The sequence below is a fragment of the Lampetra fluviatilis genome, chromosome 3 (assembly GCF_964198595.1).
Source record: "Lampetra fluviatilis chromosome 3, kcLamFluv1.1, whole genome shotgun sequence".
Lineage (NCBI taxonomy): Eukaryota > Metazoa > Chordata > Hyperoartia > Petromyzontiformes > Petromyzontidae > Lampetra > Lampetra fluviatilis.
Genome location: NC_136277.1, coordinates 20,165,404 through 20,236,780, shown reverse-complemented (window position 1 = coordinate 20,236,780; position 71,377 = coordinate 20,165,404). Strand labels below are relative to the sequence as shown.

Genomic DNA, 71,377 nt, shown 5'->3' with positions numbered 1-71,377 from the left:
ATTAATTGCTTCCTTATATGCAGCTCAAATAGTCACCCCCTTTGAAATACCACATTATCATATATTGTAATTCATATGGTTAGCACACAAAGGTCAAGATTCAGAAAAAGCCGACAGTTGGTCAGTGTTTCGTCTCGCTTTGAAACCTCTACGCATGCAGTGACTGCTTGACTCAGAGGTCAAATCAGTAAACCAGCACCACTTGGGTCCTGGGTTTGAATCAGGGTGGCCACCCACGTGATTAAACTCGGTTTTCAAGTGTCGGCAGTTGACGGTCTCAGCCCAGTTATCAATTACTGCACAAAAAATACCATTTTATGTTTACATATATACAAATATGTAATTTTCACGTAATTTGGCTACATTGTCATCAACATTTAAAATAGTGTATTGTCTGCCATGCAACATACCGATCTAATACCAGTGTGTGGGAAAGTGCAACTCCATACATTGTGCAAATCTAAAAAGATCACTTTTTATATATATAGAATGTGAAAATCTCTTGCATGGCCATTCTTGAACACAAGGGGGCACACTACTCTGAGATTTCAGACGTTATGAACAATTATTTATTTACTCGTAGGATACAATCAAATGTTTAAGAACGTGCTTCTAAAACAAACCGATTTATTCGCGATATTCTGAAAATGTCACGTGGAAATCTGCGTAATAAAAAGGGCACTCGTGTTCTGGGTTACATACTGAAAGTGTTCATCTGTATTGCATCTCATCGTTAAAGTGTTCTTCTTACCATTCATTCATAGCACACAGGGTTATAATAAAAAAAAAACTCGTGCAGTTTTTTTCTTCTTGGTTCTTTCTGTAAAGTCACGTAGAAGGGAAATAATAAAATAATAAAACATAATAAAATAATTCTCACAACTCTACAGACGCCGTCTCCCCGACAGACCTGGTCTTCACCTGAGGACGGCAGCTTGCGTTGTGGACGAAACGTCGTGAGAATTATTTTATTATGTTTTATTTTTATTATTTTATTATTTGCCTTCTACGTGACTTTACTGAAAGAACCAAGATGACGAATCCCTGCAGTCACGAAAGCTTTAAATCGAAATTTAAACTCGTGCGTTGTTTGATTTAAAATGGTATACCGCAATTAGTAGTCTGTTGAGGACCAAAATATTACCGTTACTCCAGTCTTGCAAGATATCAGACCGTAAGCCCACGAACAGTATTTTTCTCGTTTAAGCGTGCAATAATACGTGCAGATGTTACATTTGCTTGGTCGAATACGTGGACATGTAATATGTATTGCTACACAGTACATTCCATAAAAAAAAAGCCAGGCAGGTTATCCCAATGGCTATGATAAATCAAATGTACACAGTGCATTCTCTTAAGCAAAAAATATTCCACTAGAGGGCTTGATCTGTCAATCATACCAGTTTTGGATGGCAAATAAAGTTTTCCTCAACCGGACTGGATTGTATGTTCTTCTTACAACTGTTCAGATAGATCAACCACAGTAATTGTACAACACCATTGGCTTTCCGTTTTCACAAATATTCACACGTTATTGACTTAACACAACCTTCCTTGTTTTGTTTTACCACATTGACGAGTGTTGCAAGGTAAATAATGATCACAAAAACTGATTTTGTTACACATTAAGTTGCACATCTAACCAGAATGATGCTTTCATGGGTTCTTCAATAAACTCCAGTGACAACCGCCCGTGCGTTTGTGTGCAAATACAATGTCTGAATTAGCCACTCGCGTGCAAACCGCACCTCCGATTAGCACGGTTGGCAACGTACGGTGAGAAGGAAGTTCAACCATTCATACGTCAAAATAAAACTGAGTGATGATCATGACAGCCGTCCATAATTATTCCAAGCTTCAGACGTGCAGCGTGGAGCGTAATCGGGGAATATTTGGCAATGCCGGGCTTAGCGTAAGTATTTACTGAAGCTTTGTTTCACTTGCGTGAGATATTGTTACATCTGTAGATGCCGCGTGATTAAAACATACAGAAAGGCACGCACAAGTACATTTCAGAGCATCCGATGTTATTTTCCAACAGGTGGCAGCAGATATCTTCCACGTGTACATTGATTAGTTCTTACTCAGTGGTGCCGTAATGCAGAAAACGTGATGAAATGTTAAAAGCAATTGATCGAGGATGATAAAACATTGTCTGCATTTTGGAATCAATTTACAACCTTGCTATCCCACTGGGTGCTGTTTAAGAAACAATTTGGGTTTCTTTACAAAACAGCAGTGTATTGTGAGGTTAGCAGAGGCCCTACGATCAATCAATGGGAGGGCTTCTAAGTGACTTCTGAACAATGGCATAGATCTGTAATCAATTTAATTTACGATTAATTCTCGGGGTTAAGGTGACGTTTAGCGTTAATAATTATTTCATAGATGCAAAGACAGAACGCAAAATTAACTGTCATAATTTACCATCCAATACGCTGCAGGATGAAGGCCTTGCCCACATTGAATTATTATCAGTGATGCGGCTAGTTTAACCATTGGTATATGTAGGTATGTGTGTTGAACATCTTGTGGGAAGCAGTAGTGTAGTGGTTACGAACCTGGCGACCCGGGTTCGATTCCCGCTCACAGCCAACACCAGTGACGATTATTTCAACCGGTCCTGGGCCTCCCCTAGGTCGACTCAGCCTCAAATGAGTATCTGGTGCGAAGTGTAAACATCGCTACTGGGGAGACAAAGTTGGTCGGGCGTGGTGCTGGCCACCCACCCCCTCGTGTGCTGTGCCTGCCTTCATAAATGCTCGCTAACAGCACTTGCCCCAACAGTCTGGTAAGGCTATATGGGGGGTCTTTGTTTTTTGCGAAACTTCTTTCCCACCGTACGTAGCCAACAGTGTTATTCGAAGGTGCGGGGGGAGGACAACAAACTGAACACAACCAGCAGTTCTAAAGAGAATAGTTTTCAATCTGGTGAGATGGGCGGGCGGGCAGCAAGAAGGCAAAATCGATTCAGATATCTCACATTCCTGATGTTAGCCATGGCCAGGAATTGAACCCAGGTAGCTAGGATTACTGTATCGCACAGTGTGTCTATCACTGTGTAACCAGCTCTACCCCCCAAGTTTAGGCAGTGTTAAGTAGTAACTTTGGAGATATATACTTATTTTAAATCGAAATATGGTTGATTGATATAATTCATGGGAACGTTAAACGATTTAAAAAATGTCAGCCAAATAATACAATTTACACACCCTCAAATCTTCATCCCCCAGGTAAAACAACAACAGTTTTGCACCTGCAAATTCGAAGAGAAACAATACCAGAAAACAATTCCAAAATGCAGGGAAATTATTTTCGTGTATCATCCATCATATTTTAGCAATTTGCCACTTTTTGCATTGAAGAAGGCCAACAGGTCATAAACACCAATGCCGTTTGTGTCACTACAACTCACCATCACTTATTTTTGATGAATTATACAGGAGATACACATTCGACAGCTGCCATCAAAAAATATATACTCTTACAATATTCAACTTTTCTTGGATGCTGGATTTGCACCTGTGCTAACCTCTGGGTGCTCACTCCATCTTCTGTTGTGGTAAACTGCCTTCCTTTATCCTGCACATATAATTGCTAATTATTATGAAGTGAGACCTACAGTTGAACAGTGACAATGAACTCAAATGTTCAAAATATGTGCTTGCAATATTAAAAGAGCAAAAAAAGGTAGGTTTTCGAAAATCCAGTTAATTCACGGATATCTGTGTGCGGGCATATTAACCAAGTTGCAGATTGACCGTGCATGCCACAAAATGACTTGTTGGTATTTCACACCATATCTTTTACAAGCACTATATCTATTCTCTTTGGTTCTTTCGGTAAAGTCACGTAGGTATAAAATAAAATAAATCACGACGTTTCGGCCGCAACACAAGCATCCGTCATCAGGTGCTTTCCCACCTGATGTGCTGCGCCCGAAAAGTCGTGATTTATTTTATTTTCTACCTACGTCACTTTACCGAAAGAACCAAAAAGTATGGATTCCTGCAGTCAAATCAAGACTATATCCATTCTAGATTTGAAGCTTTCGTGACTACAAGGATTCATACTCTTAGTTCTTTCGGTAAAGTCACGTAGGTAAAAAATTAAATTAATAAAAATAAAACAATAAAAATCACGACGTTTCGGAGGCAACACAAGTCTCCGTCATCAGGTGGGACCGTCACAGCCAGATTTGCTGCATTTGCAACTTACATTTAAGGGATTACATCTTGAATCCTTGCCTCACTTGATGCAGCAAATCTGGCTGTGACGGTCCCACCTGATGATGGAGACTTGTGTTGCCTCCGATTTTTATTGTTTTATATTTATTAATTTCATTTTTTACCTACGTGACTTTACCGAAAGAACTAAGAGTATACTATATCCATTGTTAGTGAGACTTCTGCCTCCTGACTCAGTGACCCAATACACGAAGAAACGATAAAACCAGATGACACACATTCTACGTCTCCAACCCCATTCTGCATCGTAACATGAATGGTGCAATAGCTTTATTTGCATATGTTTTGCATTATTGGTAGTTTTGTTTTAAACCGGGGTATCCCTCTCCCCACAATTACCCCGCGATAAATGAAAGTTGGCTCAGGTCGCAGCTGGAAACACTGTAATAAGGGTTTGCAAATAATGTGGTTGAGGCAGCAGCAGCAGCAGCAGCCGCAGAGTTGCTTGGCCACACTGAAAAATAAATAAACATGGGAAATTGTTCAAACCAAAGAAGCCAAATATGAGTCCCGTTCTCCAGATGGCTACTAACGAATGACAGGGGAGGGTGAAGGCTAAGTTGAAAGAGCAAAAGCAAGGAATTAGATAGAGCCTATATCAGTACTGGACTAATTGCTGCCATGAGCAGATGGAGGTGATAGACGATGCAAAGTTTTCATATTTAAAGTGCACTTTAAAAAAAACTAAAAAATCTGGGTTGCATCTCGCATGAAGTCCCTTCAAGAGAACATGCTTTTTGATCCACGGAGTTCCCTCAGATGATGAAAAGCCACATTCACAGAGTTCAACAGCCTTTCATCCTTGCCAAGAGCTAAATTGTACGTAATTAGAGTTGGATCACGGATATTATTCTTTGGTTCTTTTCGGTTAAGTCACGTCTAAAAATAAAATAATAAATTAAAATAACATATTACGACGTTTCGATTGCAACACAAGCAATCATCATCAGGTATAAAAGAAATAGCAACAAAAATCTAACTAGAAAACTATAGACAGACATACAAGCAGACAGACATCACAACGGCACACAGAGAGAGGACACACATCGGCACAAAGAGAGGGGTTGTCTCTATGACGGTCCCTTAAATATAGAGAGGGGGGGCGAGAACGGAGAGAGGGAGGGGGCAGAGAGAATTAGCATATCAATGAGTGTACGCCAACGTACTGCTGCTGCTGCAAGTAAGATGACAATGTGGAACGCGCACGCAAAATTGAAAACTAGGAGACAGGCACACGAAAATTAAATAACCCAGCATCGAAAAGAACCAAAGAATAATTCCTGCAGTCACGAAAGCTCCTAAATTAAGATTGAACCACTTCTACGGGGAAGTTTTAAGCTTATCCTTTTTCTTTCTGGCTATTTGTTCTCTCTGCCTGTGTCCTCTCTTTGGAATTTTCACACTTAAAATTCTAACTTAGCAAATTTTGAAACACGTAATCAACCAGGCTATGCGTTAATTGTGTGTTAACCGACTCTCTGTGTTGTATTACATCACATTTCGATATTTTGCTGGGTTATTTAATTTTCGTGTGCCTGTCTCCTAGTTTTCAATTTTGCGTGCGCGTTCCACATTGTCATTTTACTTGCAGCAGCAGCAGTACGTTGGCGTACACTCATTGATATGCTAATTCTCTCTGCCCCCTCCCTCTCTCCGTTCTCGCCCCCCATCTCTATATTTAAGGGACCGTCATAGAGACAACCCCTCTCTTTGTGCCGATGTGTGTCCTCTCTCTGTGTGCCGTTGTGATGTCTGTCTGCTTGTATGTCTGTCTATAGTTTTCTAGTTAGATTTTTGTTGCTATTTCTTTTATACCTGATGATGATTGCTTGTGTTGCAATCGAAACGTCGTAATATGTTATTTTAATTTATTATTTTATTTTTAGACGTGACTTAACCGAAAAGAACCAAAGAATAATTCCTGCAGTCACAAAAGCTCCTAAATTAAGATCACGGATATTATTCCATTCATGATTTACCTTTAAGACTCAATAGCACCGACAATTGCTTCTCAAAAATACATGCGCATACCTGTACAAGTATATAGATGTTTACAGAATGACGTATTGTTTGTATGAAAACGTGATATCATGAAAGATTACTGACTAGAATGTTTACTTTCCTGCTACAGTATCCGTATAGTGCTTGCCGAGGCAAGGGCAATTGAAGTCACCTTGCACTGTCCACCCATGCATAATTTGCTTAACTTATACTAAACGTATTTTGCCCGTGCTGCTACGTGGATGCTGATAGGGGTGAAATATTGCAGGCTACAGAGTGAGGATAGAAGAGGAACTTGAATAAAAATGGGAAGCAGACTCTATTCGAATATAACTATGATCTCAGTAAGTGGTGAGGCGTATGGAGTGTGTATGTTTGTTGGACTTTTTTCACACCGTACGTAGCCAACCATGATAATCCGAGATACGGTCATGCGTGTTGTATCACTGTAGCTGATGCAAAATGTAACTGCTAGTATTTTCACCCACATCTGTAAATGTGACTGCAGTACACCATTAAAAAAGGCTGACAATAACAACTACAACATTTAACTACAGTATGAGTATGAATATCAGACCACGTCAAAACGTCGTTTCAGATCATGGAACGTCCATTTTTACATGAGCATGTGTGCATTATTACTGTATTTCAAACTAAACCTAACTGCCGTGGGAACCATACTCTTTGGTTCTTTCGGTAAAGTCACGTAGGTATAAAATAAAATAAATTAAATCACGACGTTTCGATCGCAACACAAGCAATCATCATCAGGTGGGAAAAACCACAGCAATAAAAAAATATTTTCCGTGGGAACATTTTACGTTGAAAAGACTCCTTCGTTTTATGAATCATTATTCTGCTTATATTACCTGACTGTAAATGATCAAACAACAAAGTAAACTTATCACAACATGAAACTAGGGTTTAAAGTGTAACTGGCGGGGGGTGGGTTGGGAACGTACGCTACATTGTTTATAGAAAAATGGGTAAAGCTACAGCCCTGCAAGTACTCGCTCACGCCATTGCTGATGGAAGGGCCTCCACTCGATAGCCCCTCCACAGGCCTGCATGTCCATGTTTCGTTGCCCTTCCCCATCGCACCTCCCATTAGCACGGTTGGCTACGTACGGTGGTGCGAAAGAAGTTCAACACACATATCGTACACACACACACGTCTTGTAAGAGGTGGGGGTACTCACATTTTACCCCACCACGTGACACCTGCCGATCGACTCTGATGTTACTAATTTCACTGCTGGGTGGACAGAGGTGGGGAAGGGTTTTTCTTTGTAAAATAAACTTTCCCAATGTTTTAATTGCGGTGCGAAGAGATAAAACACATTCCTGCGGAGGGAGCTGGTAGGAGCGTTGGGTTGCTCGGTCAATGGCCAGGGTCAACGGCGGCGTGGTGTATTCCGCAAATATGGCCGACTGTGAGGGCGGGCACAAGCCGGCGTGAGTAGGTTAAACGTTGAGTTTTATAAGGGCACCACGGGGTGACCAGCCCCTCCCCACCCAGCCCCACCCTCGCCACCCAGCCCCTCCCTACACGACGGACACGATAATCCCCTGTGGGCTGGTGTAACCAGGAGGTTCCTAGCAGTAATACATCTAGCTGTGGATTGCAAGTGCAGTGTGCTAACCCGTTACTACACCAAGGCAACAACATCCCAAGCCAGGGTAGTTGGAGCAATATGTGCTGTGAATTCTTTGCAATGTATCCATTTATTAGCTCTGACAGGGTACGACGAATTGTACGGGAAGTTACGATAATAACACACACTGTGCCTTAACTGTGAATAGTTACGAAATAATGCATGCCTGTCGTGAGTGATGAGTTAAAGAGGGCTGCAAACGGCCAAGCAGCTAATGCGGACAGGAACATGGACGAGGTGAAACGCCTTTTCCAAACTTTAATGACATTGTTGGCAGAAATTGCGTATAAAATCTCAACTTTTTTTACGAAGCATGTATCGATTTCTCCCCTGCCAACAACCCCACCGTACTCCCAATTTGACATCTGCGCAATTTTGGGGTCGTGATTCTGGCTGATGCAGCGCCTCTCAATTGTGGCTGAAGAATTGCACCAATTACACAATTGATTCGACACAGCGTATATCATGAGCGGGACAAAACAATCTTCCACCATAACTTCTCTCAATTGCTTTTTTCAAATTCCAGTACAATACAATGTACGTTCCACAATATTCTTTGTTTTTCGTTGTTTAGCAGAAAATGTTGGGATACCATCGTATGGAATGGACCGAAGAAACCTGCCAAATGGGAGGATGCAAAACAAATTCTTTGAGAAGAGAGAGCTAGTCCAGGAGGTGTTTTTCTTCTTATTCTTGTACAGTGCATGTATACTGAGTAACATAAATCTGGAATGGGCTCATGACTCTAGTTTGGGTGCTGTCCAGATTCTCTCAAACTTGGGGGTTAGGCATCATCAGGTGTATTGCAAGCGGCGTGGAAAAGTTACGTGTCGAAATGTCATGCGAAGAGCATTCATCTAAAGCAAGCAGTGTAAGCTTCTCAATGAATGTTGAATGAGTAAATGTGGATGACCGTTGTAGGAATGAAGCGATAAGATCATCTCCGGTACAGGAGCTCGATGAATTGTGGCACCATGCGACATTGAGGGATGGCTACAACTTGGCGATGCCTTCATCTCGCAGGGGCTGATAATAATGATGGATAAAAAAACAATCAATGGTATTTATTATTGGGCTAGGAAGCAATTTGAAAATTATGGTACATCACTTTCTGTGGCAAGTGGGCTTGTGTACATCACGTGAGACATTCGCCCTATTTAAAACTGTTAAATATTTGTATTTCACTAGGTCAGTCCCACTGAGCTTTTTAGATACTTTTTCAGAAGCGACCTCAATGAAGTGGCTTATCATGTAGACATTTACGACAGCTAAATACTCTAAAAACATTTTATTTAAAACCGCCACTTTTTTCAAATGTTCTTGCTGTGGACTTTACACCTGATGATGATTGCTTGTGTTGCATTCGAAACATCGTGATAATTTGTATTGTTTTATATTTGTATTTTTTATTATTTCCCTTCTACGTGACTTTACCGAAAAAACCAAGAATACTCTAAACACATGTTTCTAAATGTGGAGGGAAAAACCGGAGGACCTGGAGACAAATCCATGGCACTACAAATATAGAGGCATCAGGGTCAGGATCGAACCCATGGAACCCATGGACTCCTGCATACCAGGCGAGGGAGTTAACATCTCGCCACCGCACTGCCCCCACACACGATATGGTAAACTCCAAAACAATATACTCACAATACTGTACTATAACAATAGTATAAGCATAACTGTTCTGTTCTGCAGAAGGTCTATTATACAAAACATTGGCTGACTACTGTATGTGTATACAGTGTTTCTCTTACAAGGTATTATACTAATGATGAATGCTTTATTTTTTATGAGTCGATTGCCGCATCGCCGACCATCAACAGACTAAAAATGACTGCATCACGGACATTATGCGAGGGCCGGGGTACTATGGTACCCTGGGGTACCGCCAAAAGGTTCACATAACCATGCAGAAACAAGATGTGCTCAGCAGCTCATATTTAACAAGCGATTTCAGACAATAACAGAACTGCCGTGGGCAAACTTTCTATATTTTTAAAATTAAATATGCATGCGAATAAAAATCCAGATTGGCCACATGAGACTATTAAATATCCTTTATTTCCTTAACTTCTAGCTATGACGTGTGTAGCAGCAGCAGCAGTAGAAGTTCAACTGCTAGCACTTTGTATTCACCAGACAAGCCATTATGTTTGTTGGTTTACCAAACCAATGCTGAATTAATGTCGATGACTGATGCTGCTGCATGAAATGCACAGCTAACATAACAATGTTCAAGAGTGCCGAGTGTGGTCTTTGTGATAATGAAATTTGATTATGCAGGTCATATCCTTCATAGCTTAGTGCTGAATGAGGACTTATTATTCTAAAACCTAGCAGCCATGCAGCATGGCTGGGCCTTTTCTTCTGCAGTCGACCTCCTCTTATCTGTCATTACATTAATCCGCAAATCCTATTATCTGCAAGACGTATAGGGTTCGAATACACCGCGATGTGTTGGTAACTCCTGCGGGTGTAATAACCATAATAAGATGCGGCTTTTGTTTACCCGTGGATGCTCAAGATTCCTTGACGTCATTTGCAGGAGTAGGCTATTGTCTGGTGGCGTCAGTCCAAGTTGTATAAATTCGAAAATTATTTTCAAATTACGCAATGAGGACTATGACAATCATCGCCCCTACTGGAAGATTAATGCCCCAGGTGACTCTTGCAAATGAGACAAATTCTGGTCCACTGAGTTCTCATCTGGTTAAACAAACAATAACAAATGTAGGGTCCGTAAATATCATAATAGCCATGCCCCTATTAATCCAATTATTTGTTTTTTTCACGGATTAGTGGAGAACATTTGTGAATATCATTGTGGATGTTAGGATTCGCAAATGTGCATTCAACAGGTAACATAAGTTCTACTGCGTTACTCTTTAAATCCTTCGTATGTTTTCATATAGCGAGGCATATCGGTGTGACATCTCGACATGTGCGACGACATCATGATGATGGTGTAGGTCGTTACGGCAATATCACAGCGTTGATGTCATGACGCTGATAACGACACCCATGCAACTGTAAATTATAGACTTCGGCGCGTCTCGTGGTCAGATGTTCAACTTGTCACATGAGCTCCTTTTCAGTATAGCATGAGTACTGTCAATGTAGGAATGATGGCAAATGGTCAAGGATAATTATGGAGTGGATGTCATGGAATGGAACGCGTCCGAGATGGAAACCATGGAGATGGAGCGATGAAATCAGCCCATATGCGGGTGCGAGGCGGATTATTGCATCAACCCATGGCATCGGCTGGGCCTGTCCCTTGGCCTCCAGTCAGCGAGCCTTCGACACTTAACGTGGCCTCAAAGTGCACCTGGCCTGGCACGGGCGCCGTGGCGACGTCACCGCCACCAAGTGGCGAATATCGGCTGTTGATGTTATTGCATCACATGATCATGAGAGGTGGCGGTGGCGGCTTGGGGAGGCCCTCTCCCAGCAGTGGATTGACCATGGTTGATGAACATGATGATGGGTGTAGTTGTAAGAGAATGGATGGATTTGAGGTGGCTGCGCGGCTCATCGGGCTAATGCTGACGCTGTGCGTGACCCGGGGCTGCCACCCGTGGTTTGACCAAGTCAATAAACACGGTGAGTTTGTGGTCTCAGCCCAGCACAAAACACCTACTACTAAATGTGGTTCTTCACTTCATTTGGCACATGCCAGCCCCTGAGGACTAACACTATTTACAGTGTATAATGGAGCAAGTCTCTTTCTGCTTTCGTATGGCAATGTGTAGTTTTCAGAATTATATGTGTATATCGAGGTTGGTAAGCCAGCTAGTAGCCTCTGTGGAGGCTTCATGGAGCAAGTGTGACAATGTTTACAGGGCTTAATGCCAGTCCTATCTGTATGCTCTCTGATATACCTCTAACAATGTCGTGTAATGTTTTGTGTGAGAGTTCCATGAGGGTAGTTCTTAATCTCATAACGTGATGCTGATGATCGATTTTTTACACACTTGAGTGTGAAACCAATTAAGTACTGAAAAAAACCGACGAATATACTATTTACATTGTTATTCATAAAAGTGTTTAACATAAACGTGTGTTTGATTATTGAGGTGTAAATATGTATTAAGGTAATTTGTTATGAACTCCGTGGCCAAGGCAGAGATCACAACCCTTTGTGATAAACACTGCTACGGTGACCCTTGACATCATCACCATTTCTGGGGTTCTCTCCCACTCAGTGTTGCTAGCATTCATCTACAGGGGGGCTACTACGATCTCACGACATCATGCGTCAGCGTTTTAAAAAAGTATTTTTGGAAACTTGCATACGTGAGTCAAACCAGATAAAATTAGTTGTGTAAACCGGGCTGCAGCTGAACATGAACAACTTGTGGTGGGTGATCAATCTCGTATAAGTACTGTAGTTGTGTTTCTTATGTTTATTCGTAATACTTTTACAACCTTCCTTTGTCAAGCCATGTCGGTCATGGGTCGAGTTGCCACCTTTTCCAGAAACAAACTCAGTTAGCCGATCAAAATAGTGCAGTATATTGTGATAAAGTTCAACACATTCCACCAGGTCTCAGTACAAATGGATTCCTGCCATCCAAACACAGATGCCAATTCCTGGACTGTCTAGGTCAGTGGTCGGCAACATGCGGCCCTATTAAGGACTGCTTCGTGACGTTATTTATTAAGGAACACCGTCTTGTATTCACGTTCATTGCGGCTCTTGATATATTGAGGTCTTTTTTTATCGAATTCGAAAAAAATTGATGTTCTTGTTATTTTGCTTCTCGACTGCTGGTCTAGGTCACACTCAGGTGGATTAAAAAAAAAATCAAACTCCACAGAAAGGTCATCAGAATATATATTTTTAACCATACTTAACCATGCTGGTTAGTGTGGGTTGGTGCACGAAGGGGGGAAGGGGGGGGGGCAGAAGGGAGATGTGGCATGGCTACAACTGATTCACAGTCAAACATGGAATTCACTTTGGGGGTTACTTTGACTTTTAATAATTTTGTCTCTTTTGAATGTAAAAAAAAATGCGTACTTTAAGTGTTTACCCCCACATTGTGACATGTGTAATATAACGATGTGTAGTTACTTGGTGCATGCAACATGACCAGAGTCCATGTTAGGCAATCTCAACAGTCATATTTCTGCAACGACTCATCTTCTGCTTAATCACGATTAAGAGAAATATCACTGTAGAATTATATAAGCGCACAACTTTATCTCTCTGTGATGAACGCTGCACTTTCCGTCGTTTTCATGCAGGGGGCGCTGCAAACCTACGCGCCCACTGCATTAACGACGGAGGTGCACGGACAGACGTTCGATTACGTTGGAATCGATCTGCAGACAGCGGTCTTCTCGCACGGCCAACTCTATGTCGCCTTATCTCGATCCCGCAATCCCAAAAAGGTGAAAGTCCGCATTGAACCGAACCCCTAGCAAGGCCATCTACTTAACGACGAGAGAAAATTCACACGAAATGTCCTTTTCAATTGAGTCTTCCAGATGTAAAATAATATAAGCTTTCAATGAAGAAATAAAATGATCTAATTGGAAACATAATACAATTCAAAGATGTTTCATTTTAAAACTTCAAAACGGAGCATCGGGTGCTTGCGTGAATGCGTCGTTCGTGTGCTATTTTTTCGTAACTTTCCTGGGCGAAGGCCGTAAATGTATGGATATGATGCAGTACAGCAGTATCAGATATCTCTTGACTAAACTAGGTGTGAAACCACATTCGTAAAAATATTTACCAGGAAATTTTCTACACTGTATTTCTAACAACAAATTAAATGCATTTAGTACCCGAATAATATCAAGATCGATGCCAATTAAATTCTCGAAGAATTGTGTTTCCATTGAAAGGTTGATTGACAGCAATGCACACATTTAAAAAAATCTGATCCAAACTTTGATCAATAAACATTTTCAGTCTAGATTAATTCTGCCACAAGAACATTATTTACTGCACCAGCTTTAACATTATGCGTCTTTGAGTTTTCATTGTCTTATTTCAATTTGGTGAGGAGTGATTCACATCTACAACATACACAGTTGCTGCCTGATGGCATGAATTGCACTGCACTGGCACTCCGAACCTTGTACAAAATGCCATTGGGTCACGTAATGTCAAGTGGTTGAATAAATTAAAATTGACGATGCAAAAAACATCACGAGACCATGTGACTCTAGCACAATAAAGAAAGTTGAAGTGAACATTTCAAAAAAGCAATTATGGGAGGCTAATGTGACCGCTGCGGGTTCTTTGCAATCTTGCTTGGCAATGGACATCCCTAATGACACGCCTGCAAAAATATATCATGGTAAGTTCTCGACAGGCACAACAAAACCTGAATGAGTAAACATGTTTTAATCCAATGAACTTCAGTTTTACTGACTCAAACAATTAAATATAAATGCAGCCAATGCTGCCGCGAGCGAGACTAACAAAACTCGGTGCACTTAAGAAGCTGATTTGACCTCACGTGGAATTCTGTCCTCATATGGGTGTTGTCCTCCTGGATCACCTACCCACCTAAAACAGGTTTATCAGTGTATTTTACTTATGTCGTAGAGCAGTGCCACAGTGGTTAGTACACTGCACTATGAATCTGGTGAACAGAATTCGATTCCCATAGAGGGTTGACATGAGTAGCAATTGATATCCAAACTGGTCCTGGTCACCCCCATTCACCAACCCACATTGATGAGCGTGGTGAGGTATGGTACTGTAAAAACAAAAAGACACGACAAAAAGGTGTTGGGAGGCGTACATCCATCAGTGGATTGATGAAGGGCTGTACATTCCATTCACTTGCCTATGACAACAAACTTAGGTACACCAATATTTTTAACAAAGTCAGACGTTTCAATTACACAAACGAGAACGTCGCTATCGAAATTCTTCACGGGGTGAACAGTCATGTGTATAGGATGGTCCAGATAGATGTCTTGTGACCCCCAATTAATTGACCCCTAACATTGTTTTCCTGTGCACATTAATGTCTGTTTTAAGTAAACCTTACTTTTAAACTATTACATTTTAGAGGCTCAAATGGGGTCACAAGACATCTGGACCAATCTGTACAGCTCACACTAGGTTCTGACATCGCACATTCTTTACACGTGTCTATTAAACTTTATTGGGGACAGTAAGTACTGTACTTGCTATTGTGTATTTACACCCTTTTGGCAGTCCACTGCACGACGCCTCCCCACACCTTTCGATCGGTCAGGGGAAGTATTTGAATCTACTCTACCGTACTCTTTGGTTATTTCGGTAAAGTCACGTAGAAAGAAAATAAATTAAATAATAGAGTACGACGTTTCGATTGCAACACAAGCAACCGTCATCAGGTAGAACTAAATTTGAGAGAAAGACAAAACACAGACACGGAGACACAGACAGACACACAAGCAGAGAGAGACAACACAGACACAGAGAGAGACACACAACATAGACACACATAGACCCAATGCCTCTGTTTCGAGGCCTTAAATAGAGAGAGAGGGGGGGGGCAGAGAGAGAGGTGGGTCTGCTGGGGCAGCTGCTGGAGCAGAGAAATTAGCATGTCAATGAATCCACTCCGAAGCGACCGAGGGAAAGAAGATCGAATGGCCCTAAATGGCCCTATGATAGTATGGGGTTTGGAAACGGAGTCGCCCAGGGACTGGTCTAGGACTCTAGTTATCACCCTCCACGGACGTTGGTGGAACAAAGCACTCAGGTAGTCCGGATCGTGGTCCAGTGTGTTGACCACTGTGCTACAGCTTACTCTCATGGTTTTGTATAATTGTATTGACGACATTTGATTGAAAAAACATTTGGCTCAGTGTATAGTACCTGCTATGAGATATGGATCAGAAACATTGACAAAGTGACACATGAAAATGATCATGGACATGTAAAGTACAGCCCTGTGTCAATCCACTGCTGCATGAGGGCCTCCGCACACCGTTCGCCAAGAAGCATTGAGAGTCGTGTGACTAGAATTACACTGACAGGAAAACAGCACATAAATTTGAGAACTTATGTAAGTTTGATATACATATACTGACTGAAACGTAAATGCTTGTTCGAAGCCACTCTATAGATTGCTCTGTTGCATGACCGTGAGGGATGGTGGTGGCTTGAGATGGCCTTCATCCAGCAGTGGATAGATTACTAATTCTGATGCTGAACTGCAAAACTAATTATAGTCTATGGGATGGTGACTAAATCTTGTTTGCGTGTACCCCTATTATCAACTCCTATATGTATGAAAAACACCCCTATTCTAATTCTGGAAAGAAAGAAAAAACACAAATTTCAAACACAATGTGGTCACCCCCTGGGCTCTTGGAGGAATGCCCTTGCAGCTTACAACAAACACAAAGGGCTGCCCTGCGGGTGAGTGGGGTGAGGCACGGACAGTGAGAGCCGATGGGGGTGTGGGTGGCGCAGTGATGCAGGCGGGTAAACTATTGTGTGGGGCTTTCGAGAGGTGATGATGAGACATTGAATCCTCTGGTGGTTGTCGGGGGGGGAAGGAAGGTGCTGTGGGCAGATAGTCGTACATGGTTATGGGGGAAGGGCCAATGTTCGTGTGTGAGGGGGGATTTGAGCTGTGAGGGAATGAGGGTGAGAGGAGGGAGTGAGGTTTGCTATGGTTCGGGGTTACAGTGCAGTGATCATGTTGGCGGTGTGATTGGTAAACTAGCGGTGGTGCAGTCAGTGATGTGTTATTGTTGTCTCTTGGTACTGGTGATTGTAAAGTAATTTTTGTGATAGAGTTGGGTATTAGTGTTTTATCTTAAAGTCCAGTGCTTGTTGATGTTTGATTGTGAATTACTTTAGAGTTTGGAATGTAATGGAGATTACACACAGCAGGAACATCGTCTCCTCCTGCGAAAAAAACTTGGCAAGACCCTGAAACAAAATTTCTTGAGACTCGGTGAGGCTTTCCTGGGAAAAAAAAATCCATAAACGTTGGTCTATTGTAGTGCACCAGTTATGGCAGTAGTGGTTGGTGTAGTCTCAGAGCACTGCTTGTTATGTCAATGCCTTGAAAGGAACATACCAAGCGACGTTTCGGTGAATGGCCCTTCTTCACGTAAACAAATAGCTCAAGCAATATAACGTGTTTACAGTCCAGTAGAAGTCGAATTACTGTTGTGTTGTATTGTAAAGTGGAGCATGGTTGGGCTACGTGCGGTGCGAAAGACGTTCAACCTACACCAAGTAATATAAGAATAGGTTTTACCCTTTCTGGCAATAAAACAGTTGTGTTAAGATGTTAAAACACCCAACTGAAACCTTTTTCAAGGAATCCTGTTTGCATTAACCACCACAAGTACATGTGTTTAATGTAGACATAATTCCTTGCGAAAGGGTTTCAGTTTGGTGTTTTAACATCTTAACACAACTGTTGTATTGCAATAAAGGGTAAAAGTATCATGATATTTTGATAATCAGTCCCTCCAGAAAAACGCGATTATGCGATCGCAAGATTTCACGCAAAATCAGCCAAAGTCTGCATATTTATGCGGGGGGCGCGTTTTTTCAAATACGCCGCACTTTCGCCGCATAAATTGCAGATTTCCGCGCGCAAAATATGCGGGCTTGCATGATTTCATAATCCCCGCATTTCCGTTGCAAAAAGTCACATATATCTTAGCAGAAAGTTGAAAAATGTTGCGTTTACTTCACACAAGCGCAGCCATTTCCCCTGTTGCCATGGGAACGTTATGAAGTGACGTCACTCATTACGCGACATCATTGAAAAGCTGCAAACCCCGCGATGCCAATGAAACCATGATGAAGCCCGCAAATCTTTCTCATTTGCCAACAAACATAAGCGCAAAAGACCGCGCAAAGCAGTTCCCCAGTGTGTTACATGACAGTGGGGGCAAATTATTTTGCATAGCTACCTCTGTAAAACAGGAAGCACACATTTTATTTTTTAATATTTTATTTATTCATTTTTACAGAAGTTGTAGCATATTCATTTTGTAAAGCTACAGAACTTGTTCGACTCAATGTTTTGTAAGTTTGAGCCATCTGTTTAAGGTCTGAAATAAAACAAGATGAGAACTTAAATATTCCCAGCACTTTATGTGATGTAGTATGCTTGCTTATCATAGGAAGTAATAAGAAATGACTCTTTACATTAAAGTAGTAGCCTAGTGAATAGGGTGTTGGGGGAATCACTTTTTTTTCTCTTTTTCATCAAACCGCAGTTTTTGCAAGTTCCCGCAATTTTTGCAAGTTCCCGCAATTTTTGCAAGTTCCCGCAATTTAATCGCATAAAATTGCATAAATATCCCGCATATTCCATCGCATTTTTTAAGAAAACGTGACGCATAATCAACGATTTTTGCCCGCAACAATCACCAAAAAACTCCGCGTTTTTCTGGAGGGACTGGATAATGGCAAGGGAGGCACCATGATACAGTGCGCGTACTGTACACGCACGTACGTGAATGAGGCTGAACTCAGTTGAACGCATCACCTGCGATGGGCGTGGCCTCTGTTAGTGGAGGCGTGGCCTCGGGGGAAGGGCTTGGCCTTGATGGTTGTGGGCGTGGTTTAGATGAACGGGGGTGTGGTCTAGAGGAACAAGGGGTGTGGCATATGCGGGTGTGGGCGTGGCTTCGCCCGGTGTGGGCGTGGCCAGGCAGGTGACCCCGCCTCCTTACCTGCCTGCCGCGTCGTCGTCTTCCCCCAAGCGAGAGGAGTGGCGGAAGGAGTCGAGTCGTCGGGAGCGCAAGGTGAGCGAGTGAGCGAGTTGTGGTTGCGGTTGTGGTTGCGTGCCAGGGGTTTGCTCGCTTCTGTTGTCAACAAGTCGAAGTTGTCTTAAGAGCGCGAGAGGAGAACGGCGCGCACAGACGCGGCGTGTACAGGTGTGTGCCCCCCCCCACTCCACCGGTAGCTCGGCTTGGTTGTTCACGCAATGGCCGTGCGGTCACCAACAGGTCCGCGTGTGTGCCGAGAGCACCTGGGTCGCGTTGTGTAAACATCGCCGCTGGGGGAGACAAAGGCGGACGTGCGCAGTGTTGGCCACCACCACCACCCCATCCACTCGCTCAGCCTTCAAAGGTGCTCGCTAAAAGCCCTTGGACACCCCGACCCCCCAAACGGTGTTAAAGGCTACACACGAGGGTCTTTCTGCTTGTGTGTTTATTGTGTTTGGCGTGCACGCACGCGCCTTTGTCTCCCTCGAGCGATAGCGCTGAAGGCTTTAAACGCGTGGCTACCACGCACTCGTGGTTAAACGGTACACGTTACGCACATGACTGTATCGTATACCTATGAATAGGTAACGTTACTTTTACAGCTCTTTATCAGATCACTGCCGGATGACGGCTTCCTCACACGGTGGCGGGCCAAAGGGCTGTTTGTTCATACCCCCCTGGAGTTGATGATCAGAATCTTGAGACTTGAGAAATCCGATGAGCCATGAAGCTCTTTCTCACACATGTCCAGTGTGGTGTCATCCATTCGACGCTGATGTTAGCCGTGGGCTGGAGTTTAACTTTTATGTGTGAGTTCAGAGCGCGGCGTGTTAGTTTGTATTCCGCAGATTGATAGTTGTTGTTGCCCAGTAGCTGTAAGAATGCTGGTTATAATCCATGGTTTATGGTTGTTGTGTTACTGGTTGTGGTAGTTGTGGTTGTAATTCTATAGTTACGTTAGTGGTTGTTTCGTATCTAGTTCAGTACTGCTGGTGGTAGTGGTGAATTGTATTTGAGTATGACGGTGGTCGTCGTTGTATTATAGTCCAGTAGTGGTGTTCAGAGTAGTTATGTCGAAGTTGTGTTATAGTTCAGTATAAATGGTAGGCTGTTATGATAGGGGTATTTTAATACCGTGGGTCATGGGAGTGGTGAAGGTTGTATGACATAATGTACTATTAACGGTTGTTTTATTACATTAGTTATGATGGTGGTTGTCATCCTGCAGTTAATATAGTGGTAGTTGCTGTTTAATGTGGTCCAGTGGTATTGGTGTTGTCTTGTATTTGAGTGGTTATGGTGGTGGTGGCTGTGGAATTTCAATGTGTTGCGTTTGAGGAGTTATGGTAGTTGCATATTCATTCTTTCATGATGGTAGTGGTGATTGTATTTTAGTCTAGTGGTAGTGGTTGATGGTGGCTTATACTGGCGCTACGTAAGATACTTCAAAAGTATACATATGCTTAAACTAAGGTAAACACATCCTGGTGTATCCTTTTATTGAGAAATGTATTTGGCCAGCACCATGGATCAATGTTTTTGTCTTCCCACTACATACGATTGTTTTGGTTCATCTTCTTGGTTCTTTCGGTAAAGTCACGTAGAAGGGAAGTAATAAAATAATAAAAATAAAACATAATAAAATAATTCTCACGACGTTTCGGCCATAACGCAAGCAGCTGTCCTCAGGTGAAGAACAGGTCTGTCGAGAAGACAGAGTCTGAATGACAACCCCAGGCTTGGAGCGTCTTTTTAAGCTGGGTTGGAGGGGGGGAAGAGCGCCTTGACAAAATAATTTGCATATCAAGAGGAATTTAGCATATTATAAGCTGGGTTGGAGGTGGAAGAAGAGCGCCTTAAGGTTGTGCCGATCTAGAGTAGGGCAAGGACTGATTCACATTTCTGGCCACCCTATTTTCATGGCTAGGAATCAAACCCATCATGTCACTGTGTTCATAATGCAGTGCACTCACACATGTAGCGACACATACAAATTGCAGTACTATACATTCGAACCCCTTCTTATTCGTTGTGATGGGGGGGATGAACATTGTGGATCCTATCTTTGAATTTGCTCAGTGGAAAAAATGTGTGGATAATCAACAAAAAAAGTCGTTTTGCAATACTGGATGGGAAAACTGTGGATAATTGCGGATCATGGGAAGAATAGGGCTGTGGATATTTCTTGCAGCCCTATTTTTTTGTAACATCCAGGCTTAATTTCACCTGGGTCTGTCTGGATCTGTGACCTGGGAAATGTGCGCCTGGCACACCACATTGAGTATACCCCTCTCAATAACCGTGGCTCAAAGTCACGTGCCACCTTCTCGTCTAACAGTGACCAGAATAACATTCACTGATCAATAAAGCATTGTGTAGAATATATCGTACTAGCATAAGTACCCGGCGTTGCCCGGGTGAAAAATATATTTCTTAAACAGGACCCTGCGGGGTGGGCTGGTAGGAATAATACTTAGTACCGGTACAGGGATATCGACCGGGTATAGAGGAGTTAAAGAAAAAATTACTGTATTCTAGTGTAACGTTAATTAAAAGTGTTTGTTTTGACAAGAAACGCTGTGAGATTTAAAGACCCCCCAACACCACCCTCAACACCACCCCTCCCACCAGCCCTCCCACCCCCCACCACCACCCCCCACCACCCCCCACCACCACCTTCTGCACTAGGCCTCGCGAAGCCTGCCGCACTAGGCCTCGCGAAGCCTGCCGCACTAGACCTCGCGAAGCCTGCCGCACTAGACCTCGCGAAGCCTGCCGCACTAGGCCTCGCGAAGCCTGCCGCACTAGGCCTCGCGAAGCCTGCCGCACTAGGCCTCGCGCCGTGCTTTTCGTGCACAAATAAGGCGATTAAATGTATCTCGTCTCTGTGTTAATAAATGTTTCTTGTCTCTGTGTTAAAAAAACGTGCTGCGTTTCAGTAAAGTAATTTTTTTTTTTAATAAACGTGCTGCGTTTCATCTCTGTGTTAATAAGCCTGCTGCACTAGGCCTTGCGAAGCCTGCCGCACTAGGCCTCGCGCCGTGCTTTTCGTGCACAAATAAGGCGATTAAATGTATCTCGTCTCTGTGTTAATAAATGTTTCTTGTCTCTGTGTTAAAAAAACGTGCTGCGTTTCAGTAAAGTAATTTTTTTTTTAAATAAACGTGCTGCGTTTCATCTCTGTGTTAATAAGCCTGTTGCACTAGGCCTCGCGAAGCCTGCCGCACTAGGCCTCGCGCCGTGCTTTTCGTGCAGAAATAAGGCAATTAAATGTATCTCGTCTCTGTGTTAATAAATGTTTCTTGTCTCTGTGTTAAAAAAACGTGCTGCGTTTCAGTAAAGTAATTTTTTTTTTAAATAAACGTGCTGCGTTTCATCTCTGTTAATAAGCCTGCTGCACTAGGCCTCGCGAAGCCTGCCGCACTAGGCCTCGCGCCGTGCTTTTCGTGCACAAATAAGGCGATTAAATGTATCTCGTCTCTGTGTTAATAAATGTTTCTTGTCTCTGTGTTAAAAAAAACGTGCTGCGTTTCAGTAAAGTAATTTTTTTTTAAATAAACGTGCTGCGTTTCATCTCTGTGTTAATAAGCCTGCCGCACTAGGCCTCGCGAAGCCTGCCGCACTAGGCCTCGCGCCGTGCTTTTCGTGCACAAATAAGGCGATTAAATGTATCTCGTCTCTGTGTTAATAAATGTTTCTTGTCTCTGTGTTAAAAAAACGTGCTGTGTTTCAGTAAAGTAATTTTTTAAATAAACGTGCTGCGTTTCAGTAAAGTAATTTTGAAGCGAAGTTTAAAGTTTTGCCGTGATGCGCCGGAAGCGACGGCCATCTTGTTTAATTCACAGATCGCAGGGGGAGCGGGCGGCCATCTTGTCGGACAGGGTCATGCCAAGTGTTTGCAGTAGGGGGCGATGTTGATACACGGACGGACGGACAAACGCGGACGGACAAACGCGGACGGACGGGCGGACACGCGGACGGACGGACGCGGACGGACACAATCTATTGGTGGTCTGGTCCACTTCGTTCCTACCAGTATAACCTTACATATATACACAGATGGGCTGCTACCTCCCCCCCCCCCAGCCACGATCTCCTCGGCCGCTGTGCAGTAATATGTACGGCCTATAGTGTGGTGGGGTGTCGAGGCCTAGTACCGTGCAGAGCCTCCGGCCTCGCCTAGATTGCCCACCCGGCTGAGGCTGGGTACCGGGGCCGTTACCCCCCCCCCCCCCGCACTACAATAATACTGTCTAATCGCTATAATTTTATTATCTACCGACCCTATAATAGTAATTGCACACATTGTGGTGGGGGGGTAGTGAAGAGGACGTGAAACTTTGATGAATTTACCTCAGAGTCGCGTGGTGGGTGTCGAGGCCTAGTACCGTGCAGAGCCTCCGGCCTCGCCTAAATTGCCCACCCAGCTGAGGCTGGGTACGGGTGCCGTTCCCCCCCCCCCCCCCGCGCTACAATAATACTGTCTAATCGCTATAATTTTATTATCTACCGACCCTGTAATAGTAATTGCACACATTGGGGTGGGAGGGGAGTCAAGAGGACGTGAAACTTTGATGAATTTACCTCAGAGTCGCGTGTTAATGCGTGCGCATATTTTTTACGGGAATTAAAAATGGCGTCCACCCCGCAGCGAATGCGTCGCTCGCCGTTGCCAGGGGCAACCGCCGTGGAAAACCAAACGGACCAATCGTGTCTCGCAAATCCCTCACATTTCGTCCAATGAAACTGCGTATGGCCCGGCGACACACAGACAGACACACAGACACACAGACAGACAGACAGATTTGCGATTTTATATATATAGATGCACGTCAACATAATGCATTAACTCATATGCGATGTATATATTCTGCATATACTCAAACACTGCTTGCCCTCGGGGACATATCTGTTTCTACCCGTACACCATAACAAATTATTCACATGTACCAATGCACCTTACACTCATACACAGCACCACTCCAACAACTATTACTCTCTCACACTAACCACCTGTTCCGCATTCGAAGCAGAGGCTAATAATTTGATTCGATCCTTTTATTCCCCCAACAGGTGAGACACATCAGGAACGATGTACAGACAACCTCGGGCAAATGATGACCCTCCTCCATACAATGGCTCCCAGCAAGGCTATGCTCCACCAATGTCCAACAGGCAGCTCCTGTATGGCTCTCGTGGCTCCATGGGAGACTTCAATGGGGAGCCGGTAATGTCGCCTCGCTCTCAGGCTGCCTCCTGGTACCCAGACCAAGCCGATGCCCGCTCCAGGGTACCTCCGGGTTCGTACTACGTAGGCAGCGAGTACCCAGAGGATCTTGGGCCCATCGACTTCAAGTCTTGGCGTTCTCCACCGGGAGTCATCCGCATCCTGCAAGGAATTGCCCTGATAATGTGCGCTGCCATCTTTGCATGTGTCGCCTCCACCCTGCAATGGGACCTTGACACGGGTACTGGAGTGTCTGGTGGGATGGGTGGCTACGGAACGGGCTATGGCGGAGGCAGCTATGGCGGAGGCAGCTATGGGGGTGCATACGGAACCGGCTTTGGAGGATATGGCACAGGCTACGGATCCGGGGGAATGTACGGTATCTATACCGATCCCAGGGCTGGAAAGGCCTTCATGATGGCCATGGTCCTGATATGTTTTGGCGTAGTGGTCGCCCTGTTTGTCATGAGTTCCATCAAGGCGAAGATGGCTCGAACACGGCGCTTCTACCTCATCACCATCATCTGCTGCGCTGTGCTGGCTGTGCTGGTGCTCATCGCCACCATTGTTTATATCATGGCGGTGAATCCCACGGCCCAGTCTACTGGTTCCATCTACTACACACAAATTATGGCGCTTTGCAGCCAGTTCAACATGCCCACCACCACTGGGTACTACTGGAACCAATATCTCTACCACTACTGCGTTGTTGACCCACAAGAGGTAATATTACAGTAACAATAAGTTGGAAGGCACCCGGCTCTGTGTATCACTTTAATTATACAGGGTGATCCAATTAGAGATTCCCAACTAAAATGATAATGAGATTTCTCCGTTGGGAAAACATTTTAATTCAAAGCCAATTCATGTGTCAATACCATTCCTTAAAAATATTGAGCCATAATTTTCACAATATTCAATCACTTGTTGAGAAGAAAGTAAGATGGTCATTAGAAATGAGTGGGGTATGTATAAATTAATGATCCTGTCCTAATGTCTCAGCTTAGTTTTGTTACAGTAAGGTTTACTAAAGCTCAAAACACAAAAGCTGACATCACGTTACCAATTAAAATATTTAGCAGTTGGGCTCTAGGTTTGGCCATGAAAAGAACAATATTGAAATAGTGCTTGTCAATTTAGTTTTTACATGCTTTTAGCGTACTCTGTTGTTGTCGTTGTTGTATCCACAAATCTTGTAACTCAAATTTAACCCACTTCGCATATTACTTATTTTACAACATGAATATCGGAAACCTCAATTGTATCCTTAGCTCCCCACGATTTGTACAGACGGAGTACAAGAATGTACAGACCGCACGTGAATAAATATAAATTAGGTTTTAGCTGATGAATCTCTTGAGAAAGATCAAATTTTACCATACAGTGAACCACTTTAGGCCCTTCTTTGGTATGCACAGGTGTGTGGAATATTATTCATGGTTATGATATATTTGCTTCACAATATTTATTTTGGCTTCTTTTTGTGGGCATAGCCATATTCATACCACAACAAAGATGATAATTTGGTACGGGTCAACATGTGCCTGCTATTTAAAGAATAATGATATATGAAGTGATTTTTTTTTCTTAAGAAACATCTATTTAAAAAAAAATAAAAGCTGCTTCTCTTAATATGTTGGATTTCATATATAGTTACATGACAGTATTGATTTGATGAATAGACCTCGTGTTCACCTTAAGAATACTGCAGCGGTGTCTAGATTTATAAGGTGAGGGAATGACCAAAGTTTAATAGGTGGAATAAAATCATGCCACATGCAGGAAGTAAGATTAATTGCAGCCGTCTGGTATGTGTGATTTGACACACCCTTTTCTTAAGTATATTTAGTGACGTGCCTGGTGATAATGGACATTACTTTTACACTCCTATTTTTTCCATACAATTCATTGACATTGAATTCTCCTTAACCGCTAGATTTTCAGTTAAATTATTGACGTGTACATTTGTGTGTTTCTGTATCTTAGGCTATTGCCATTGTGTGTGGCTTCATGCTGGTCGTTGCCCTGCTTCTCATGATCTTCTTCGCCTGGAAGACCAGACGCCAGATGAACAAATACGGGAAGCATAATGTCATGTGGGACAAAGTTACTGTGCCCGATGTGGAGGAATGGGTAAGTACTTATGAAAGCTGTGCCACTTATGAAGCTGTATAGAAACCCATTCCAAAATTAACGTGAATCATACGTTAGTTTCCATTAAACGGTAATGGTAAACATACTCATAACAGTCAAATATGTTATGCCAAAAACGAAGTGGGTAGTTTGTACGTCTTGTCAACATGGTTCCTATGTCCTCTTGGTCATGCGAGGTGCAATGAGAGAATTTTGGCACTGACTAGCAGTATAAAGTATTTGTTAAAAATATCTTAATTTTCCCAGGAGATTGTTACCCACTTAAATCCATAGGGGTTGGAAAACCAAACATGTGCACTTTGAAAATACTGATGATGGATTATAATTTAAACCATAATACTGAGGTAATATGATACAGCTACGTGTAATTGTCCACATTTAAGAAGGATATTGAAGGTAAAAAAAATTGGGAACTGAAATACTAAAGTAGAAGTCATCTGTCATTGGCATATCTGCGAATTTTATTATTCTGCAAATGCCAGGAGATGCTTGATTTTTTTTATCCCTGTATCTGCAAATTGCTAGATATTTGATGAAAAAAACTGGACAATGGCTAAAGCATATATGCACGACAGGAATATCATTACTTTCATCATAAATTGTAAATGATATCCTCTGCGGAGTGAGCTCTGATGGATGAATACGTAAGAATGGGCGACGCAGCTTACTTTGAATTGCAGAAAAGCCGGTTGCTTTCCTTGTCTCCTACAATGAAGCGTTGTGTTTATCTCTCGTATAGCAAATACAACTTGCACTAGTCACGGCACCCAGACAAGGGGGGGGAGCTGCTCACCTCATCGGAGTTTGCCTGCAAGTGAGAGAAGGGAATAGCTGTCAAATTCTAATCCCCTGCATCTGCTAATGACGAGCCCATTATTCCTATTGTGGCATTAAAACACATTCCTGCGGAGGGAGCTGGTTGGAACGTTGGGTTGCTCGATCAATGGCCAGGGTCAACGGCGGCGTGGTGTATTCCGCAAATATGGCCGACTGTGAGGGCGGGCACAAGCCGGCGTGAGGAGGTTAAACGTTGAGTTTTATAAGGGCACCACGGGGTGACCAGCCCCTCCCCACCCAGCCCCACCCCTCCCCATCCAGCCCCTCCCTACCCTCCCCACCCAGCCCCTCCCCACTCATCCCCTCCCCACCCTCCCCTCTCCACCGAGCCCCACCCCTCCCATTTTTTGATGCACGACGGACGGACACAATAATCCCCTGTGGGCTGGTGTAACCAGGAGGTTCCTACCAGTATTATAATCACAAGACTGGGTCCTGGAGGATCGTAGGTTATGAGAAAATGGACTGCAGCAGTGATCTCCTCTTTGCCATTGATGGAGATGAACTTTGTATTAATTATCAATAATGTGTATAGTGTAATAATTGGTATTGGGAGGATTTATGTTCGTACAAGTTATGTTTGGACACTTCTCATTGCAAGCACGTGTGTGGCATGATCAGGAATAGTTGTGGTTCATGTACCTCCGATTAGCACGGTTGGCTACGTACGGTGCGATAGAAGTTAACATACATACCACATGGCCTACAGATTAATTTAAATAGCATTTGAGGGCGATCACATTAAGCGAGGCATATTGTTAATGTCCAAACAGTGTACAGAAACTGCTTTTCTCTGGCTGGACAGGCTGGAAGTGCAAGAGTGACCCATATATTACCCCACCACAAAAACGTGGCCATTGAATGACTTCAGTGTACCTTTTTGAAACTGATATCAGTCAAGTAACGAGAATTTTGTACCACGGTTCGGGTATAACAATGTTGCTGCTGATGTCAGCGGTTATATAGATCGTTATCAATGGCTTTCCGGTCATCTTTACCAATTTTAAAGTTACTGTCCAATGTCCGTCCGCGTATTCTCACACTGATATGCATTCATGGTTTTTTTTCTCACTTGACAGGTTGCAACAAAAGAGGTTTAACGTCATCTGGTGTTATTGTATTTGATTAACCATACTGACGGAAAAGCACCTGTTACAGTAGAAAAACTCCTTTCAAGTCGTGCTCTTATCTGAAGATCCTGTTGCCCACAGTGGCCATAGAATACACACGCTGTGACAAGGGTATTCACAGGAAATTTAAAGAAGAAACTTTGTTGCAACTTCAAATATTGGAGCTGTGGCTCGGCACCTTCATTTAGGATTTCCTTGTCACTCAACTCCACGGGTTCACGTATCCGGAGCGATGTTCCCCTGCCGCCTTTGTCCATGGTTCAGGGGTCCCAGTTCAGTAACCTATTTAATATTATGGGTAATGTAGCAGTCTATAGCGGCTGGAAGGGTCAATTTTGTCCATTAAATACAACATATATGAACATTGATTCTTATGCCACTTGATGTATTGCGAGGTTAACGATCAATATTAATCTAACACGCACATCTTCACAGATGCTTGTAATCTACGAGTGACTTGGATGGCATGTTGAGTATTTATTTTCAAGCTTTTGCCACGCTTGAGAGAAGAAATGTCCAACATGCGGCCAAAACTGGAAAGCCGACTTGAATCTATTTTCATCGATAAATCGATGCATTGTTATGCCCCTAGTTTTCCATTATAGTCGACCCTGTAACACAAATGATCCCACGTTGAAACACAGTAGGTGTAGATGAAATATCTGCTGTGTTCAACACAACCATGCGACGTTGCTCGTGCAAACGTGACCATCCTTATCTGTAGCCTGTATCTGCTCCACAAGTCCCCTTAAGCTTTGTGGGTTTTCTGCAGTAAAATGGCACCTTATAGGTTCTTATTTAAATGTAGAAACTCCCCCCCCCCCCCATGTTACGTCTTGAGAAAGAGAGATTTCCCTGGGGACCTTTCAGTAAGTAGTGCATCACCGTGTGTTCAGAGAATGCCCCCCAAGAAGATGACGCCAAACAACTGCTTATTACTTCCCTTTATGTGTGCCTATTAATTATTCATCCTAGTTTGCATACCTTTCATATGCGCTTGGAAAAATTGGTGAGTGCATGGCAATCAAATCAAAACGTTAAGCCCTCATGATGGGTTTTTACGTGATTGGGGTCAATTAATGATATTCCTTTGACCTGTTTGTTAATACTATATGGTCGTTTTTGAGATGTCGGCTTGCGGAGGTCAGAGTGCTGCAGTGGCACTGCTGAAATGCTGGATTTGAATTCATTAAACTGGGTTCTCAGGGTAATAACTAAAAAAGTGTAATAAGTCTATAGTCTCAGCCTGATCACCAATGACTGCAAAAAATGGTCACGTTAAGTTTAGTTATGCACATATATATTTATAGTTCTAGAAGTATTTTGGGACAAATGAAGGCTTTATATAAATCTATACTGAATAAGATAATACCAAGCCTATCCCCCCCCCCCCTTGCAAGCAAAAACTCCCATGCCCTCTGTTGTCAGTAATATTTATATTTTAGCTTGCCTTCTGTTATTGGTCCTATACCATGCTGAGGTTAATATGCTACGGATTACAATGGTCAGCAAATATTTCTTTGGCGGCTGATATGTGCTGATAAAAAGGAAATTCCAGTACTTGTAGTATGGCCTTCGCCCTTGCCATGCCGGTCTGCTGACTCAAAGAATCACAAAAAGATGTGTTTGTGTGGCTGCATATTAATGGTGATAAAATCCTACTATATATTGTGTCATTAAAAAAGTGTTTTAAAATAGCAATGTTGTTGAAAAGGTAGCTTGCATCAAATATTCATGTCACATTTTAGCTGTTCTCAGATAATTACTAGCTTTAGTCACAGTTTATTTGCTGTATTATATTCTTTACTTCCTTATGCTCTGCAACCAGAACCCCCCTTGTGTAATCTTTATCAACCAAAAGATTAAACTGATGATGTTTTTTTCTTCTAAATCTAACATTTTATTCGGGTCTCCGGGAAAAAAAATTGAGAGCATTCACCACTGGTAAATAAATGACGGTGCGAGACACGCCAATGAATCATTTATAAGCCAGCGTCTGCCGTCCACATCTGGTGCACAAGCGGGAGCTCAGCCCAGGGGCACTTGGGAACAGGCATCGTCACACACGAGCCAGTCGCTTACGGTCACTGCCCAGGGACTCATGAATATTTATCCAATTATGGAAGTACAACATTAATATGCATGAACTAGAACTTGTCTTATTCATTGCATGTATGTTGAACTTCTTTCGCACCACCGCACGTAGCCAACCGTGCTAATCGGAGGTGCGGGGGTGGGGAAAAATAAACTAATGGGCGTATGATTCCAAGTTTTATCTGGAAGCGTTAACGGTGTGGCGAGTTAAAATGAGGTAAATTCATTCTGTTGCCGCCCGTTTATTTATGTTTTTATTATTCAAGAACTCGGGACACAAACATCAACGAGGCTATCGGTGTCACGAGTGCGTAACAACCCCCCTCCCCCCCCCCGGGGCAATACCCCCACAAATAGGGGACCGACTGAAGGCACTTGGGTTAAGTGCCCTACCACTGTAGACACTTGGGCAACGTGCAGGAGGAGCATATTTGCAGAGGGGGGAGGAAGGAGAGGAGGGGGGGGAGACTGCCTTGTTTTAAATTGCATTGCACACGAGGATCGTTTTGCTAATGCTGTACCTGCCTTAACTATATTCAGAAGGGAAAAAAGTTTTGCTGGCTGGCAAGCGGGCGGGTAAACTATTTGCTTGGTGACATCACCGCGCATATATCTGCGTGATGAAATCGCCCTCATCCCACGACGTTGAGCCGGCTTCATACGCGCAGATGTTACCCTCCCACCCACCCTCCACGTCTGACATGTATCTGGCGCAAAGGCGTGGGCAGTGCTAGTTTTAAAAACAACTATTTTGTGCACACCCATGCTACAATTGAGGTACATGATACATCGCGTACTTTTGATGTCATAGTACTGGTATGCTTACATGACATACTGTGCACTTCCTCGTGTGTTGTGTTATGAATAATTATAGATGGCTTAGTTGTTTTTGTTTACATTTTGAGCATTACTCTAATTGAATTGATCAATGTCCTAATCCAGGTAAACGCCCACTAGTTTGTTTTTACAAGATCTCTCACTAATGTTAAACAGGATCATTGATTTTTATTTTACAATTTGCCACCAATGTTTTGATGTTGGGATTTTGGGTAAAGTAGACTACATTTGTGTGTTATGCCACAGGACTTCTACCTACCACTTTACAAAACAGCACAATTTGGTGACCTTCAGATGAAAAGCTGGCTCCAGAATGAGACCAATTTAAGCCATATTTGTTTTTTTTATAGTCTCCAAAATTATTATTTTGTTATAAAATGTAGCATTCATTGAGAACCCATGTCTTTTAAGGGAGGGCCCTTTATTTGTTAGTGTGCACTGATGTTGATCTCTTGGGCCTTACTGCTGGTGAGACGCCACTCTATGTAAAACTGACCAGAGTTTGCGTGTACTGGATCAAGGCTGCTGACATTATGCGCCCTCAGAAGGCTGTGTGGTTGACGGGTTGTACAAGAAATTATTTTTTATGTGCACAGACAGATCTGAAGGAGACGTGTTGTCGGCTTTTTCTATTTCGTTTTTTTTACCACACATGGAGGTCAATTACAATCGTAATGGTATCATTCGTAATGAATTGCAATCGCAACGTAATTTTCATCTCGACCAACATTGATGCTGCTGTTATTGTAATTATAATTGACCTCCGGGTCTCTTTGCTTATCAGCCCACTGGTAAATGTGCTTACCTAATAGAATGGCATTTAGAATTGTTTACATATGAAATAGTGTACGTATAACTGCAGTGTACTTAAACATTACAACCCAGTATAAGTGCATCTTAAACATGGATTACATTTGTTTTAAACTATAGTCGTTAACAAATCTACATTCGTTGAGGACTGCTGAATGGTTGTAGAGAAATATAAATGCATTCCAATCATATCGTTTGACGGGTCAAGGGTCATTGGTTAAACAATTCATCACCAATACCTTAGGTTTTCTGGTTAGTTCCAGTCAAAACGAGCAATTATTCGACTGTACCTGTCCGGCAAGCAAAGAACCAAGTGCTGTGACAGAAGAGGTTGCTTATATATGACAAATTTGATTTCTTATTGTGTTTGTGCGTAATAATTAACAGGCTGCAATCATGCCACATTAGCATAAAGGCAGGCTGGCTAAAAACATCGACTCTTCAAGTAAAAAAAATATTTTAACTTAGTTTAGAAAGGGTGACGATGTATTTCAACACGTTGTAAATGGTGTTGGTAATTTAATTCACACTTGTTTTCTAGCTGTATGGCAAGCTCCAATCTGCCTTACAATCGTGCACCAAGTCAAGATAAGCTACGACTGAAAAAAAAAATATGATTTTGGAATTAATACTTTATGGTGGTAATTGGGGTTGTCCTCTATCATTGATGACATTTAAAAGTATACATAACTGATATAATCTCTTATGTATTAATTAATCAACCGTACAGCTTTAACAGTGTTTTTTCAGCCTGCTAGTGTATTGTATAAGGTCCGTTTCAGTCCACTTCAAAGTTCAATCTACAGGGTTGGTGCAGACGTCTTGTAACCCCCATGCAATGCTCTAAAACGTAATATTTCTTTTAAAACTAAGTTTATTTAAAATAGAAATGAATATAGAATGGAAACAAATGTTAGGGGTCAATTAATTGGGAGTCACGTGACATCTGGACCATCCTGCACTTTTGTAGTCAAGTTGATCAAGTACTGATCACATACTAATTCTGCACTATTTGCATGGTTGTGGTGATGGAAATGCTGTTACGGGAGGATTGGGGTGTTTAATTCAACTTTAACTGAAGTGAAGTCTACACAAGGAAAGGCCTCGTGATGGGAAAAAAAACCCACTGCAATTTAATGTCCTTGCACTTCTTAATCCTTGAATGAAAACAACAAACGCAGCAGCATAATTCAACCTCAGCCTCTTTCTTTGGTGCTACCAAAGCTGCTTTTAAAGTACAGTCTGGCAGGTAGCCCACAGGGCATGTAGTCAAGAATCGCCCGAACTGTAAGACCCCCCTCCTACTCGTGAATTTTTTTTTAAAAATCAGAGGTTTTTTTTTACAGAATAAATAATCCTACCTTTCATTGTTAATGTTTTTTTTTCACATACAAACATTGTGAAACACGGCATATAGAAAAATGTTGTTTAAGTAAGGGTTTCCGTGGACTTTGTTTGGCCCTGTTGACTCAACTACTGCGGCGCTCTCATCTTTGTTTACTCAGCTTAGGTTGGGCTCCTCGTGCCAAAAAAAAAACCAGAACTTCAGGTTCGTAAAGAATGACGGCATTAAACCCACGTGGTATCCATCCCCCCCACACAGCACCTGGCGAAGCCAGTCGACCAAGTTACTGCATTGCGTGGCGCTGTGGAATGTTTCATTGTTTTTCTCACCTTTAAGGTGATTTAAGGCACTGTGTGCCATCTGCATTTTTCAGCTCTTAAGCCAGAAATGAAAATGTCGCGTTCCTTTTGGCAGGCACCCATTAACGTGGCCAACAGTTTCGATACATCTGAGCCAAACCTGTGTGATACGCATAAACTGTTAGCGTTTGAAATACGATTTGCTGGCGATTGAGGTATATAGGTATACATACAATTAAATGTCACCATATCTGACCATTTGTACTGTATATCTATAGAAAAAGACAGTTCCACAAATAGATTACTTGGCATAAATAAAGTACACATTGCTACGGGGAGATGCTTCGAGCTGCCTAATAACAGTAAAATGCGGTTTACAATGTAAGTCCAGAAGTCTCCAAATAAAACGTTTAAAAGATATATAAAACAAGTGGTACTGAATGGACACTAAATTACATGTATTGACTTTTTAACACTTAAATCTTTAATGGTTTTCTCTCTAAATGTTCTCTGTTTTGCGGGTATGTCAATGATGGTATTAGGATTAATAGTGCTGGATCTGGCTCACTTATGTTACAGTTGGATATGGGGGGATGTTTTTTGTATTCTAAGGCTCAGTTTTCTTCCTAAAGTGAACTTGATATCATTGTATAGAAATTTTCTCCATCCACCTTTGCTACTAATTTCTTTCGAACTGATTTTTCTGTTTAGTCCCCCCCCCCCCCCCCACCTCTGATTAGCATGGTTGGCTACGTACTGTGCGAAAGAAGTTCAAGGTTACAGGTGCAAAAGGAAGTATAGAATGTAAATGTTTAGGTGGCGTTGCATAATACAGGGGGATGTAAGAAGGTGATCAGGAGACATAAGCAGGATAGGTTTTTGGATTCCACAAAATTACTAAGAACTGAGATGTCAACTTCACTGTCAAAATCTAAAGTCATGTCTGTGTTTTTTGTACAGATCAGAAAGTTGGACTTAAAATCAACTCGAACAGACGTTTCCGGCCATTGTATATAGCTGCATGCAGAGGATTCTAAGAATTGCATGAGTCGTGTTGACCCCACATGAAACATGTAACTGCATTTGGGACCTTATCTTGTCTGATCTCGGATTTTATACAGCGCTTTTCTCAAAGCACTTTATAATAAATTTCGATTTAAAGCTTTCGTGACTGCAGGGATTCATCTTGGTTCTTTCGGTAAAGTCACGTAGAAGGGAGGTAATAAAATAATGAAAATTAAACATAATAAAATAATTCTCACGACGTTTCGGCCACAACGCAAGCAGCAGTCCTCAGGTGAAGACCATGTCTGTCGGGGAGACATTGTATATTAATATTGGCTGATGGGGAAAAGGGATGGCGGTATTGAGTGTTGAGGAAGAGATGACAAGGGAAGGGTGATGATAGTGAAAGGGAGGGTTGGTGAGGTTAGGAAGGGGGGGGGATGGTGAAGGTTTTAAGGACGAGGTCAGGAGGGTAGTTAGAGAGATACTGGAGTGAATAACAATGAGTCTTAAGGGAGGAACGAAAATTGGTTGGTGAAGTTGTCTGTTTGATGTGAAGTGGGAGTTTTCCAATGGAGGGGATGCCAGGAGGGATAAGGAGCGGAAATGTGATGTAGGTAACAAATAAGGATGAATACCAGTAACAACGCAATAACGTTGCTATTATGGAGGATATGACAGGGGCACAGACTTGTTTCACATTGTCTCCATTCCTGGAAATTTCGTGAACATATTGGCCAAAAGTTTCATTGTTCTTGAGACTACCATGGTCTTCAGAGGGTCTGAAACCGTCGTGCAGTATGTAACATCAGGGAGTGCAGCTTTCCCCGTCCAGCCATGAAATCTATGCATTGGATCGATCTGGTTTTGTTTATTCAATGTTCACCTCATTTCTCTCGTGGGCCAAGCCGATGATGGCAAAGAAACCCCCTTCCAAGGCAACAAGTGGTACTACAATACACATCAATGGTTTGCGGTGAATCTTATTGTTTAGCTATATGACATATGGGGGCGGGATGATGATTCTAACTAAAATTTTAATAGACGATGGCACTCCCAACCATAGCTCTACAATGTGATTTCGGTTTCGACCGCATGTTGAGGACGATGGGCCACGTTTCGCTTCATCTGCTGGAAGTTCCTTTTCGCAACTGAATTCCCACCATCATGCAGAACAACACACGGTACAGCTCTAAAAAACTACACGGTAGCATTGTAACCCCTCTTTCACATTTGTTAACACAGGATTGTGCGGAAATTAGACATTGTAACAAAGCGCACTGCCATGGAACCACAAATCTACTGGAAGGGCCCAATAAGCTGTTCAGCTCGATTGAATGGGCTTCCTTCCATGGTACAGATGTTATACAGTGCAGATCTTAGTCACAATCATGGGTACATAGGTCGCGATGCAAATAGCGATTATAGCTGCGTGCTTCACATGTTACAGAAATAGGGAACTGGTCAAAAATGTAAAAAAAAAGCAACAAATTGCGACATTTTTTTCTTTAAAAAAACCCAGCCGCAATCCTGTTGGCAATGCAGACTTTTCCACGAACCCTATGGGATCTATACATAGAAAATAGAATTTGCTGATTAGAGGATAATGGATAAATGGAGGTTCCCTGTAATATTATATTCAGGCATGAAACTGATGAGTATATTACACGAGAGATTCCGCTGCCGATAATCTTGAGCCAAACTGCTTTGCTGTTCAAGTTTTGGTGTATTATATTTTAGTAGAACCCTGAAATATCCAGAGCTGCCCATGTAATTTCATCTTCAGTCTACAGAACCCCCTATGGTGCAGTTTTCATGAATGATCGCCATCAGATGTGTGTCAAATGTAGCAGCCTAAATTGTCTGTGAATGGAAAAGATTGGAAAACCTGGGAAGGCGTACTGACTGTGGCAAGTCACGGGACTGGGATGTGAGAGACTTCCAGAGTTCTATTGTGCACGTTTTCGCGGTTGTGCTTTTTATTGTCTCCAACATGTTTTTAAGTTCTACAGCCCAATCACACATTGAAGAACTATTCTGAAATAATGCACTTTAATGGCTCTTTCGGTATCAGTCATTTTAGCCCTGTCTATGGTTGTGTTTTTCTTCATACAAATACTATTTGTGACAATGAAAACAAATTGTAATATGCTTAGTCTCACCTGGTTTTTCCATGCAAATGGTAGATATTTTCAGATGGAAAAAAATATTGGATTGGACACGAAGCTTGGGATCTAGTTCAAGTTTTGCTGGAATTTGCTGTATGAAATATTTCCGCTCCACAATTTATCACTGTCTACTTTGCACTACATTTGGACAATATTTAGCAATCCATTAAGCATGGCAGAATGTTTCCACTGATATTGGAGTTTGGTGTGGCATTTCCACCAAGTCATTACAGCCCCACCCTGTAAAGAGCCCACTGATATTATGATGCTCGCCTCCATGAAGCAGATGCGTGATTTTGTATAAACTCCAACGTTTTAACTACCAGTTGAAATAATCAGCTCACAACTGCCAGTTTAAAGTTTGTTCTACAAAAGGTGCAAGAGGAATTGTTTTTATATAAAAGGCAGATCACAAATGCTCTGGGTACATTTAATGTTTTTGCAGAATTTACATTGCTAACTGCTAGAAAATCTTGTTACATGCCATCATGACTAATACAGAAAAGCTTTGAAATCCACAATGCCAACCAAGCGATATACATTCTCTGAGGTGGAAATCCATGTGAGTGCTTGGTAGAAACCACAAATGTTGTTACACAGCAAGACAATTTCGTTTACATAGGAGGGAAACTTGTTTTATGAGCACATGTCATAATTCCTACTAATTCTGTCACACATGAGTAAATAGGGTTTTTTGGTAAAACAAAATTCAGGTATTCTAGATTTGAAGCTTTCGTGACTGCAAGGATTCATATTCTTAGGTTTTTTCGGTAAAGTCACGTAGGTAAAACATTAAAATTTATAAAAGTAAAATAATTTTTTAAAAGTAAAATAATTTTTTTTAACTTTTATTAATTTTAATGTTTTACCTACGTGACTTTACCGAAAAAACCTAAGAATAAAAATTCAGGTACTTGTAGTCAACTTTTGAGATCGATTCAGAAAGCACCATCACTCGGTGCCACCTTAGTCAGCTGATTATCTCAGCATTGACATTCAACACCAAGAGTTGAGTTTGTAAAACTGACATTTGTGTCTCACTTTGTATGTGTATTATACTCATGTGCACTTTAAATGTCATGAAGTCTAATGTGCACATTAAATGTGCTTTGTTGTTGCATTACGTATGCATAAACACATTTAAAATTTTAAAGCCAATTATGGAAGCAGAAATATTGACATTAATAATCATGAGCGGTTGACGTCACTCCACATGGGGCACCCCCCTCATTCATAGTCATGTGCTGATGACGTCACTCATGTGGACCCCGCCCCCACCCCCTCATTAATAATCATGAGCGGGTCATTATTTTCGATTGAATATTTCAGATGAACTGCAATATACACCCGTCCTTGGTCGGGCTAGAGGCTAGTTGTAAATATTGTCATTTTACTCCCAACACACGTTTTGTTCACCTGACAAACCTTACTATTTGGCTGTGTCGGGTGGTGGTCGGTTAATGACACATTTATATTTATGCGATCACGAAAGCCTACGTGTTAAACTTGATTTTTACATTTTATCGTATTGTATTATAACTATGTACAGTGTCTCAATTAGACCCGATAACCAAATCACTCAGAATGCACCCAGTGTCATCAGATCTGAAGATAATTAGGGTTGAGTCTGCATATTTCTTGGATGGGCAACTCCCATGTTAAAAAGTCTTGCGAGGGCGTTATACGTTGGGGGCAGTGTAGCAAAATCATTATAGCACTACACTTCTATGATCCCACATCCTTATTGCCCGCCTTCGTTTTACTATGGTCATGTAACCCCCACGACCAACATGGCGTGGGGAGGCCCTGATCCTGCAGTAGATTGACAAAGAACTATGTATGTGCGTATAATATAAACCTATTACTGTAGTCTGCCAAGTTGCAATTGAAAGCTTGGGGAATCTTGCCAAACTTACAAAGTTATCCTTACCGTGACGATCAGAAAGGACTATTGTAAGTTATACGAAGGGCGTGGTTGTTGAAATACTTTGACTAACATAGAACAGGCTGTATCTGCCAGCCGAATGGTACACAGTGGATAGGTTTTAAAGCCGTCAGCATGTTATTGCTCTTCCCTTGCTTGCTGTGGCATGAAACGCTTCCAGCGGTGGGGAAGAAACCGGTGTACCCAGTATGGTGCATGAAGCGGTGCACCTTTCTTGAATGACCGTTTTCAGCTTTTTGTACAAGGTTGTTATGATTTACTGCAACTGAGTTTAAATACAAAGCTTGGGTCTTAGCAAAATGTCATTAGCCTATTGGCAAAATTTTGGACAATACTTTGCATCAAAAATGTCATGCTGTTGAGTTAGTAGTGTGCATCCCTTTGCAAGGTTTTTACTTTGAAAATACAATTTTACCTGCACAAGATTGATATCGATTGACTTTATTTTAACTAGATGATAACCCAATGAACCTTCAAGTCTTAATTCAAGAGAGGCCTTTGTCAACGACTCAACCAAAACATTACAGTACTTAAAAACCTCGCGGAAAATGGTTTGATCGAACAAGTGTTGAGGCCAGTGCCCTTAATTGCAAGGCCCGCTTGACCACTAGTGGCCCCTGGTGGCCTTTAGTGCGGCCCCTCACTATACACACATTTGAGAACACTCCCCATCCTGCTGTCAAACCCCAATGGTTTAAAACGTGTGGCGGCCCTCACACTGCTGTCTTACGGGTGAAAGTAGCCCCCCTCTGGTTTAGGCTATGCATGGTTTACTTAATGTGGCCTTTTTCAGAACATGGGGTTGATGTTTCGGCTATGTGCAGTTTGACATTGCTAAGATTGTTGCTAAGATAGGTAGGCTTACAGGTGAGTGCTGCAGTGGTTGGAAGGTAGTATGGCGTGAATTAATCGACGGTGATAACGATTTATATACATTGTATGTTTTTTGTGTGACAATGTAACGCATACAGTACTCAACATGCTTACGCACAATGCAAATGTTCACTCACCTTGCCACATGCATCGAGCCGTCCGCTTCGGACAGTAATTCCAACTCTACTTCTTACCTTAAAAATACCCAGCTATAATTTTTCACAATACCCAATGAACAATAAAACATAATTATTCAAACGATTGAATAATAATTTATTTAAAACAAACATAATTAACCTTGTAAGGAGTGATGTGGAGGCGTTATTGTTGCACCAGGGATGCTGTGACACTGTCGCGGATGGATAACGCTGCCTCCCAGGTGCTTACTGTTTGATCTCATTACACGTGCTTTGTGAAATTTCGTTCACGCGGAAATTTGATTTCGTTAATCAAAAGTGTTTATAATTTAAATTTTGATTTAAAGCTTTCGTGACTGCAGGGATTCATATTCTTGGTTCTTTCGGTAAAGTCACGTAGAAGGGAAATAATAAAATAATACAAATATTAAACAATAAAAAGTATCACGACGTTTCGACTGCAACACAAACAATCATCATCAGGTGTGAAATCCACGGCAAGAAAATTTGAAAAAGTGGCAATTTTCAAATTTTCGTCTTTCGTATAAACCCTTTCTCCTGTGAATCATTCATGCCCCTTCATGTCCATTCTCAGTAGGGGTTGCTGTATATATAATGTCGATTACAATCAATACCCCAGTCTCTGCATTTGCAATGCTATAAATGTTATTTATTGCTGCAGCCAACTTGTTAATATGTTTACTTTATTTTAGCGCATATCGGTTGCAAGTATGAAAAATGTAATTGGGATCAATCGGATTTTTAAGCAAACTTCTGATTCATTAATTGTAACACAGCTGATAGCTCATCAGCCATGTTCTATACACGACTCTATGAAGGCAATCCTACATTTCATGGTTCCTGTAATCCCACAATCCATCTTGCTCCTGCCCATAATAATCTCATCTCATTGCTCTGTCTTTGGCGGTCATCCTCTCAGCCGTGTTACCACCTGTGGCTGCCATTCCATCACCAGGCTCATCTATTGCAGTGGCGGCTCCTGCAAAATCTCTCAGGGGGGGCAAATGCCTGGATAATTTATAAGGATAAGGTCCACCCATGCAAAGGATAAATTAACAGCTTAAGCATGTAAAGGCAACTTCACTTCTTTAATATTAATGAAAAATAAAGTGACTCTTACAATACATCTTGTTTGTTTCTATACTCACTATTAATACAATCCACTCAAGTTTCTTTTATTAAAGATTCCACTAGGTGGCGACAAATAAAATTGTTGACTGAAACGTGCTTACGTATGATGACGTAAGCACGTTAGTGCGAGCCCTCCCGGAAGCCATAGAGAATGCATTGCAGCGCCCCCCCGTTCGAAAAAAAACATCTTTGAATGTAAGTCTATGGGAACACTCTGGGCGATTCTCAGCCGGAGTGAAATCGCCCAAAAAGAGGCGGTACTCCACAGAACGTGACAGGACGCTGATTGGACTATATCCAGAGGCACAGTGACGGCTAGCGTGACTCTGTGGTTGAATGACATTGGTGGTGCGTCGCCCAATCGCCCTAATGAAGAAACCGCCCCTGATCTATTGGCTAGCACCTATTCTAGAGATGTGTCCTTCCCAAACCCACTTAACAGTCAACAGGATGTCTTCTAGCATGTGTTGCTTATTTGATCCACCCGTTGTTTTCCTGTCTCATTGTAATCCAAGCATACATCTCTCCATGCTTCCTAAGTATTTTAAGAAATGGTTCCACATTCTTTTGACACATTTTTTTCCTGCCAATAGTTATTCATCAATAACCTTGCAAACGACCGAAATCGACTGTATATGGAGACTGCTGTGCAAAGCATAGCAATATCTGAATGGTCATTGTTACAATGGGATAAAACAACATCACACGTTGGAGACAACGTTGCTCACTTTTCAGGTTGCACAATATGGTGCACTTAACCAAACAATACCGTGGTGCTTTTAGAGACGCACATTAACTGACAATTAATGTGGTAGTGCTGCGATTTTTCACTTGAATGCCCCCACTTTTTCTCTCATTATTTCTGAGTGCTCTTGAAGAGCACGAAAGACAGGATACTGTATCAGCAGCAGATTCCGATTTTGCTGAAAGGTATTATTTTAACGTGTACATATGGAACAAGAAATGTTTTGAAAAAATTTAGAGGAAGTTATCGGAAATGCTGCTCAGAAGTAGCCCAGACTCAAATGAATAAAACTATGATTTGCTCTTTGGTTTGTGTGGATTATGTTTATTACTTAGATAATTGGTGACAGTTTATGGAGTGTTAAAAAAAGTAGGGAAAATATTGAACTACTAGCCTTTTGCTCATCCAAGGATGGGTGTATTGCAGTAAATCTAAAACTTGTAAGCGAAAAGCAGACCGCGACGTGATATTCATTGCATCCATTCGTGCGCAGTTTGTAAGGGCACGGTGACACACATTTCATTTTAAGGTTATAATCCATTGTTCTTTGGGTCTTTCGTCACGTGGATAGGTTCAAAGAAAATAACAGAAATCTACGACATTTCGATCGCAACACAAGCGGTCATCAGGAAAAGGGGGGTTAGCTTCTAAAGACAAACTGTTTATAAAGGTTTGAAATAGGCGTAGCCCAAATGTCAGCAGCCAATGTTAATGTAAGTGGTGGTCAGCGACTGCGGCGGTGGTGGGTTTTCCACCAATCAAAGGGCTGCCAAGTAAAAATTAACATGTTAATGTAAGATCACCGAGCATCTTCCACGGCGAGCGCACAACTTGGCACCTTGATTATGAATGAGGCGGGGGGGGGGTCCATGTGGAGGACGTAACCTATTCTTTGGGAGAGATGAACATTAACATAAGGACAGAGATTATCTCTCACTTGCGCATGATTATTAGGGAGGGGGGGGTAGTACTCCATATTGAGTGACGTCACCTGCTCATGATTATTAATGAGGGAGTGCTGGTCGATGTTAAGTGACATCACGAGCATTAGGGACAGACATTCCTGGGTGATTATTGTAGGTATTGTGCTGTATATCATTTCTAGTCCAATTGACGTTCCACATATGTGGTTTGCCTGTTATCAACACCAAGCTGTCGTTTTCAAGACGTGATCAAATAGGTTATAGGTCTTTGACATTTAGACTGAGTTGGGTCCAGAATGCAGTAAGCATTACACAATTTATTCTTTGGTTCTTTTCGGTTAAGTCACGTCTAAAAATAAAATAATAAATCAAAATAAAACAACACATTACGACGTTTCGATTGCAACACAAACAATCATCATCAGGCATAAAGGAAATAGCAACAAACATCTAACTAGAAAACTATAGACCGACATACAAGCAGACAGACATCACAACGGCACACATAGAGAGGAGTATACAGGCACACGAAAATTAAATAACCTAGTAAAATATTGAAATGTGATGTAATACAACACAGAGAGTCGGTTAACACACAATTAACGCATGGCCTGGTTGACTACGTGTTTCAAAATTTGCTAAGTTAAAATTTTAAGTGTGAGCAACAAATATCTAACTAGAAAACTATAGACAGACATACAAGCAGACAGACATCACAACGGCACACAGAGAGAGGACACAAATCGGCTGTGTGAGCAACAAAAATCTAACTAGAAAACTATAGACAGACATACAAGCAGACAGACATCACAACGGCACACAGAGAGAGGACACAAATCGGCACAAAGAGATGGTCGTTTCTGTGACGGTCCCTTAAATATAGAGAGGAGGGGGAGGGGACGGGGGGAGGGAGAGGGCGGGGAAAATCAGCATATCAATGAGTGCACGCCAACGTACTCCCATTGTAAGTGAGATGATAGACGCGGCACGGGAGGCAAACCTGAAAATTAGGACAAACGCGGTACGGGAGGCAAGCCTGAAAATTAGGAGACAAGCACACGAAAATTTCACTTACAATGGGAGTACGTTGGCGTGCACTCATTGATATGCTGATTTTCCCCGCCCTCTCCCTCCCCCCCGTCCCCTCCCCCTCCTCTCTATATTTAAGGGACCGTCACAAAAACGACCATCTCTTTGTGCCGATTTGTGTCCTCTCTCTGTGTGCCGTTGTGATGTCTGTCTGCTTGTATGTCTGTCTATAAGTTTTCTAGTTAGATATTTGTTGCTCACACTTAAAATTTTAACTTAGCAAATTTTGAAACACGTAGTCAACCAGGCCATGCGTTAATTGTGTGTTAACCGACTCTCTGTGTTGTATTACATCACATTTCAATATTTTACTAGGTTATTTAATTTTCGTGTGCCTGTATACTCCTCTCTATGTGTGCCGTTGTGATGTCTGTCTGCTTGTATGTCGGTCTATAGTTTTCTAGTTAGATTTTTGTTGCTATTTCCTTTATGCCTGATGATGATTGTTTGTGTTGCAATCGAAACGTCGTAATGTGTTGTTTTATTTTGATTTATTATTTTATTTTTAGACGTGACTTAACCGAAAAGAACCAAAGAATAATTCCTGCAGTCACGAAAGCTCCCAAATTAAGATTACACAATTTCTTACAATGGTTGGAAATACTTTTTAACAACATACCGATTCATCACACTACAACAATAGTATTGAGATATTACACAACCTAATTATCACGTGGGATGCATTGCTTGCAGATTTCGAATGCAGTTAAGTGACTCGTCATGCAGCTTAGAATTGAGGGTCGCGTCCCAAATAGATGAATCTATTCGAGACTATATTTCGATTCAGACGCTGTCTTTTTGACAGACCTGTTCTTCACCTGAAGACGGCTGCTTGCATTGTGGCCGAAACGTCGTGAGAATTATTTTATTATGTTTTATTTTTATTATTTTATTATTTCCCTTCTACGTGACTTTACCGAAAGAACCAAGAAGACTATTCGAGACTGTTAGACGTTTCGATGTGTTGCACTGAAGTGTTTCGTGAACATCATTCATTAATAATGAGAAGGCAAAAAAGATTTTAATCATTACCTTTGGTGTTTGCCCCATTTTTTCCGGCAGGTCAACAATCTGGAACCAGTGGAAGGAGGGGAGGTGATGGACATGAAAGGCAATGGCTTGATGAAGCAAGGAGATGGAAATGAGTCGAGGTTGGAGTCTGTATTGCCCGTTAACGGCCCGTCCTACAGTCCTGAACCCTCGTAAGTGTCATCAGCAAGGTGGACTGCACACACGGGACGAGCTCCTTGTTACACGCTTTTTATTAACTCACTGTCTGTTGTCGTATCCTCAAATCTTGTAACTCAATTTTTACCCACTTCCCAATGTGGTATCGACTGCAGACTTGGTATACGTATGTCATACTGATGACCATACTATATTCTATCATTCAAAATAAAATAAAAATTTTACATTATTTTTTATATATTATGTTTCGGCTTGGGTGTAATTGTCCACGCTCAACTGACGTTGGTGGTAAATTACCAAGGTCCCTTTCGTTATGGAAAGCTTCGGGGCCACTTCCTGGAGTCGTGGAGTTCTTCCATTACTAGTATGGTACATTTCATTAAAGCGTGTTTAATTTTTTTTTTCAATATTACTTATTAGCTGTCGCGACTGACCACACTGAGTTTTTTCACACTTTAACAGTATTGGACCTTTTCTGGTGCTTTTTCTTCCATTCAATTCTCCCAACACAAGTGCGACAGCTTCTTTTGTACAGCACGGGCACTTTTTATTTTTTAATTTGTAATTTTACTTCAAGGAAAGCGAAACCCAAAAATGCACATTATTTTTGTTCAGACACGCGTAGGCTGTCTGGTGCTGTCAAAGTGTTTCATTCGGAGCCCTTTGTTAATAAGAAAAGTGCACATTAATGAGATCCCAATGTTGAAATGTGTGCAACCGTCTTCACCTTGTCATAATGTCAAAGGGGTATAACTTTTTTATTCATTATACATAGATAGTGAATGGCCCGAGTTGATACGAGATCAAGATATGCTCCGCGACCCATTTGCAAACTTATACTAGCGCCTGTTATTGAATTCAGCTGCTTGGTAAGGCAGCTTGTAATGTGGAACCAAAAAAAGCAGATCCCCTTACATAGCCTTTAACAGACTGTTCGGGAGCAAGTGATGTTAGCAAGCACCTATTACAGCCGGCATGGCACACGAGGGGGTGGGGTGGCCAGTAGCATGCGAGTGCTAATGTTTATACACGGCACCAGGCACTCATTTAAGGCTGAGTCCACTTAGGGGAGGCCCAGGTCTGGTTAATAAATTCTTCATTGATCTTAGCCGTGTGCGAGAATCGAAATTGGGTCGCTAGGTTCATAGTACAGTGTGATAATAACCATTGCTACACTGCTGCATTGTGGGACGACCAACTCGAAGGCACATACACCTTAACAATGGCATGGTGGCATATTGTTCAGCTGGATGCCACGCAAGTTTTTTCTCTTTTAAAATTTACTCCAACTGCAGTATGTTGAATTTTCATTATGATGCAGGGGTTGGGACACTTATGGCCCATGGGCTATATATGGTCCATGACTTCATTTTGAAACAAACCTGCAGCTACACATTTCGAAACGGCCAAAACATGCATATTTATTGTTAGAGGGAATATTTTTTGACCTGCCTAAAACGGTTTTTCTAATTTTAGCAAGCCCAGTCACTTCTCTTGCTGCAAGGACTTCACTATGCTGGCCATTAATGCACTTGTTGCTCGTTGAGCAACAATCACTGTCCGTACCCGTCCACTCTCTTTGTGTGTCTGTGTCAAGATTCCCAGTTATTTGATTGATTTGTGAAATATTTAAACAAAAAACAATGTTTTTGGATGGCTATGGTTTCAGACAACGTAGGTTTATGCAATACAGTATAGTATAGTATATTGACACTATGTATTGGGGTTAGTGTTTATCACAATAGAATTGATGTTTCATATTAATGTCATTGTTTAGGCCCAGTTTTCTCAAATTCCATACCTTATAACTCCTCTACTTTTCAACATTTACGAATGCTGTCCAAGTGCAAACTAAGTGGTTACACAGTGCACACACCTTATGAATGGTAAACATATCTCACGTAATCGAATGGTGATTCAAGTTGAGATACTGATCGTGTGTTCCACAGTAAGATACAGCTCTGAATTTGAGTTTATTTGATTTGGCACTGCATTCCAGTCGTATATACCAATCATCAGGTATGTGCAGCATGTAATGACTTAAATTGTATTTAAACAGATAAGGTGAACGTACATATAAAGGTTGGACCCCTTGCTGGGTCGTGAGGATGGGGGTTTTGAAAACCCTTATCTAATCGTGACAACTTGTGTGTTTAAGCTCTGCATGTGAATTGCCTTTCTGTCGTGGCAGTTCAATTGAGTGCACAAAGTGTGACAGCAAGTCTTTAGGGAAGATGACAGCTCTTCTGGTGTACAGTGAAACAATCCTCCAAACCTGAATCCTCAAAATTGGGATTCTTCAACCAACATAGGATGAAAGCATTTGGCGGAGGCTTGGAAAGCTGCTTCGGCAAAAAAAAGATTTATCCACCAGGATATCAATAATACTTTCTTGTGCGTGGTCCTGAGACTAATACAGGGTTGTGGAATAACACCGTTATTCATGATTTATTTTCTTAAAAGGAACATTTCTGCCAGTGTTTCTTTTGAAAAATTAATTTGAGCCACAATGAATTAAAGGCATGCCATTTCCCACGTATCAGACGCTGTCGCCTCGACAGACCTGTTGTTCTTCACCTGAGGACGGCTACTTGCGTTGTGGCCGAAACGTCGTGAGAATTGTTTTATTATGTTTTATTTTTATTATTTTATTGCTTCCCTTCTACGTGACTTTACCGAAAGAACCAAGAAGATAAATAAATGCTCTTTGGTTCTTTCGGTAGAGTCACGTCGTCGACCGCTTGTGTTGCGATCGAAACGTCGTGATTTATTTTATTTTATACCCACGTGACTTTACCGAAAGAACCAAAGAGTATGGATTCCTGCAGTCACGAAAACTTCAAATCAAGATTGAAATAAATACATACATATAACAACAATGTCATACGAATTTACTTAAAATCGTAATTTCTTTTTTAATAGCCAATACAATGATCCATTTATGTTGGGCTGTGTGGTACTTTAATAAATGCATTGTGGTTGTAGTATTCGCAGAAGCAGGTCCCCCATCAGTTGGGATAGATTTGTTCTCATTGTTGCCCGTTTTTAGGGCGCCACGGTGGTGAGATGTTAACTACCTCGCCTCGTATGAAGGAGGTCGTGGGTTCGATCACAACCCTAACACCTGTTCTCTCCGTGGTTGCTTGGATTTTTCTCCGGGTCCTCCGGTTTTTCTCTCCACATTCAGAAACATGCGTTTAATGGTATTTGGCTGCTATACATTTACACATGATAAGCCACTTCTTTGAGTAATCATTTGTGGCCAGGTCGCTTTTGAAAAATAGCTAGAAATCTCAGTGGGCCTTACCTGGTAAAATAAATAGTTTATAGTTTACTTTTTAGTCTTTACCGATCGTAGGGTTGTGGAATGTTATGGAGGGGGGGTGGCAGTTAAAAGCCACTGACGTAGTTGTCCATTGTCAGATGTTACAAAATCCTTGAGTCATCTCGCCATGGCAAAATCAGGTTGACTCAACTTCAGAAGAAGCTGAAACCTGTTTTCAATTTGTTTAACGGACAGTACAATATTTAGCAGCTTTTGCTAAAAGAAAATGCCCTTTTTACACCTTACAAAATCCCCAAACATTATATCCCGATTATGGCTTCTATCTAAAAATGTTGTTTTGTCAGCCAATTATGTGGATATGTACTGTAAATAATATTTTCTACTTTGTTTAATGTCGGATTAAAGCGTGTCCGTAACTTTAAAGTGAGATAATTCATGTTATTGTAATATATATGCAGCAGTTCTTGAACATCGTCTTTTTATGCAATTTACCTTATCTAAAGGCTATTCCTTTTCTGAATACACACTGTGTCATTGGGTTCCTTAGGGTAGATTTTAAATTGAATCGCTTTGTGGATCTAATGCGAAAAAGATTATGAAAAGGCCTCGGAGAATTACGCCTCATTTCGGTCCGCAAGTGTCCTTTTTTGTGCAAACTACTTGGTCTGGTTTCCATCCCTAATTAGCAACATGTAAGCTTTTTCATAACTAAAGTCTGAAAATCCAAGCAGCACATATGCAGCGATGTTGCAGCTTCACGATTGGCCGCACACAGAACATGATTAGATTCCTCACATTCCTCAAAAGACCACTTACATTATGTTGATTGGATTTGTTTAAGCTTTTCTCTTAATAGTCTGCTCCCTACTGCGTTTTTCAGCCCACTGTAAAGTGGCCATTGGCATACACATCATTGCTCCTCCCTTGTGCAGCAGCGAAATGCATGTTTATATGCACGTGCTGCAACGTCTTTATGCGTGGAGCTGTGGCGCAATCATTAGCGGCACTGTGCTATGAACTCCATTCTCTTCAGTTTGATTCCTGGCCATGACTCGCATATTCTTAGGTTTTTTCGGTAAAGTCACGTAGATAAAAAATGAAAATTGAAATTTATAAAATAAAAATAAAATAAAAATCACGACGTTTCGGAGGCAACACAAGCCTCCGTCTTCAGGTGGAACCGTCACAGCACGATAGCTGTATCAAGTAACTTGATACAGCTATCGTTCAAGTTACTTGATACAGCTATCGTGCTGTGACGTTTCCACCTGAAGGCGGAAGCTTGTGTTGCCTCCGAAACGTCGTGATTTTTATTTTATTTTACTATTATTAATTTTAATTTTTTATCTACGTGACTTCTTTTGCACCATACTTGACCAACAATGCTAATCGGAGGTGCCGGGCGAAGGGCAACAAACGAAAACGTGATGCACTCTGCTGCTCCTGAGGAAGTTGTCTGGCTTGACCACCTGAATGTGAAATGTATACTTGTTGCTCTCTGCATCTACATCAGCCATACAAAAGGAGATGCTTTTGAAATGCACAATAATGTTTGGTTGTCGTGGTGGTGGTGGTGGTGGTCGCGTGTGCTGCTTAGGGCTCTGGCGCTCCCCCAGAAGTACTCGCAGCCCTCCCGGCCTCTGAGCAGCGACTCGTCAGAGCCGCGCCAGCCCCCGAAGCGCCGGCCGCGGCGCAAGCGCAACCCCAAAGCACAGCAGCACGACGGCGAGGAGTCGTACTATGACACGGACTACACAACCGGCGCCGAGTCCTGCGAAGAGCTTGACGAGCAGGATGATGACCTGGAGAGGTAGGTGACCCCCCCTCCCCCCCCCCCCGTTATCCGCGTACCCACGTTTACGTCGTCATCCAGATTTCGTGCCAGCAACTGTTATTTTAGTCCTCGTGTTAGTCTGGTTGACGACCTGTGGGATATCAGTCAAGTGTTTGGCCACGGCATTTAATGTAGTAATTCTTCTAGAGTAATCAATGTGAGTAGCCAAAAATATCGTCTAACTCTTAGTCATTACATGTTGGGATCATGGGCAAGACATTTTTTCCCCCCAATTAGATCAGGTCAGCCCATTGGTGAACTCCGTACTTGTTTTTATACATATAAATAAATTTACCAATTTTGTTTTTCATTAGTCCACTGCTTGTCTCTTGTAACATTACTACATTATTTTCGTGTCTTCATTCAGTCATTAATTTAATCTCATCAGTCTTTGGTGTGCAGGTCTTGGAGTAGTCATTATCATGCTTTGATGGTTATAGTCTACCCATAATCACCGTTGACCAAAATAGAAAACACTTTGTTGGGAAATATTTTATTCAATCACGAATTTCTCTCATGGAGTGAAAACTACTTGTGAGCTGGCCCCTGGAAACACCCCGAGTATAATTATATCTGGTAACATTGACACCATCCAGGTTTATTGTGTGGAGCTTGGTGGAGCCATCAATTGGCACGCTTGTTATGGATTAGCCATAATGCCCAAAGTCGAATTCTATTCAGCAATGGGCATATCCTTATTCTATCATATTTGCAAAGTAATGCCCTAACATATACATTTATGGATGATTTCACAGGAATTGCTCTGATTAAAACATTTTACGTGACAAGGTCACTTTTTTTTCATTAATTGCTTACAAGGCCACGACCATAAACTTTTTACCCTTCAGAACTTGGTTTAATCACAAGGTGGCTGTCATTCAGATTTGAAGCCAGGATCTCAGTGTTGGTGGCTAAGTGCCCTGACGCCTGAGCCACCTGCTGGAACAGTAGCGTAGTGGTTTGTGCGCTGCACTATGAATCTGTGTTTGATTCCCAGCTACCGTCAATGACGAGTGATATCTGAACCGGCTCTGGGGCACCCCTTGACCAATATTCACTGACCAACATTGTAATGTATGGTAAACAAAACCCCATGGCTTAGGGAGACCATCCAGTGGTGGATTAACAAATGGCTGAAAATTATATAGATTATCTCACATTTCAGTGCCCTAAAACAATGCACCAGATGGTGTCGTTTCCTCATCCACCTCTGTCGATTACATGACTTCAATTGTAACAGCACGTGACCCAGATGCAATACCTCAATCTTACGTAATCTCACTTGGTGAATGAACGGATCTTGCATCTGGCACTTCTAAAGACAAACGTAGAGTGAAACGTCATTGGAAACTTGCAAGTGAATAAAAAGTATGAACAAATAGATTAAAATTATATATTCTAAATGCACTGCATAATATAAAAAAAGAAAGTGTAATCAAATTTCGATTTAAAGCTTTCGTGACTGCAGGGATTCATCTTCTTGGTTCTTTCGGTAAAGTCACGTAGAAGGGAAGTAATAAAATAATAAAAATAAAACATAATAAAAGAATTCTCACGACGTTTCTGCTTGCTTGCGTTGTGGCCGAAACGTCGTGAGAATTATTTTATTATGTTTTATTTTTATTATTTTATTACTTCCCTTCTACGTGACTTTACCGAAAGAACCAAGAAGATGAAAAGTGTAATCAGTAGCAAGTAAATAAAATCACAGCAGTGGGTCAGTGGTCGGCCATGCTGGCTCATTGAATTAGCAAACATTAGCAATGAGGTGGACGAAAGAGCTGAAAGCAAGGGACATTGTGAGCTGTTCTCTGCACATTACACCTACTACGTGTTTTGCGCCGTAGCTCGTTCTGTGATTGCCCCACAGCCGCAGGTTGCTGACCCCTACCCTAGAGTGTGGACTGGTGAAGCACAAAGCTAGACAACATATGGCAGCCATCACACCGTCACCTTTAAAAGCAAATCCCTGGTAAAGCCACTAGCATTACTGACAAGGCAACAAGGCAGTGTTTTGTTTCGCCAACGGGTCAAAACTTGCAGTCCACAGGAATGTATGCGCAGCAACACATAGTGTATACAAGTAGTCGTGACATATGCACTTCCAAACTAGGACTGGCTCTGCCAGCAGATAAAAGGCCTGCAGTCTTTCCAAAATGACCTCCATGATAAAAGACATGTCTTCAATAATGGCCATGACCCACACATCTCTAACCAAGTGCTGGCATTGCCAGATGGTAGATATATAGTCATCTTAGAATTAATGGTGCAACAGAGAGTGTGAACAGAGTAGTGTGCTGTGATCCACGTACCCTTTGTATAAGTGCTGGCTTTTATCCGGAGGCTTAGGACATAACACACCATCTATAATTATGGGCCCAGCACAATAACTACATGAACTCGTGGCCGTGAAATTCAATTAAATGTGTATAAACAAATGCCTCTGCGCCGGTAGGCATCTTGTCGATTGATCTATTTAATTGGTTATTAATGCTCAAGATACATGCATGTAACAATTACTATGGTTTATTTTTATGCGTTGCTATTAGTTCACGTGACCCACTGTAGCCGCTAGAGGTGCTACATTCAACCTGTAAAAAGAAATCGTGAAACGAATCATGATCCCAAATGTAAACAGTTTATTGAATTGCGAGGAGGCGAATCATTACATGCCTATGGCTTTGCCTTCAAACTGAGGACCTGCAGTGGAGGTCTCATCAAGAGCTGCTGTTGTCCCAATTTAGAAACATGCATTTAGATTATTTAGCTATTATATCTTTCCACATGATAAGCCACTTCGTTGAGCTATCATTTGTGGCCAGGCCGCTTCTGAAAAGGAAGCTAATAGTTGTGTGGGCTTTACCTGGGAAAATACAATAGTTTAGTTTTATCAGTATATATTTTTTGTGATTTGCTTACCTTTCCTATACTTTGCACTATCGTGTTTTTGTATCGTTGATGTAAGTTTCTGACCCGCCACGACTAGACATCTATGAAAAATAGCATATTAGCTCCGATGAGCACGGTTGGCTACGTACGGTGCAAAAGAAGTTCAATATACATCCATACAAATATTCTGATTCTGTACATTCCCACTGCTGGGCAAAGGCCTCCCCCATGTACGTACAGTACCTATATGAGTTCCATTACTTCCTTTCCTCAGATGTTATTGCCTGTTAGTGGCCTCCGAATTCTTAGATTTTATCCCGCCATCTCTTCCATTGTCTTCATCTGCTTCTTTTGCTTATCTCAGTATCTAGTTAATGTTTTCGCTCATCTCTGGTCGGTTATCGTGATGTAGCTTGCCCATTTACACTTGATTTCTTTTTGCTTTAACAGCTCTGGCTAGCCTGTGACGAGAGACTAAAGAAGGGAAGTGGATATTATTGGAGCTGATTACATTGCATGGGGGAAATCTCGCATAAATGTTGTTAATGATTAGGAACTGTCAAATGCCCTACGGTGCCCTATACAGGCGGTTATATAGAATACAGTCAATAAACAGCAAGGCTGTTGGACAGCATCACTCAGTGCTGTGAAGCCATTCCTCTTCAGATGTTCTCAATTATGAACATGTGTAGGAGTTTTCTTCAATTTATGAATTTTAGAATTAAGCTTGATCCAGTGCATTCTGCATCAACCAGAGAAAATCTAGTTGTATATTTGGAACTACTGATCAGAGCTTCTGGAACTTGTCAAACTATGCAGTTCTGCAAGCAGAGTTAATGTTTCCCCTTTACCTCGGTGATTCCATGTAGGACAGTGGACAGATGATTATATGTTTATGTAGATAAATTAGAGATTGTGATGCTACAAAAAAATGTGAATATTGTGTCATAGGTCTGTAACGATTTGCCCCCATTCAAATACAATGAATGGTCATGTTTTGTGGTTGCGATTCACTTTAAAAATCTATTTTTTTTTACTTTGTGGTGCATTAAAGCCCCTTCATTGGCCGGAGAGGTAATATGACCAAAGCAATGTACTCGGTGTACAAATTGAAAATTACATATACGTACCCTCGATTCAATGCATGTATGTATCTTGAGCATAACACATTATCATTTGGTGCATCATTGAAGGCCGACTAATTGAATTCAGATTTTATTTATGTTGGCAGGAAGGGCCCAATGAACTGATATCCATTTTGAAACTCGAGAGATGTAGGGTATGGAACATTCTGTGTTACTAACATGAACTATCATCTATCCGAGATTGTAGATTGATAGAATAACGTAATGCACATTCACCATCCTTACTGTAACCCGAGCTCATTATAAGGGAGACATGCAGACACAATACAATTGTCCCTGATGGGGCTAAGACGGCGTTGGATTCTGACTGTAGGGTCTCGGAGGCCATCCCTCGGAGCATGCCCCCCCCCAGCTCGCTAAAGCCCTCTTCCGTGCGCAGTAACGCAACGATGCGGTGCACGCAACTGAAACGTGCCCTGCAAAAAGGTTGGATCGTGTAGGCTGTTGTACGCCACTCTTAGTGCTATCCCCTGCATGAGGTGCCACTAAGATGGGGTTTTTTTAGTGCTATCCCCTGCATGAGGTGCCACTAAGATGGGGTTTTTTTTACCATCCTTATGGAAGTACGGTAAAATTACATCCATAACCTGCTTGGAATGGGGTGGGGGGGGGAGGCCCATATCCAGCAGTTGATTGACAAATCGCTGTATATGTTACATGGGTAATGTTAGTTCTAAAGGATGGGGCAGACATGGAGCTCAGGTAAGCACCATTCATCTTTAAGTATTTCTATTCCCACATGAACAATTAAATCATGTGAAATGTATTTTTCATCATGCAATAATTACATTGTTTTATTGTTAAAAAAAACATGTTAGATGTTAAATATAACAAGTAAATAGTTTTTCCAGCTACATTTGAAAAACACATGTTTTTTCGTGTCAAACAAACATACGAATTTGACCTAACCTTCACTGATGGCAGCAGACATTGGCCTGACACCCACTAACCCCCTGACCTCTCCTACCCTCTGACCTCTCCTCTGTTTTGTCACAAAGTTTACCTACGCTGTTGCACTTCTTCCTCTCCTCCACCTTGCTATAGCTGCCCTTTCCCAGCTCCATTAATGCCACCACCCACCCCAAGCACTCTGTCATTCCTCAGCTTTTACTGTCAGCTGTTCGCAAAAAAGGAACCATCTTCCTATTCACAGTGGGGGGGGGGGGGGTCTCCTGAATCCAGTGCGATTTAGATGAGGATTGCATCTAGATTTGAAGCTTTCGTGACTGCAAGGATTCATACTCTTAGTTCTTTCGGTAAAGTCACGTAGGTAAAAAATTAATATTGCTTTTATTTTTTTATTTTACCTACGTGACTTTACCGAAAGAACTAAGAGTATGAGGATTGCACTTATTCAGACTTCTGTAGTTTGAAGACCATTCCCATGAACAATATTGGCAGCCATCTCTACGTACATTTCCGTCTTATATCGATGGCAGAGTATCGCGTTGAAGACCTGCCATGAGCCTGGAGCTAAGAATTTCTGATGTCAACCAAGATTAGCAAACGTGCCCTTTGTCCGTAATTACTTAGATTCTCCAAATGAATAGCTGTGGGCAGTATGGTAAGATAAGCACGACACATTTAATCCAGTACAGAACCATCTTTGCTCCCCCCCCCCACACCTCCGATGAGCACAGTTGGCTCGTTCTACGTGCATACATCTTAACCCCCTCAGTATTTTACCTGCAGTTAATTATTAGCCAGACATTTGTCCAGCCAGGGAATGGGATTGTATTTATGAAAGACTTAACAGTACTAATCTCCTGCATTTTTCTCGGTAACCTGTTTTTTTATGGCTCACACCAGTGGAAGGGTGAGAGATGTGATTTTTTTTTTGGTAATTGGTTCCAGGATTGCAAATAGCACACTATCCTGTGGGAAATACTCTCAAATATGAAAAACTCTATAGAGTTGGGGCAAGTCATATTGTGAGAATGTGAACCACGTTCCTTTTGCCCATATTATTAAGCAGGGGCATAAGGGTTCCTCTGGCTCATCGGGTAAACAGCTGTGCACCAGAAGGAGCGCCTGCCACAAGACAAGTGTGATCTGTAACTACCAGGCATGCAATGATTGACCTACATGCACAGCGACTCAATACATTGTCACGATTTTGAGTCACAGATCAATTTGGTAATTAATTATTTTCGTCACTTCATTTACGATCTCGTTTGTGCAACTTTCTCTCCCATTAATCTAAATATAACGTCACATAATTTGCTTATAACGTGCAGAAATACCAAATGATCTTTGCACGCCCGAATTCTTAGTGAACATAGCTACGTGTTTTAACCAACGCATAGATTATTGCCGAGTAAATACTCGCTAGATTCATTTATTTTCACCCACTGGCTAGAAATTAGCTCTCTGTTGTGTGGGCTCCACAATAAGGATACACTCCTCGCATGAGTGATGCTGACACTGAGAGTGAGGTTTTTTTTTGCCTTGCCTTCGTAAAAACTTGTTTCTTCTCGGTGTCAACATCACTCCCACAGCCCAACCCTCGTCTCCTCGGCCGAGGCTGACGGTGTTCTGTGCGGGTGCGTTTGTGCATGCATGAGCATGTTTATCTTTTGAGGAAAGATGCTGTCACGACTGCCTTTCCACCGAGATTCTGAGCGATTCTTTGGGCCCTTGGGGAGAAACAGCCTGTCCCCTCCTAGACTCTGAGTGCAGGTGGAACATTGCCACCCGGGGAGTGTGTATGCGACATGATTGAACGCCAGATATTGCACTTATTATACGAAACATTCGTATTTTTTGTTCAAAATACATGACTCCCCAGGGGTATGACATTTACACGTAATGGAAATGAGTAGGCGTGTGATGGCATGCACTAATTCACACCCTCAAGCCGCCCAATGATTGGATGAATTTTCATGATTCTAGGTGATGATTTGGTTCCTGTTTGTATTTAAAAGAATTGTTCAAATTTCTGCAGTTTTGTCCGTGCCATTATCCTGCTTATAACCTCGGCATATAATGTTTACAAATGGTAAATATTCCGTTGTTACACAGTTTGTAAATGGAAGCGTTGGTTTGTTTGAAGAATCCCTGCATTGTTAGGTTAGAAGAACTTCCATGTTTGGGATATCGATGAGTGTAATTAACATCCAGTACTAATTATGTACGGATGTGTAGAAAATTAAGCCATTGCAATAAGTGTGGAAGCATTGTTTTTATTTTGGCAAGTTATTTTATTGTATTTTAAGCTATTTTATGTGTAAAGTGGTATTGTGTTTCTCTATAATGTTGATGTATTACTGCATACCCCTGTAATGTTATATGATGGAGTGGTAGTTTAGCGGTACGAGTTTGATTCCTGCTTGCGTCCTTCAACGTCAGTGACGATCATCTGAACCGGTCATGGGCTTCCCCTTGGTCGACTCAGCCTCAATTGAGTACCTGTTGTGATTTGTAAACATTGCCACAAAGGAGACAAAGGTGGCCAGCCGTGGTGTTGGCCACCCCCTCACCCCCTTGTGTGCCGTGCCAGCCTTCATTAGGTGCTCACCAACAGCACTTCCCCCAAAAGTCTGGTGTGGCTATGTGGGGGAGCTTTCTTACATTTATAGTTGTTATGTGTTGACGATCTCCATAATCATGAAACTTAAATATGGTCCATCAACCTCGCGTGCCTCACTGATGATGGTTATGATAGCTGATCTGAGAGGTGCATGCTTGTTTACACGTCCTCTGCAGTGGCGTTCGTGTGAAAGGTCATACTGACTATTTTGTATTATCTATTGGTGTAGTTTTATTGCTTTTAATCAGTGGTATTTCTTCAATGGGATACTAGCAACATTAATTGCTTCATATCACTTGCATTCCTATAAAAAAGAAATCAATTTCAAAAGAGGCAAATGTTAGTATTTAAACACTTTACAGCAGCGGAATGTACGTATTGACATGCATGCTTCCTTGATTCAGCTGTGTGATTGTAGTGCAATGTGGATATGACCATTGCCAGTGTACAGCATTTCCTGTGTTTTAAAATGGCATGTATACAATAATAGGTACCTGACTATTTAGCTAATTCAATATTATTTTTCCTCGTCATTTTCTTTGTATACTTTTTCTAATTGCTTAAATCCTCCAATCGCCCAGCAATTTAAATGGGCACACCACAGTTATTCTTGGTTTTTTAGGTAAAGTCACGTAAAAGGGAAATAATACAAAATAAAACAATACAATTCTCACGACGTTTCGATTGCAACACAAGCAATCATCATCAGGTGTGAAAACCACAGCAAGAAAATATGAAAAAAGTGGCGTTTTTTTCAAATTTTCTTGCTGTGGTTTTCACGCCTGATGATGATGATGAATATGAATATGAATCCCTGCAGTCACGAAAGCTTTAAATCGAAATTTACACCACAGGTGATCGGCAGGTCCGCAAGTGGTGGGGTTAAAGTGTCTGTGGCCCACCACTTCGAAAACGCTTGGCCGGCGTGCAAGAGTAGGCCAAAATATCCTCGAGTGGGGCTCATTGTATCACCATCTCGTGGAGGCCCTTCTGCCAGCAGTGGCATAGCAAGAAATTACAGCACTGCACCTTTATCCTTACGTGTGCTCATCGTGAGCTGTAATCAGTGGTGGCCAGCTTTCTGGCAGACAGCTATCAGATGCCGTACTCGAACGAAGGCCATCGCTGCTAGAATCGCATGCTGCCATTGTTCCTTACACAATGAAAGCAAGATGAGAAAAAGGCTGGCACTGGGTTTTCACCTGGATTATTTCCCCGAGGAGCTGGTCAGTGTTAGGTCCCAGGTGACCGACGCAGTGTGAAGCTTTAAAGATATATGAATCCTCTGAAATATTTATGAAAATCGGAGCACATTCTTGTTTTCTCTGTATTCTGATGGCAAGGTCTGAGATGTTGCAGCTATTGTGATGTCAAGCTGTTAAAGTACAAATGAGTTAGAAGCACAAGTCACGTGAATGCATCTTTTGATCAGCGGTATCTTTGTGTGTGTGAGTCGATGTGTGTGTAAGGCCGTGTGTGTATGTCTTTTTCGCCCAGGCAACGCCGGTGCTTCCCGCTAGTATACAAAAAAAGCTTGTCATTTCACTACGTTCTGATTGGCTGGAGGCCACGTGCTGCCCATCGTGTCTGGTAGCCAGGGGGGGCCTGGGGGTTGTGACGTGCAAGAAGGGTGGGGGGTCACCCAGGGGTGGGGATGTTGGACGTTCAACGATGGGTACTTCCTTGTTTTATATATTTCAATGACATGCAAACTTAGCTCGTAAACAAAAACACAATAGTATGAGCTGGCAATGTCTGCTTCAAGTGGGAACTGCTTATGTAGCCATGAGCACACTTTACTGATATACTAGAAACCACGGCCTCACAGCATTGCGTGTGAGTCGCCTGAAAGGGCTGATGAATCTGTAGTCTAAGTATGCCAAGTGTGTAATCTCAAACTTTATTCAAAATAACCATTCGCGTCATTGTGGAGAATATAAATCACAACATAGATAAGCAGACAATGTGTGTCTCCTTTGGATGCTTCTCTCCACCTACACATTTTAAGTATTCTTTACACCACCCATTTATTACACCACTCATCAGGCACAGGGGGCTGGTGAAGGAGACATTGTATACCTGTTTTGTCATATAATCTGAAAGGTCAGCTCACAGTGCATCACTTAATGCAAGTAACGTATTTACCATTTAAGCCTCACTCAAAGCACCGTTACTGGGGGGTGTGATGTTTTAGTGCCGCGATGTCCTTTACAATAGTTGCGCTAGGACACGTTAAGTGAATGCCAACCAATCGGGGATGGGATGGCATACCAAAGGTGGATTCCAGCCAAGGGCACTGAATGTTTCTTGTCCCGATCACGTGATTATTAGGTGATCTTCACACACCACATAACATACCACGTGACTCTAACATATAAAGTGCCACTGTGGTCATGTGAACATCCTCCACGTTAAGTAATGCACTCGACATTCACTTAATGTAAGTGATATATCCAGTGTGAACCCAGCCAAATGAGTTGAAAGTGCTCGTCCTGTCTCTGGTAGCCAATAGGCATGAATGGGTCACGGGATTCATGAATACTAGCCAATAGCTGATGTATAAATATCTCCACACCTGGCAATGGAAGCAGACGTTTTGAAAAGATGGCATCTCTATCCTGTTGCAGTACTGAGCCAGGAATAGATTAACTTGTATTCAAACAGGTAGACTGACCAGTTGTTGGCATTCGTTTTATCACTCTTATAAATATTGGCCATTCTGTAGCAGAAGTACTATATGAGTCTACATGGGTCTAATTAAAAGCTCATGAAATAAGAGCCAACATAGATCGTCATGTTGGAGTAAAGGGCCCACAACAGGCAGTGGACACAATCGGTCAATAGGGCGGAAGTATTAACTGGCTGGGAGGCTTACAAGAGACAACTCGGCTGAGTTGGAAGGAGACCTTCGGCCCGGAGAGGTGGCAACATTCCAGGAGGGCATCAGGTGGCCAGGAAAGAAACGACCAAGAGTGAGGTGTTGGTGCTCTAGCGAGGAGGACCAATCTCTAAGATCGGGCCTTGGTGGTGGGGGGAGCCTTTTGGGGAGCAGAGATGAATGGCGAGCGAGGGCGAAGCGAGAGAGTGCGAGAGCAGAAGGCTGCGGCCTGGAGACTTCCGAGTGCCTGCCTTGGTGCGGGCCCTGCTACATACACAAAGATTGCTGGGAGGATTGCATGGCTTAGAGTCTTGTGCGACGTAGCATTGCGGTTGCACTCATGGTCGAGGTCCAAAAGCTCATAAATGGGCGTCGCTGGTTGGCCGAAATTGGCACCCGCGTGCATAACGTAAACATACTGTTAGTCAAAAATGTTACTTTAGTCCAAACCATGGGGTCCTATGGGAGGCGAAACGTTCACCAAAAAAACTGTTAACCAATGTCACTTAACCGAGATACTACTGTAACCACATGGAGATCAAATTATGCTGGAGTGCCCGGTTTGGCCGAGAGGTGGTAACTTGACCGAATTGTTGCATCACCATTGGTCACCAGACACGTTAATATCTGCATAACGTGTAACATGCGTACCTTTTTTAAACTGCATTTTCAAGCCTACTGAAGTAGCGTTATTTTGTGTTTATGTATTTGTTGCAAAGCTATACTTGTTAATGTTTAACGATGGTTATAAACGCCTCTTACAGTTTTATTGTACAATTGAAACTAAATTTTATCTATGTGGTGTCGGTGGCTTTTGATATATTGCTTTAATCAGGATGGAAAAACAAACCTAATTATTGTGTGGAATCATTTTGTCTTTGTACTGGGTATACAAATGACAGCTTTCAGCAGGAATTTAGTATGTTAATGAATTGTATAGGTAAATATACATTTAGGCATTTGCTCATTGGTGAGCATTCATTATTGATAATAAGTAGCAGTTTGATTAGAAGTATCAGTTTAACTGTGGACTTGAGTCACAAAGCAATCCAGGTAAACCTTGACGCGGGAAGATCATATATAATAATTTATGATTTGAGCTCATTTGTCAGTCCTCGTACATCATAAAACATCAAGATGAGAAAATGGTTTGCGCACACTTTATTTACACAGCGGCGTTGTCACACGTTACAACGTCCTTAGCTGTCTGAAGTGTCTTTTCACATTTCTTTAGTCTGTTTCTTTTCTAGTGAATATTATTTTTGTCACTTAATACCAATCTGAGTCAGGAAATTTGGCATGTACATTGGAATGTCCTTGCACATTCATTTTAAACAAAGATTCATATGGCAGAGTTTACAGGGTAATTTTTGTAACACCTAGGCTTTCGCAAGCAATGTGATAATAGATTTTTGGGTCAGGTCGCGTCAGTGTGTGTGTCGTAAACCCGCCTCCACCTGACACGACCAATTAATAAAGTGGTTACGTGAATATACATGCCAATGTATTCCTGCTTCAGCACACAGGTGTATTAGAGAGCAATCCACAACATTTAACAATTTGGGAGGATATTTTCCTGGTAGTTACAACTAGCATCTTCAGGCAATTTGCCAGAATTAGGATCGTTTCCTCCAGTCGTGGGCTATAAATGTGTCGTGATGTCATCAATGTGCACCCACGGAAGCAGGAAGTGGCATAAAGTTGAATGTATTTTTTACGAAGTTAATGTTTAGATGTAAATGTGTAATGTATGTTGAGATCGTTCAGTCATTAATTTCACTCAATGGTTAATAACGTTATAATAATGCCGTGTTAGTTTCAACTAATTCACTTCGATTTCGGATATTCGATATTGTTCACCAAAAAGTGTCCATAATTTGTCAATTGCGTTTACACGAAATTTCGTCAACCAGACGTTTGTAAATTGACCGATACCTCTAATCGTGAGAATTTGATGTTTCCCCAAGTATTCTGTGGTTTTCTCTGTGGTGTTCCTGTTCAAAGGAACAATACTTACTTAAACACAATTTCCAGCAGTTGCTGAACATGCCTAGCAACAAGGACATTTGATTGATTTTGAGAACATTGATGTGTTACATATAACACACGTGACCAAAATCTTACCTTAATATCTAGAGGACCACAGAGCTCGGGCTGTTTCTTTGAGAGCAAGCGAATGCTGTGCATATTGCAATTATTGTTAAATGTTCCCAAGAAGGAACAATATTTGATTAAATCAAGGGCGTCAAAACCAACAAGATTTTACTGTTTGCCAAAGATTTAGAAATGTCCAGTTTAGACGAGTCAGTACAGTCGGTTCTGCGACATCATATGAATTACTACAGTCCATAAGAAGACCAATACAGCCCCATATTGGCAGCTTCCCCTGGTTTATTTACAACCGAACACTTGTGAATCTAAAGGTATTCAAGTTAACCCGAATGGTATTCTGGTACGTTTTGGTGTCTGTTCTCTGTTCACCAAGGTCCCATTAACGAGTTAATTAAGATACTTGATACTCTGCAGCTTACTCCAAGTATACTAATACTTTGTCTTTGGTTTAGATATGTTGATGACATACTTGTTGTCTGGCCACATGCTAAAATGCACTGAACTAATTCCTAAATCGCCTGGATGAGGGATTATGACACACATGGTACATTCTAAATTAAAAACTCAATTCCTTAGAACTGCTTTTTGTGTTTGTCCTCCGTCACACTTGCGATTAGCACGATCGGCTACGTACGTTGCCAAAGAAGTTCAACATGTATACATTTTGCTTTCGTGAGCTTTATGAGGATTATGCGTTTATGAGGATTGTTGAGAAAAAAATACCCGGCAAATCTAACATGAGCAAATTGCAATGTTAAAATCATATTTATACGTATAAAGTGTCTGTCAGGAAGTAGTGGCTCAAGCAAAATACTCTCAACAGTATTTTCGTTTCAGTCTGGTTTTGTAGACTTCACGAAAATCCCTAAACAGTTTAAAACGTTAGACTGCCACCTTTCTGGTCTCTTTGGAATTGCAGTTTATTCACATGATAACGAATTGAGGGCTTTTTTCATGAGCAACCATAAGGATCAACAGTGTGTCGGCATCAAAGTTTTTCCTCGCTTAGACTGATGTTGGGCGATGCAGATCTCCCTCGACAGTGGTACAAATTCTACATTTCAATGGCAGGGGCCAATTGCGCGATATGACAATTACTTGGGTGTAAAGATGCATTGATTGATATTGATTACGCTCACGATACATGCAATTGAATGGCATGTGGAAGAATCAAAAGCATTTTCAGTATGGGAATGTTGCATGTAATGGGTTCTCCGTGACTCCTGCAGCAACATTGTCTCCCAAGGTTCAAAGAGGGTCCATTACCGAATCAAATTGTGACTGAATCAGGACAATGTATTGAATTACTGGGCTGGGGTCGTGGTGGGGGTGGTTGTGTTTATTCCTTTATTTAAGACCATCCAAGAACCTGTTGACATCAGATGTCTCTTGAAGTGAGACCTGGGTTTCGCCAGTAACAGTTCTTGGCTGGGTGGAGCTGTGGTTAGAAGTTAAGTTCAAGCCCAGTTTAGTGTCCCCTCAACGCCTCATGCCATTGGGTCGATGCACTGAAAACCAATGTGGGACACCCAAAGTGGTCATGGAATATTAGATGTAAAATTCATTATAATTAAGGGAAGGTATAACATGACACAAAACAAATGGATGCAATTTTATTTTGTACAAAATCAACATTTATCCACAACAGTGCAGCAGTTGAAATATGGTGTTGTATATATAATAATAATGTTGGTTGCCCCAAACTTTGTATAATCGTTTCATGGACCAAGTACGTCATTGGTTTAACATGACTCCCACAATGCATTACACATGAAGAAAGAGCTGTAGTGTTGGGTCCCAAAATGCAGCACATGTAACGATATAGTTGTATTAAAAGGTTTGGCACTACTAAATGTTACTTTGAAATTGTTTCCTCGTTCAGAATTAAAACACATTTAGTTTTGGAACATTACATAAATTAGCATCTCTCAAATAACAACTGTTACTTTTTGTATTGGATTTAATTAAGTTGACAGTAATGCTAATCGGTTGAAAAGCATTAACACTTAGTTTAGGCTGTTTTATTTTATAGAAATTCCCAATTGATTTCAAGTGTGCTATTGTCAGCATTTCATGAGGCAAAGAATCAATTTCGAAAACTCATAGCCCAATGTGTCAGAGGATGGCTGCAGGAGATTTTTCTAGGAACTTCTTGAGTAAAATCATTCAAGTTGCATTTTATCTTTTACATAGTAGGGGGTGCATTTTCCTACAAAATCTGCTATGAGATTGTTGCACAACAGCCAAACTTATATTTTATTAGTTCTCAGATCTGTAATTCAGTAAAATCAAGTGTAAAACCAAATTTATTCGTGGAATTTGTTTTTTCATTGGTGACTGTGCTGGGACAATGAACAATCTCTGCTTGGGAACCCAGTTTAATCCCGAGTGGCTAAAACCTGCATTGGAACCCATGATCTTAGCGGTGCTTGCTCTCATCTCCGAGCCGCCTGGCTACATCTGGAGTTATATGATTTACTGAATTAAACAGAAGTAAAAAAAAAATGCAGTCAAAATAAACTGGCCAAACATCTGAATGGAGCACTCACGTGAAAAAAAGAGGCTTGGATAAATAAAGGACTTTATTGTTGTAACCTATGTTATTACTGCGTCAGCAAGGTGTATATACAATGTGTATTATAAATGGTGGGGGTTTACTCGCTGGCAAACACTGATCAATCTTGTGGCCGAGAACACTTCTAGAAAAGCATCCTTGCTTGTCTGGATTATCGGAGACACATGTTGTTGGCCCTTGTAAGGGTTCCACGACCTTGCCATACAAAGCCACAGACTGCTATTAACGCCATAGTTTTAATGACTTTCCTGGAAGTCTGTTAGCCAAAACATTCAGCAATAATTGTCTGCAAGAAAACTGTACAGTGTGTATATATATACAATATTATACTTGGAACATATTGTTTCATGGTACAATATAATCCAATGAACAATGGGAAAAGTAAACGTGATGCTAAAACACCTTTGGGGGAATTTTTTGTTTTCACAGGAAATACCCTCCGATAACCTCGGACTCGCATCGGCAGGAGTACAAGCGGGACTTTGAGACGGTGATGCAAAGCTACAAGCGCCTGCAGACTGAGCAGGATGACCTCCATCGACAGCTGACGGAGCTTGACAAGCAGCTCGATTCCCTGGATTCCGAGTCCAGCGAGTACCGGGTACCAATTACACTTCCGACTACATTTTTCTCATCATCATTTTTCCACAACTTGGCCCGATCGTGCTGTCGGCATCATGTCATGAGACAAAATGTGCATTGAAATATCTCGCATAGTGCAACCATTCCTTGCAGACAAGTGCCCACAGAAGTGATGATCACAGAGCTACCTCTGACTGTCAAACCAATATTTAGTTCTCAGAAAAGGAATTTAACCATATTTAGTTAAAAAACTAATTTAAATGGAATGGATTTTGTGCAGTCATTGGTGACCAGGCTGAGATCATAAACTCACTATACTTGAGAACCCAGTTTACCAGCATTTATCCAGATTCAAACTCAAGATTTCAGTGGTGCCAGCTCCACCAATCAGACATCTGGCCATTTCTTGGTGGCTGAGAGGGGATGTCTGATTGTCAGTAAACGGGGCATGCAGTGTCTACTTCAGAGCACCGCTGACATGCTTGGTTAAATGTACAGGCTCATGCCCACATCAACAGCCAAATCACCACGAAAAAACAACCTCAATACGCCTGATCTCGTCAAATCTTTCAAGTTAATTTGGGTGTGGAGTTTGGTTAAAACTTTGATGGGGAAACTGCCTGCAAGTGTCTGGTGATCTCCGCTTGTCCTGAGAGGTGGTTTGAAGATGGCAGTACAGCTTTGAGTGTTGTCACCGCGTATCTGTTGGTTTTCTCCGAGTATTCTGTTTTTCTCTGATGTGCCACTCGTTAATGAAATTGTCCCAAAATCCCAATGGAAAGGCCTCCTGAAAAATAATCCTCAGGTCGGGAAAGTTTTCTTGGTAAATATGGCAATATAATCAATATAATACTGGTAGGAACGAAGTGGACCAGACCACCAATAGATTATATCGTCCGTCCGTCCGTCCGTCCGTGTATCAACATCGACCCCTACTGCAAACACTTGGCAGGACCCTACAAAAACCTTTTGACTCAGTGGGGCTTTCCTGGCTTAACAAGTGTAATAATACATTATGTTTATATTCTTTGGTTATTCGTTCCTACCAGCCCACCCCGCAGGGTCCTGTTTATATTCTCAGATACAGTACGCTTTTGGGTTAATCTCAATCGCTGCACGTAGAAATAACCGACATTTGGGTTTGCATTTAATTCTGTGGTGCTCCACTTCAAAGGAGTATTTGACAAATTAAGGACAGAACGAATTATTTGGTGATACTGAATTGGCAGTGGTGCACAGGCACAAATAACCAATAAAATGAACACATGCATCAATTATGCTGCTTTAAATGGGAAAAGTACATTAAAAATATAGTAGGCAACGTTTTGGGCGATTATATTTATGTTTCGGGCATATGATCCATGTGTTATGAAGAAGAGCCATTGCCCAAAACATCACCTCTATATATGGTGTTATCTTCTTCTTGGTTCTTTCGGTAAAGTCACGTAGAAGGGAAGTAATAAAATAATAAAAATAAAACATAATAAAATAATTCTCACGACGTTTCGGCCACAACGCAAGCAGCCGTCCTCAGGTGAAGACCAGGTCTGCTTGCGTTGTGGCCGAAACGTCGTGAGAATTATTTTATTATGTTTTATTTTTATTATTTTATTACTTCCCTTCTACGTGACTTTACCGAAAGAACCAAGAAGATGAATCCCTGCAGTCATGAAAGCTTTAAATCGAAATATGATGTTATCTTTTACGGTTGGGTTATATGCATAGAATAACTTATTACACCTATGAAGATGGAGCAGTCTTATAGTTTTGTAAACTATACTATTGAAGGGTAATGGGTGAAGACCTGTGCTGTCACTTCTGGGTCCTTCCATTGTATGATATGTGACAGTTCCTCCTAGGGGGGTAGGTTATAACAGAATTATGCTTAGCATGCACATGCTGGTAGAGGATTGATAATACAATTGGTGATGCATGCTAAAACATACAATTTGCTTCGCTTAGACGGAACATTTTAATAGCATACAGGTGTATATATATCTTAAGACTTTATTTTCTAATAGATTGTAGTTACCAATTGACAAATGAATTGGGAGATATATAGATGTTGTTATAAACATTACAAATGTATCCTTTAATCCTTCCGTTTTAAATCTTAAATATTCCCATCAATGCATATTCCCTGCTATGGCATACGGGTCAGAAACACCGAGACTGACAAAGAAAACCGAATGAAGGCTGCGAACACAAATCATGGAGAGGTGCACATTCAGAATTGCACTGAGAGACAGAAAGAGAAACGCTAGGATCGGAGAACAAATGTCTATCGGAGATATCGAATTGACTTGTAAGAAATATTCAAACACGGGTAAAAATAATAACACAAAAGGGACAGTGTCAAGTCACGTGAGTTAGTAACAGCATGTAACATTTAAGAGTTTAATTCAAAAGTGTTAGATTGAGTCATTCACATGTCACAGAGATGTGCATCATTCGTTTTTTTCCTGATTTTTTTTTGCCACCGTTAGAATGCAGTCACTAACAGGCAGCAATGTGTGTGTGTTATGCCACAGGATGCAGCTGAGCAGTTTAACAGACTAAAAGACATCAAACAAGTAAGTAAAGTCACTCGGACTTGAACGCACTGCACGTTTGTAGATATTTCTCACACACTTTGAAATATATGTGTTGCTTGGAAGGCTATTTATTGATGTATTTCCCATCGGGCACTTGTGTCTATAAAACTGTTGATATATACCGACTGTCTTTTTGTCAGACGCAGGCCTACAAGGACAAGAAGCAGCACTGCAAAGAGCTCAAGCGCACCGTCACTCACATCAAGCAGATGGTTTCCGACTATGATCGCGCCAAGTGAGAAGCCATTTTTTTAGGGAGCCTTTGACAGAGCATGGTTTGTCATTTTGGCTTTTTATCCTTGGTGGGTTTTTTTAAGCTTAAGTAGTTGAATAAGTGGTTCACTCCTGAAAACCTTTTTTTGATAAGTGCCGAGGTAAGATCATTTGACCCATTGGGTCATTGAATTATTTTGGTCCATGTTTTTTTAAAATAGAAAAGAAACTGCTACTCTTGTATTTTGACGTCATAAAAATTATTTTGTTCTGAAATGTGTTATTAGCTGCAATACTGATTATTTTGTGATGTTGCTTTCTACTGATTGTGCATTAAACTGGTGGGCTTATATGGAAATGCTTAATGTGCGAGGAGAAATATAATGCTCTATACGTCTTAAGCGACAGCAGCGTACACTTATGTCCGTATTCTTCGTCACAGCTCACACAGGCTTTGGCTCTGGCTCCAGTGAGCCGGCTCAAAGCCATGCTGAACTTGAGCCCGGCTCTGAGCATGGTGCCCAACCATCTCCAGGGTGTCCATGAGCTGAGCTAAGCCATGGCTGATTCAGTCATCCATCTTTTAAATAAATTGACCAACTGAAGCCTGAGCTGAGTCATTTTATAGGCCAGGCCAGAGCGGAGCCGTGACTAAGAATATGGCCCCTAAGAGTAGAGCTTCACCTTTTTGCCTATTTCCCACATTTAGTTAGTTCACTGATGGATGAAGGACTCCACACCATGTGCCGGCCATGAGGGGTCTTGTTTGACGATTCTTCACCGTGCTGGTCTGTGTGGGTTGGTGGGAGGGGGCAGGGAGTGTGAGGCTGGAGGGACCGGTTAAGATTACACTCGCCACTGGTGTTGTCTGAGACCAAGGAATCCATGCCAGGTAACTGGGTTCAGTGCAGTGTGATAACCACTGCTCAACCCCATTTGTATATCCCTAAAACGTGAATATATTGCAGATTTGACATGGTATGCGCAGCTGCATTCTTAATTGCACACGATGTAAATGTACACACCTGGTTTAGAGACCCCTCTCTGGGCTACATCATCACGTGGTGGTTTGAACATCGAACAATTCCTGAAAGAGCAATCAACTGACAATTAAATAGTTGGAATTTGCTTGATCAGAATGTGTAAATCTGCAATGGATCCTTTGCCATTAATTCAGGTGATGCTCTACTGTAATTATGTATTGTGGGAAGAGTGAATCGAATAGAAGATGTAACATTTAAGAGAATTACTGCATATTAACTTTAATAGTCTTAATTGAGATTCATGTACTTTTGTTGGTACGTGTACCTTCATGCATGAATTGAATTAATTACACTTTGACCTTGCTCTGACGGGCCTTGATTTGCTGTGATCTCTGTGTAAATGACTTTGTGGTCTCTATAACATTGGAATGCAATGCCTTTTGAAAGCAGAATTAATAAAAAGAAGTACTCTAAAAGGTAAAAAAATTCTACAATATAACTCGAGATGCGGTGAAATTTATTATCGCACTGGCCTTGCAATCCAGATGTTGCCGGGCCATCCTCCCGGCACGGCAGTTGAAACAATGGGCCAATATGTTAAGCCCCCACCTGCCTCTGTCCACCCAGCAGTATAAATGGGTACCACCACAGTGAAGTCGATCAGTCGGTCGCATTTGGTGGGCAAGAAGCAGCCAAATACTCTCCATAAGGGCTTTCTAGAGCTCCCTCTTGTGGGAGGCCCATTCATCGGTAGTAGTGCAAGCAGGCAATTGCAGCGCTGCACCTTTTACAACATGACTTGTCATGCAACAACAATTTTTATTTGTACGTAAGGTGATCGTACAAATTGGTTATAACTGGAGATTGCTTGGGCAGTTTTGCTTGTTTAGATCAAGGTCCAAGCCTAATTTATAGAGGGAATATTGAACTAAGTTTGGTTAAGGATAATGTTTTAAAGCATGACACCTGGCAATTCAACACTGTAAAGATGTGTGTAACTGGACAGCTGTGAGAAGAGCTTCATAGCTCATCGGATTTCTCCAGGATAAATAAAAATTCTGTAATATTTTTTGACTGATTATAAAGAAATGTTCACCCTCAGTAAACCAATGAATGTGATCGTTTGAAAGAAAAAATAATGTACAACACATTTGGTAACAGCACATGTATGTAAAATATGTATTTTTTAAGCTTGTTGTGGTATTAAAACATGTGTATGTGTTTGGTATGTGTATATCAATTGTTACTTGCTTTGACATATAACATACAAATGTTTATGGTCATTTTAAGTTGGGGTAAGTTTCGATACCGCTTGATCGTGTCTGGTGGTGGGAATTTATTTGTAAGTTCATTTTAAACATAATTAATATTCACATATTCTAGACTTAACATTTGTATTTTTTCTCATAGAATGTAAACTTTGTTGATACACACAGACAAAAAAATAAACTCTTTTTGTTAAATACCATGAATGTGATGTAATGTTTGTTTCATTCTGTATATTTGCCTTGCATCGCTAAACGCCAAAACTAAGGGCGGTTGTAAAACACAATTGTTAAAATGTCTTTCTGTGTTGTGATGTAAAGCTCAAAACGTCATAGATTAAGCCGTCCATATTTTATGCCCAATGACATTCCAATTATTATTTATAATAAGTTACTGTTGGGTTGGATTGTGTAGGTATATTGCCAATATTCAGCTCTACCCTCTGCCACTCAACAGAGCCAATAAAATAAAGTTGCCACGTGCACAACTATGCTAACTGAATTGTTTTTTCAGTGCACTGGAATGTTTAAAAAGCAAGCAAGATTTTGGCAATTTAAAAGCCTATGTGAATAGAATTTACTTTCCAGTTGTGCTATTGGTGTCATGCCTAGAGATTAATGAAGTTCCATCCAGAACTCGAAACCTAACGGTGCATCACCCGGTGTCATCGAACAGCCCAAGAAGATGATATCACAACTGCAGGTCACCTCTATAGACATCTTTACACAATGGGGGGCCACCTTCCAATGCCTTTTTAAAAAACATGTTTGTTCTGTGTTCATGAAACCAGATCTGGAAGAAGCCAATTTCCTTGAAAAGCCAAATGATTGTTTTATTGCACATGGTGTGATTATGGGTGGCTGCCCAGATTCGAACCCAGTGTTCAGCATCCCTGAACTATCATTCACACTGCAGTGTTC

At 41.6% G+C, this 71,377-nt stretch overlaps 1 protein-coding gene across 6 annotated transcripts; it reads left to right on the top strand.

Annotated features, from left to right (window-relative positions):
* Positions 1 to 18,263: 18,263 nt before the first annotated feature.
* Positions 18,264 to 70,663, top strand: OCLN (occludin). 6 transcript variants are annotated; one of them, XM_078884704.1, is made up of 9 exons: positions 18,264 to 18,649; positions 18,854 to 18,977; positions 23,687 to 24,563; positions 25,827 to 25,973; positions 44,446 to 44,585; positions 49,455 to 49,667; positions 65,249 to 65,420; positions 67,933 to 67,974; positions 68,136 to 70,663. In XM_078884704.1, exons 3-9 carry the CDS (start codon positions 23,706 to 23,708, stop codon positions 68,232 to 68,234), a joined length of 1,671 nt encoding a protein of 556 aa, XP_078740830.1. In that variant the 5' UTR covers positions 18,264 to 18,649; positions 18,854 to 18,977; positions 23,687 to 23,705; the 3' UTR covers positions 68,235 to 70,663. The 6 variants fall into 6 exon arrangements, with proteins under 6 accessions (XP_078740830.1, XP_078740856.1, XP_078740822.1 ...); XM_078884712.1 differs by lacking the exon at positions 18,854 to 18,977 and adding an exon at positions 22,459 to 22,514 and having other exon boundaries at positions 18,638 to 18,649; XM_078884730.1 differs by lacking the exon at positions 18,854 to 18,977 and having other exon boundaries at positions 68,142 to 70,663.
* Positions 70,664 to 71,377: the final 714 nt, after the last annotated feature.

Bases quoted from the DNA above. Each gene is read 5' to 3' on its own strand.
- OCLN (XM_078884704.1), top strand. From the start codon at position 23,706: ATGTACAGACAACCTCGGGCAAATGATGACCCTCCTCCATACAATGGC. The intron at 24,564-25,826 runs GTAATATTACAG...TCTGTATCTTAG, and splicing joins GCGTTGTTGACCCACAAGAG to GCTATTGCCATTGTGTGTGG. The intron at 67,975-68,135 runs GTAAGTAAAGTC...TCTTTTTGTCAG, and splicing joins GACTAAAAGACATCAAACAA to ACGCAGGCCTACAAGGACAA.